Genomic DNA, 72,089 nt, shown 5'->3' with positions numbered 1-72,089 from the left:
TACAAAAATATTTAGATTGAATCTGAATAGCCAACATACTAGACTTTAGGCTAAAAGTGTGGGAGAAGATTTTCATACTTGAATTTCTAATACCTTCTATGGGTTCTTATTTTCGACAATACCTGGACACAAGTAGAATCAAGGATCCTAGGCCCCCAAGAAGTCTTGTACTTGTTTGGTGGACTGAGCTTGTACTTGTTGTTTGGTAGATTGAGCTTGGTTCACAACAGCGGTTCACCGTAGCTATATTGGGCTAATCACGAACCAAGTTGTGCACAAAACATGGATCCTACAACACATACATATTCATACACACAAATATATATGTATTGTAAAGTAAATGGATGAGAAACAGTAAAGAAAAAAAAAAGTAAATAAAGACGCTAGGGATCCTCAAAAAGAGAAATAATATTTCATTATTTTGAGTTTTAGTATATTGGGCCCTCCTTTCACTGGGATATGTCATAAGGTCCAAATAAGTTTAAAAGTCACAAACTTAGATAGCTCTTTGTAGGCTTCTAAGACTTGTGAGGTTTGAATCCCTTTAAACCCAAGTGTATTCTCTAGTGCCTGTCTCACTATCCCTCATAGTGTTTTCCCTCTTTTCTCATTTTTTGAATTTTAAATAAGTCTTTCAAAGGGTTTTTTTTTTTCTCTAATTAGTTATTGCTGAATAGTTTTTGCTGATGGCTTGATCCCCCTTTATAGTACATTCCTAGTGTTTTTAGTGTACCATTGATTCTCTCCATTTGCTGCCCTGGGTACTAGAACCAATGTTGTGTCAGCAACATTGGTGGCTGGTCCCTTCCTTATTTTCTCACTATTGTCTCCTTTTAAGATTTCCCTCCAAAAAAGTCCTCAGCTGACCTTCCTCTTTTAGGGGGTCCTAAGGGCTGACTTTCAATCTTCTTTTCCCAAAGCTTTTAGATGCCCCTTTTCAAATTCAAATTTTGTCATTTTCTCTAAATGGGTAGATTCCTCCCTGTCAAGCTGAAAGATCCCAACCACCTTTCTTCATGGTTCACCCTCTTGCGTTCCCCGAGGTACTAGACTTTTTATTTATTTATCAAGTACTGATTCCTAAGTCATCAGTCTTTTTTCTGAGCCATAGGTAGTTGATGGGACATGCCTATTTTAGTTTCTTTTGTCCATGAGCATGCTCCCTTAAGTTGTCCAAATCCCAATTGATCCCTTCTTGCATTTCCCGAGGATCCTATGGTTCTGGCAGTCCTAAGGTATCCTAGTCCAGTCCCTTTTTGAGCTCCCCAAGAAACTCTCCTTACAAAGGCTGGGCTGAGCTTCCTTTTTCCCTTTCCTTCCTTTTTCTAAGGCCCTAAAGCTTGCCCATCCATGGGTTTGGGCTTCTTCTTACTCATTTTAAGTGGGCCTTAGTTGGCAAAATGGGCTTTGCCTATTTTCGAGGGCCCCTTTAGTTTTAGATTTCAGTACTCGTGATAATTTGGACCTCAACATCTTCTAATTGCCTCTAATACTCCTCAAGGTGGACTGTTTATATGAGTAATGTTGAGCTTGTTGATAAGGCGATGAAATGGATCATTACTCAAAAGGTTTGGTATAAATCTTAGGAATTTGTTAAGAGGATTGAATATGGAGAAGGGAAACCAAATTAGATATGAAAAGGGTATCCTTCAAGATTGCTGATTAAAGATTGAAGCCACAATGTTATCCCAATGCTACTACCACCATCGATTGTTTTGTTGGGGAAGGCTTCCCATATGGTTGTTATCCTCTTGGAAAATCTTTTTTGAGTTTTCTACGTAATCACCATATTGCGTGTCTTATACTTTATTTGTTTATTGTTTTATGACATGGTATTTCCTAATATGTAGTGATTATAATTGAAATTTTCGATTACAAAACTTAGTTAATTGGAAGTTACTTGTTATTTTTACTACATAATATACAAGTTTAGACTGCTATCGCATCCTATGTAAATATCTCATCATAATCAAGATATTTGAAAATCACTAGTTACCTATATTTTATTTCATTAACAGTTAAATTATAGAGCTCTTAGCAATACTTATCATTTATGGAGTCTTTACTAACCATTTTATTGGATCCCATTAAAATATGTAGTATGGACATAAAATGATTCATTTTTGGTGAAATAAACCACAATTTTTTTTTTTTTTTTTTCTTTTTTTTTTATATATATAATAAACGAAAATAAACAAGTGAGGATAAGTTAGAGAAAGTAGATCTAAAGGTTAGAAACTGGTTTTCTTACCTCATATGAACGTAAGGATCCAACTAATCCCGTAATATTATATAATATTCAAAAATGTAAAAAAAAAAAAAAAAAAAAAAAAAAAGGAAAAACAAGATTAATTTGAATTAAAAAATGACTACCAGACACATCCTTGTTGGAATCAATGAACTGGATCGGGGGCAATCTTGACTCATATTTTCGGAAAAACAAAGAGTTCAGAAGAAAGAAAGAATGAAATTAAAATTAAAATTAAAAAAAAAAAAAAAACCGATAGCAATATTTCCAGCTGGCTAAGCAATCTAGCACTTAGCATAACCCATTGACTGTAGTATATGATCCTATGTTAATAATATCTCATAAAAAATTCATCGTATCACCAATAATCTTTCAACTGTTATGTTCTAATATATATATATATATATAATATATATATATATTTTTTTTTGATACAAGATAGAATTTCTACTCTAGCCTAATCTAAGTGTATATGTGTATATGTGTGTAAAACTCTTTCCTGGAGACTTGAATCCTGGCCCTTACCCCCCACACCCCACAAGCATTTATACTTGTAGAGTGACTACTGCACCAAGAGTGTACGGTGATTATATTATAATATTTTTATTTATCTTCTTGATCTATGAGTAATTAATTAGTCCCTAAAAAGGAGCAAACAAAAAAGATACATGTGCTGTTATACCATCAAATGTCGTGCCTTGTTATCTCTTGAGTTGCATGTGACACTGCTTGGGGAAGAACAATATATATTGTTTTTACCATCAAATGTGCCGTGTATTGTTACCATGTAAGCCTGCATCAGACTTAAGATCAGTAATATATAAAATGCTATAACATGTTACCACGTCTGTTCGCTAAGGAATGATTAAACAAATTTCATGGTACGCCAACTTGATCTATGAAGACCCTAGACCACAAATTTCACATTTAAAAAAAAAAAAAAACTGTTGAATTAACATATTATGATTCGTGTACATTAAAAGTGTCCTGGAATCTTTTTTTGTTTTTTTTTTTTGAAAAATAATTGTGTTGAAATTGATACTATATATCTTTCTCACCAAATCAAAAAAAAAAAAAGTCCTGCTAATATTGTCACATAATTAACTATGCATAGATGAATATGAAGATATTTAAACTAATAAGCAATACAATGGTGAAATCTCTCTTCCAATAATAATAGGGGAGCAAGGTTGAAATAGTGATGTATTATAGCTGCTAATATAATTATGGTGCCTTTTCCTTTTCCACTAATTGGTGCTTTTGAGTAAGATTAGGGATACCACTTTTTTCATATTAGTATCGGTAATTTCACACATTTTTTAAGGTGAAGTCAAATCCAATTATTTTTTATTCAATCTACAATCCGATCCATAGAACCATCTTACCAATCCTATGTAGGACTTTTGATCATAATAACCATGGTGTGAACTGATATACCACAAACTTTATTAATTGTAATTTGCCCATAAGCTTAAAATATTGGATTAAAGTGGATGAACGCAGGGCTATATTTATGCCTCTTTTGCCTTTTCCACTAATTAATTAGTGTTGGTATTTCTTTTGAGTAATAATAGGGATACCAATTTTTTATCATATAATCAAAGCAGCATCATATTCATAATGTCCAGTATTGATACAACTTTTGTTATTCTCTAATTACAATAGGTTACATTAATAGTTGTGAAAATATTGTGACCCTAGACTTTGTTGTTTTGGTTTTAAAATTGACATTTTTGTATTGTATACAGTATACACTTTAGGTTTGGCTTGGCTTCGGGTGGTTTCGTCCATTTGGGTTGGAGTCTGCCAGCTTTTTTTTTTAGAGTTTTAACTTATAGTATCCACTCCTAATGATAGCTATTTATCATTAGATCAAGACACCAATCAGTTTTTGGTATAGGCAGGAATTGAACCTCAGATCTCTTTTAAAGATATGTAATGACATAATTGTTTTGTATAATTAAGCATACGCTTTTTTTTTTCTTAGCTAGGTAGCATATATATATAATGCTTCTTATTTACTAGCAAAGCATCTTCTTGTTCACATAAGACCTTGCCTGGCAAACACAAATACATGGAATACAATGCCAATTGCTAAAACTCAATTAGTAGTATACTGGTTAGGTTAGGTTAGCTGTGCTTTTCTGGATTTAGTGGCAATGCATGGACCTACCCAAAGCATCTTCTTGTTCACATGATCATAGATCTCTTTTAAAGATATGTAATGACATAATTGTTTTGTATAATTAAGCATACGCTTTTTTTTTTCTTAGCTAGGTAGCATATATATATATATATATATATATATATATATATATATATATATATTATGCTTCTTATTTACTAGCAAAGCATCTTCTTGTTCACATAAGACCTTGCCTGGCAAACACAAATACATGGAATATAATGCCAATTGCTAAAACTCAATTAGTAGTATACTGGTTAGGTTAGGTTAGCTGTGCTTTTCTGGATTTAGTGGCAATGCATGGACCTACCCAAAGCATCTTCTTGTTCACGTGACCTTAATTGGGAAAGACAAAAATACATGGGATATAACTTATAATGCTGAAACTTAATTAGTAGTCTACTGTTTTGGTAAGTTGAACTTTTTTGGATTAAGCGGCGAAGCACAGTCCTGCCCAATTTATTCTGATTTTTCATAGGAACTATTCCCACGTCTAAGACAACAATACTTCCGTGACTCTGTTAGAAACATCAAATAGTGCCAATCAATTGAGTTACAAGACTCTTGTCATTCAAGACTCTTGTTTGAGATTCGCTTATTTTGCTGAAACTGAAATTTTTTTGCTGAAAGTACTGTAAAACCCATGAATAGTATAAAAAAGTTAGCTGGAATAGTACCGTAAAACCCATGAATAGTATCAAAAAGTGCAGTGGGACCCATGAATAGTAGTAAAAATAAACTTAATAGTAAAATAAGTTGACAAAAATAAGTGTTGCAAAATACACACTTAGTGTTTTTATTTTATTTTATTTTATTTCCTTTTTTTATACATCAATAGTTTTTTTTTTTTTTTTAGTAATGTTAGGATTCCAATTGTTATTCTATAAATTTCATAACCTTTAAGATTATAAATTATGATTAGTATAACATCATATGTTTATAGGAGACTATCGTTGATATCATAAAATGGTACAATAATCATAACCTTTCACCTAATCTAACAATTGTGAATTCTCTTGTTAAATATGTTATAATTTTAGATATATTAGTCATTTTAAAGTATATATCCATGGTTAATTAGGTGGGTTTTGCTTTTGTAATTTTGCTCTGCTACTAAAGGTTAGTGGCAAGCATCTTCCAATCAACATCAGCTACCTCCTCAAAAAAAAAAAAAAAAAAAATAACATCAGCTAACATGCATCCAATTAACTCAGCACAATTGGCAGCAAATACCCACCACAAGTTGTCCCTTAAATAGTACAACCAATCAGGAATATACCACATGAACTTCATTGACTAGAGTAAGCCCTTAAACTTGAGGTAGTGTATTGTATTATAGTGAATAACGTGAGGCCACCTTTGAAATTTTTTTATAGGTACATTGACGCTGTGAGTCTGTTATTTGGTTTTGAGTTTCTCCTTTCTGAATCACACTTTCTAATCTAGCTATCTCCAGTTCCAGTTTTTTGTATTGTCAATCTCAATTTTACTCTCCAATTATGGCTGAGGGACTAGTTACGGATCTCATTTAGCGGTTGGTTTCAATCGCTGCTGAAGAGGTTAGAAACTGATTTTCTTACCTCATATTGAACATAAGGATCCAACTAATCCCTTAATATTATAACATGCAAAAATGTATAAATAAAAAATTGGAATCACAAGCTTCATTTGCATTAACTAATGACTACCAGACACATCCTTGTTGGAATCAATGAACTGGATCTGGGGCAATCTTGACTCATATTTTCGGAAAAACAAAGAGTTTAGAAGAAAGAAAGAATGAAATTAAAATTAAAAAAAAAAACGATAGCAATATTTCCAGCTGGCTAAGCAATCTAGCACTTAGCATAACCCATTGACTTTAGTATATGATCCTATGTTAATAATATCTCATAAAAAATTCATCGTATCACCAATAATCTTTCAACTGTTATATTCTATTATTTTTATTTATCTTCTTGATCTATGAGTAATTAATTAGTCCCTAAAAAGGAGCAAACAAGAAAGATACATGTGCTGTTACCATAAAATGTCGTGCCTTGTTATCTCTTGAGCTGCATGTGACACTGCTTGGGGAAGAACAATATATATTGTTTTTACCATCAAATGTGCCGTGTATTGTTCCCATGTAAGCCTGCATCAGACTTAAGATCAGTAATAAATAAAATGCTATAACATGTGACCACGTCTGTTTGCTAAGGAATGATTAAACAAATTTCATGGTAGGCCAACTTGATCGATGAAGACCCTAGACCACAAGTTTCACATTTAAAAAAAATAAAAATAAAAACTGTTGAATTAACATATTATGATTCGTACGTGAACATTAAAATTATACTAGAATCTTTTTTGTTTTGTTTTGTTTTGTTTTTTTTTGAAAAGTAACTGTGTTGAAATTGATACTATATAACTTTCTTACCAAATAAAAAAAAAAAAAAATAGTCCTGCTAATATTGTCACATAATTAACTATGAATAGATGAATATGAAGATATTTAAACTAATAAGCAATACAATGGTGAAATCTCTCTTCCAATAATAATTGGGGAGCATGGTTGAAATAGTGATGTATTATAGCTGCTAATATAATTATGGTGCTTTTTCCTTTTCTACTAATAGGTGCTGATTTTTCTTTTGAGTAAGGTTAGGGATACCACATTTTTCATATTAGTGCATGTAATTTCACACATTTTTTTAAGGTGAAGTTGAATCCAATGATTTTTTATTCAATCTACAATCCGATGCATATGACCATCTTACCAATTCTATGTAGGACTTTTGATCATAATTAACCACAGTGTGAACTGATATACGGTATACCACATAGAATTCATTAATCGTAATTTGCCCTTAAGCTCAAGATATTGGATTATAGTGGCTGAATGGAGGGCTACAATTATGTTGCTTTTGCCTTTTCTACTAATTAATTGATTTTTGTTTTTTTAGTAATGATAGAGATACCAATTTTATTCGTATGATCAAAGCAACATCATGTTCATAATGTCCACGATTAATACCACTTTTATTATTCTCTAATTACAATAGGTCACAATATCACATTAATAGTTGTGAAAATATTGTGACCCTAGACTTATTGTTTTGGTTTTAAAAGTAACATTTATGTATTGTTCACACTTTAGGTTTGGCTTGGCTCCGGGTGGTTTCATCCATTTGGGTTGGAGTTTGACAGCCTAAATACAGACAGGGAGTTATTTGAAAGGTATCTAATGGCATAATTTTTTTTGTGTAATTAACCATATGCTTTTGTTATACTGTAATTTTTTTTTTCTTCTTCTGATCATAATAAAGCTAAGAAAATTATGTAGGTGAACGAAGTGGTAGTGTTAGAGTGTTAATAATCTCCAATCAGCTAGTGGTGAATGCATGCTTGGCTTCACTGATGATACTGGCATTCAGTCAGCCTTTCTTCTTATTACCAGTACTCCAGTTCTATGCAAATTTTTACTTCATCATCTTAAAAATGTAGTTTACTACTGATATAATATAAGTAAATGATTTGTTTGGTCATGGACACCAAAAGGCAATTACATGGCATAAAAAGGCAGAAGGACTAGTCTACTGGTTTGATTTGGTTAATTAGTTGCAATGATTAATTAATTAATTAAGCCTTTTGTAATAATATTATATCAGTGGACTCCTATATAAACACGATGGGACACCTCAAGGGTCTCTAAAGTAAAGAGTCCCAGCCCCAAGTCCGAGTGATAGCAGGGAGAGGAGTGTCGGCAAAGTCCGATTGAACAACACGGCGCTCCGGATGAACGCTATGTTTCTAAAAGTTCTCCAAGAAATCCTTTCGGGCCTTCTCATCACGAAACTAAATGTGAAGAGGGGGGATAGGATCAGAAGAAGAAGACCCGGAACCAAGAGGATTCCGAGCCAGAGTGGATTTATGCGCTTTGGGTGCCATGGCGCAGCCTATGAGAGAGAGAGAGAGAGAGAGAGAGAGAGAGAGAGAGAGAGAGAACACATCACAACAAGAAATAGGAATGAAAGGATACGTATGCATGAAATATGCATGAACATGTGACATGCAAAATTTAAATTGCATCATGGGTAAAAACCCAATTCAAACCTACTAGCACACATTCAACAATAATCAAACACACATCTAAATGCATGAAACATTGTTAAAATGTAATGAGAATGCAATGCATGAGCATATAATTCAAAATAACAACACCCAACCCAAAAATTTCACAAAAATCTCAAAAACCCCAAAACGTTTTCAAAAACCCCAAAACCTAAGTCATAAATGCATGAATGCATGAAAATGAAGGGTTTTAGGAAGCTTACCAAGTGATCTGAACTTGATATAGGCTGAAAATGTAGTGGGTAGTGAGATATGAGTGAGGGAGAAGTGTTTGAGGTGAGAGAAAAGATTTTTCTGTCGAGAGAGAAGTGAAAAAGTGAGATATGATTAGCGCTCAAACTATATAAGGAAATCGCATCTCGATGGATCGAGGTATCTATCGAGATTTGTCGAGCACTAAATCTCGATAGAAGTGAATCTGTCGAGGTACTGTTGAGGATCTGTCGACGGGAAAAATATCTCGATGGATCGAGAATCTATCGGCCAGACAGAGAGCTCAGAAATTTGGCTCGATGAATTAAAGAAGCTGTCAAGACTCTGTTGAGAATAAACCTAGAAAGCTCGATGGATCGAGATTCCGTTAAGATCTGTCGAGAAAAGGAGAAAGAATGGCTCAATAGAAGAGAATTTGTCGAGGATCTGTTGAGAAGATGTCGAGCTTGAAGAAAAGGAGTTTTTCAAGGAGGAAAAACACATAATGATGAATGCAACAAGCAAGCAACTCAACCAAAGATCCAATCAACATGTTAAGCTCTCAAAACATCTCTCAACATATATGCAAAGCATTCAAGATCCAAAATACACACACACACACACACACACACACACACACACACACACACAAAACAAGTCTAAACAATTTTATATTTCAAAAAAAAATTAAGACAATTTAGTGAGCATATATTGACACATGTTTTCCTTGTTGATGAGGGTAATTTTGGAAAGGTATCAAACTTGTTCACAAAGGATGAAACGTCGAGTTCAGTAAACTCGTCAGCCATGGCATGCACTTAATAAAGAAGACGACGTCTACACCCCTAAAACCGAAGACTCTGATTTTGACCCGTCGACTCGTCTTCCAGGCAAATGGCATTTTGGACCTGACGACCTGAGCGTCTGGACAAGATGTGGAGTTGACGGGATTAAGCTGATGGGAACGAAGATGCTCCTGACGGACCCAACATGGCTTTGCTTGGACTTCACGAATTGGTATAAATGGAAACATCTTGTGCCCCAAGAATAACCCTAATCGAGAAGATCTCTACAAGGAAAGATCTTCTTCGCCAAGGAATGAATGTCAACTCTACACTACTATAAAAACCTCAAAGCCCTCACAAGCCAAGGTACGCATAATTCACCCCAACTCTAGCACTCTAGAGCTGTGAGAAATTCTCTAACTTGACTGTCGGAGGGTATTTGGCCGGTACTACACCGGTACTCTTCGTAGGGTCTTCATCTTTTGTGTTGTGCAAGTTTTTGTCTAGAGCACGTGAGGATCGTGTGACTTACTGACGATTTTCGGCATCATCACTTGTGATGGCCAAATCACATTGTACTTGCACATATATCAAAAGTAGCAAAGAATTTGCGTGTTGTGTGTGAAAACATAGCAAGAGTGCATAAGTATCTCATATTATAACGATTTGAGATATGAGAAAATCAAATACACTCACACACAATCATGACTACTTGATAGAGACTATCACCTTCAAAGTACATTCTAAAACTCTCACATCTCCTAGAAACACGTTGCAATCATATTTAAAAGAATTTTGGTTCTTTTTTCTTTTGTTTTTCTTTGCATTTTTTTTTTTGAGTATAGCATGCATGGGCATATAAGGGAGAAAAGAAATACCAATTATGTAAGCTTAAACATCACAATTTTGCAATGCCCAAGTACATAGATGTTATACATGATTGGCGGGTTTTAGTGGTGAGATGGTTATTTATGCCTTTCTCTTAGGATTTTTTAGTCATCCTCGTAAAAAAAAGTGATAGAAGTTTTAAATATAAGAGATTACTTAATCGTACTCATCACAAACACGAGTCCCAAAGCTCACTTGCTTAGTTATGCATTGAGATACTCATCTAAGCTGCAAGAGATACAAAGTTTAGAAAACTTTGTTTCCATGGGCGTCCAAGGTAAACAAGCACCAATATACACAAACACACACTATTTTTTTTTTTTTTTTTTTTTTAATGAAAAGCAAAATAAACAAAAACTTAAAAAACAACCAAACAAAAATATTAAAAAACACACAAAGCATAAAACTAGATGCAAATGCATGAGAAAGGAGGAGAAAGAGGAGGGATCACTCCATAGAGATTACGCCAATGTTTTGGCGTAGGAATTCAAACCATTTGCTATCAAGAGGCTTAGTGAACAAATTCGTCTTCTGATCATTAGTGTGAATGAACTCAAGAGTGAGTGTGTCATCTTCAACAAGTTCCCGAATGAAGTGGTGTCAAATCTCTATATGTTTTGTTCGAGAATATTGAACAAATTTTTAGAGATGTTAATGGCACTAGTATTGTCACAATAAATGGTAAGATGTTCTTGATGAATACCATAATCAAGAAGGAATTTTTGCATCCACAAAAGTTGGGTACAACAGCTACTGACAACAATGTATTCAGCCTCAGTAGTGGATAATGAGATGGAATTCTGCTTCTTACTCATCTAGGAGACAAGATTATTACCCACATAAAAACAACTCCTTGATGTATTTTTTCTATCATCAGCATTCCCATCCCAGTCTGCATCAGAATACCCAACTAAGACATCATTTGTGTCCTTACTATACCATACTCCGAAATCGGTAGTGGTTTTGACATATTTTATGATCCTTTTTAAAGCAATCATATGAGATTTTTTGGGGTTTGCCTGATATCTAGCACGCACTCCTACATTGTAACTAATGTCAGGTCTACTAGCAGTAAGGTAAAGGAAACTACCTATCATTATTCTATATAAAGAAGAATCAACACTTTTACCTAACAAGTCAACAATGAGTTTAACATTAGGGCTCATGGGGGTTCTAACAAGATTAGCAGATTCCAAACCAAATTTTTTCACAAGATTTTTAGCATATTTAGATTGAGATATGAATATACCTAACACTTGTTGATGAATCTGCAATCTAAGGAAGTGATTCAACTCTCCAATCATGCTCATCTCAAACTCGGCCTGCATAAGCTTCAAAAAGTCAAGAGCAAGTTCATCATTTGTAGACCTGAAGATGATATCATCAACATAGACTTGAGCAACTATTAACTCGCCATTCTCCATTTTGATAAAAAGAGTTTGATCAGCTTGTCCTCTTGTGAAACCATGTGAGACCAGGTATTGTGTAAGCCAGTCATACCAAGCTCTAGGTGCTTGCTTTAGTCCATAGAAAACCTTTTTAAGGTACAACACATGATCCGGAAAGTGTAGATCAATGAATCCTTTAGGCTGAGCAACATAAACATCTTCTTTAAGAAACCTGTTCAAGAATGCAGTCTTCACTTCCATTTGGTAAAACTTGAACATCAAGTGACAAGCCAGGGCTAGGAAAACCCTAATGGATTCCATGCGAGCTACAAGAGAAAATGTTTCATCAAAATCTACTCCTTCCACTTGAGAGTATTCTTGGGCCACCAGACGAGCTTTGTTGCAAATCACATTTCCCTCCTCATCAGTTTTATTGCGAAATATCCACTTTGTGCCAATGATGTGCTCTCTTTATGGTCTAGGTACTAGGGCCCAGACATCATTACTTTGAATTTGGAGCAATTCATCATGCATGGCCTCAACCTAGCTTTTATCCTGGAAAGCATCCTCAACCTTGGTGGGTTCAACCTGCGACAAATAGCAAGAATAAAACACAAAGTTAGCAACACATTTATCAACTGTACAGTTTCTTAGTGTAAGTTCATTCATATTTCCTACAATAACTTCAAGAGGGTGATTCAGATTGATCCTTGAGGAATGTCCTTTCTCTTCATGAGATTCAGACTCAGGTGATGTAGGAGTATCTGCTGAGACTTCTACAACGCTTGGAGTAGTTGGAGAAATAGGCTCTTGATCAACTTCTTCTTGAACAATCTCAGGCTCTAAAGAAAGAATTTCCTTAGGTATTTTCTCACTACTTTTCTCAGAACCAAAATCTGAAGCTTCATCAATAACAACATGAACGGTTTCCATCACCTTCTTGGTTCTTTTGTTATACACCCGATAGGCTTTGCCTGTGGATGAGTATCCCAAAAATATTCCTTCATCGCTTCGGGAGTCAAACTTTCCCACATTCTCTCTATCCTTAAGGATGAAGCAAGTACTTCCAAAGATTCTGAAATACTTCACATTCGGCTTTTTTCCCTTCCACAATTCATATGGAGTCTTTTTTGTACCAGGTCCGAAATATACCCTCTTTTCTATCCACATCTTTATTGTGTAACATGGTTCTAGCCATCTCCTGAATGACTCTGTTCTTTCTTTCTACTACACCATTTTGCTGAGGATTAATAGGAACAGAGAATTCTTGAGATATACCAGATCTAATGCAAAAATATTCCATGTATGAGTTCTCGAATTCTTTACCATGATCACTGCGAATTCGATCAATCTTCATGTTCTTCTCATTTTGCAATCTTGTACACAAAGTTTCAATGTGCTTAGGAGCATCTGACTTGGATCTTAGAAGAATGACCTAAGTGTACCTGGTGAAATCATCTACTACAACCATGATGTATCTCTTTCCTCCAAGAGATTCGGTTCTAGTTGGACCCATGAGATCTAGATGTAGTAGCTCCAAAGGTCTAGATGTAGCTTTTGCCTGGATGTTATGCTTTTATCTGTTTCCCAAGCTGACACGGTCCACACACAACATTGCTAACCTTGCTGAGCTTTGGTATTCCCAACACTGATTCATGCTTAGATACAATTGACAGATGTTTGTAACTAGTATGTCCCATCCTTTGGTGCCATAGGTCTTCATTTGGCAAGCAAATACTATTGCACATAATATCAACATCAGATACCAATCCATAACAGTTATCCAGAGTGTGGACTCTGCTTATGAGTTTCTTCCCAGACTCATTTAACACAAGGCATTTCCCTTTTGAGAACAGCACCATGAAGTCTTGATCACATATCTAACTTATGCTCAACAAGTTCACTCTCAGACCTTCTACATACAACACACTTGTAACGTCTAGCAGTCCAGGTAGAGAGATGGTTCCCTTCCCTTTTATTTGTGATTTACTCCCATCACCGAAAGTGACATTTCCACCTTTCTTAGACTCAAAAACCTTGAAGAGAGAACGGTCTCCAGTCATGTGTCTTGAGCACCCACTATCAAGGTATCACAAACATGTGTCAATTACCTTAAATGCAGACTTCATCATAAAACACACTTCATGCTTGCTTGTCAAATCAGTAGGAATGGTTTTCTCTCTCATCTACCATTTATGTACAAAATGTTTAATTTTCACCCTTCCCAGATGAACTCCTTTGCACATTTTCATTTTGAGGCAGTCTAGTTTCTTCTTTGTCACACTAAGATCTTTTTCAACAATCATCAAAATAACTTTCAAATAACTTTAAGACTTACATTTTCTAAAACACTCAATCAAATTGAGATTAGAAAAACAAGATGTATTTGAAATAAAAGATTTTTTCCAATCGCTTGTAGCCATGACAACAAGGGTCAATGGATCACACAACAAAAATTAAACCTAATCAGAGTGTGCCCGCTCTGATACTACTTGATAGGCCAAAAATGTATTGACACTTTTAGCAAATTAATTAATTAATTACTCAAGTAAATTAATTAAGTCAATTTAACATGCAATAGCATGGTAGCTCAAACAAATCACCAAATAACTAAATGCAGTAAAAAATAAGTTTAACACAGGTGATTTGTTTACGAATGGGGAAAACCACCAAGACAAAACCCCACCGGATGAATTTAAGATCACCACTCCCGAGAATCCACTATTATCAAAACAAGAGGTTACAAGTAAAAGGAATCCCAGTGCCTAATACCAACCTACAGCTGAACCTTTACCCCAATACCTAATTGGACTTGTATTGTAGCAGCAATCTCTCCGTTCAATGCACGACTCCCAGTACTTGACTAACCAATGATGCATGGATCCTAGTACGTGACTAACACACCAACTTGAGAGGGATTGTTGGCTGCAAAGTTCTTTAGTTCATCAACAATGAAGATCAGGAAGCTCTTTGGTCACAAAACCCTTGGCGTAAAGATGCAGTAGCTTCTACAGAGAGAAAGTTGAACTAGGGCAATTTTTTTCTTCAGTCACACAATGTATGTAACAATAATTGCAACAACCTTGTAATGGCCCTTAAAATAATTCTTATATATGTCTAGGGTTGTGAGAAAAGAAAGCCTACACAAATACTCAATGATATGCGTGTAATTAGATCTAGAAATTCTGATTTTGTAATTCTTGACAGATACAGCTTGTGTCGAGTTTCAACATTAAATCTCGATAGAAAGGATCTGTCGAGACTTCTGTCGAGCTTTAATGAACAACACTTCCTTCACTTGTTTCTTGGTCAGATTTGCATAATTTCAATACTAAACCCATCCTAGATCTACCTAATTACAAGTAAAGTGCGTTTTGCCAAAAAGGATTAGCCAATTACATAAATATGTCCCTAACAAAGTGGAATAATATAAACTAATGGTCTACCTATTTACCAACCATATGATAGAATCTCCGTGTAATGGACGTGAATTGAGAGGGAAAAAGAAAGCCAAAAACGGAGGTGGACAAGAAATCTACTCAAGGTGGAGAAGTCGTTATCCTCAGCCAAATCATCATTATGTTATATACTGCTCTTGCTTTCACATTATCTTTTTTTGACTCATTGGTTACCACTCAGCAATTACCACTGAGTCCAATTAGGCATTCGTTTAAGACTCGAACTGAAATAAAGCCTCCAAATTTTTATGTGAGATATTTCCATACTTATAAGGTGCGTTTGGTTCATTGTAATATTATATTATTGTAATTTTACATTGTTATAATCTTAATACAAGAATATAACATTATATTGTTTAGAAAGATGACAAGATTAAGATAATGTGATATATTATAAATTTAGATGATGGTAATGTAAGAAAAAATAAAATAAACCAAAAACCATAATGTCACATCATCGTAATGTGCATTACATTCAGAGCATATCACAGCGAACCAAACGTCTCCTAAGAGTATTGATTAGCCCGTAAATATTAGCCAATAAATAAAATAAATAGAAAAATGCTAAAGCCACAAACTATTTTACTTTTTTTTTTTACAAACGGTTGATGTGATGGATAGTTATTGGTAATTAAAAATATGATAATAATGGTACGCTCAAATAAGAACTAGTAAGAATTTGTCACTCCAACCATTTGTAAAAATTTTATAAAATAGTTTGTGCTTATAGCATGACTCAAATAAATAAATTAGTAATGTAATAGACACAACAAAATGTTACAATAATTTAATAACATTCTTAAATTAACATTCCAACTCACATATGAGTTCACCACAATCTTTAATTTAAATTTTTTACTATGCTAATTTTGGAATGTTGGGAAATTGTTATGTCCTTAGCATTAATTAAAAGAAATTGTTTAGAATAATGCTAAATTCACAATATTTTCACGACAAATCTTAAGTAAAAATCTGCTATTAATAGGTAAAAAAAGTGATGTCGATGATGAGCCAAAATTAGAACCAATAATAGAATACCACCTAGAATTTGTTCTGAAAATATTATGAATGTAGCATTACTCAATTTTATAAAAAGGGTTTTTCAGATAATTTGTTACTTGTAATTAACACGATAATAATAAAAAGTGAAAATCTCAAAAATCTAATATAATTTTTTTCAAAAAAAAATTTAGATGAACAACTCATATATAAACAAGAAATTCATTAAAAAAAAACTAAAAACTTTTACATTTAAACAAATTAGAAGAATAGATTTTAAGTAAAATAAATAAATTTATTTAACTATATTTAAATATATAAAATGCCTAAATTTAAACATGGCTTTAGGCCCAAAATCTATTGGGCCGCACCTAGGTTAGGTTGGTTTTGCTTTTGTAATTTTGTTAACCTAAAGGTTAGTGGCAAGCATCTTCCAATTAACATCAGCTAACGTGCATCCAATTGAAAGGAAAATACCCATCACAAGTTGTCCCTACATAATTTGAATACCTAAGTAACACAACCAATCAGGAGGAATATAGGTCGTTTGTTTTAAAAAAAAAATGCTTTATATACAGGATAACAGAAGCACAAAACGCTCCTGCTATTTCAGTTTCTCCTTTGTGAACCACTTTCTTTCTTTCTATCTCCACTTCCTGTTTCTTGTATTGTCAGTCGCAAATTCACTCTCCAACTATGGCTGGTTCTCTTATTTCTGCTCTCTTGGGGCAGTTGAGTTCAATCACTGCCCGGGAGGCGGAACAAGAGATAAGGTTGGTCATTGGCGTTGATGAAGAAGTTCGAAGGCTTGAAGGCAATCTACGAACCGTGCTTGCAGTGCTGGACGATGCTGAGAAGAGACAAGTTGAGGAGCATGCTGTGAGTCTTTGGTTAGAAAAGCTCAAGGAGGTATTGTCACAACCCCAATCTATGGAACATGAATTTAAATGCATGATTAACTTGCTAATTTTGCATGTCTTAATAAACATAATAATTTTCAAAATTAAATACAACTCCAAATAAACAATGCCCATAATAAACCTCTTACAATATCTAAAATCCACAATTTAGAAATATACTCCAAATACTGTAAAATCTTAAGCGAAATAAAAAAAAAATAAAAACTAAAAATCCTAAAAAGGCTTCAAGCATTATTGAAATCGCCTAAAATTTCCACGCTCTACCTTGCCGGGGGTGGCGTTAAGTGTTGTTCAACCCCTGGCTTGAAAATAAAAATATTATATATAAAAAAAAAATTATTATCTTACTTTGCTTTAAAAAATATTTTTGAACACTCTGACTTAAATTTTGCATACCCTAATCACAGATAAGTTCAACTCAAAACTAAACAATAACACAGGCCTACCCAGTCCAAAACTAAAACAACACATATCAGTCCATCCTAAAACCAAACAACAGCACAGATCATATAGATCTCTCTCTCATGAATTTCATCTCATCTTAGTTAATTATCTGACTATCTTGGTATCTTCATCTCTAAGAATAAAGAGTGAATATTTGTGAGTTGCAAGTGTCTATTTTATTATAAATTTATATTATATGTGTAAGTGTGTTTAATATTGATTATGAACACTTTTTTTAATAATTTTTTTTTGTGTGAATTGTGATGTGTGCAAATGTGTGCGCATGTATAGTATAAACATGATATAACTTTATATAATTTAATTTTTAGGAAATACAGAGGGTTTGTAATGATTCAAAATATGAAAAGTCGTAGAAAGAAATTGCAAAACTTTATGTATTTGCGTATTTTTTTGTTGGTAACTCAATATAGTCAAGTTTTATTTTAATTAAATTTTGTTTTAACTTATATTTCTTAATGAACCCTTTGGGTAAAATTTCTAGAGCCTCCACTATACCTTGCACCTTACAAAGAATCCAAAGGTTCTATTTCCTAACTAAACTTTAATCTGAAAATTGTAATTGATGGGGTGAGCTGCACATCTAGTAAGCAATTATACACAATACACAATACACAACAGAATAATGTCAAACAAAGCATGAATATTTTGATTTCACAAGTTCATTCAATGATATCACATATAATGAACCACTTAATACATATGTAATCAAATCTTAAAAACCATTCAAAAACACATACAAACAATTTATCAGAGCACAGTGTTACATATACACATATCACATATGTGAGCGGATATGAACATCTAACTCCTGCTGATGAGGGATCAACACTTATTTTCACATACAACCCTATGAGTGGGCCTACACATATATCTAATCAATTAAAAAAAAAAAAACACTTATTTTGAGTCACATATCACAAAAGCAAAGTTTATACAAAATAGAATAATTTACTTAATATTAACCACTATTCCAATTATAGAGACTTATTGAAGATCACAATATCAAATTGAACATTAATCAAAGGATGCTTGACTCTCTTAGGGAATGAACAAGAACTGAAGAGTTTACATAAATATATTTACAATTCTTGAATACCATTTGGAAAATAAGAATATGAATTTGAAATCACTTGGTCTTAAACAAATTTAAAGAACAAGAACCTTTTTAGAAAACTTATTTTGAAACTCAATTATTTTCTAAAAATAATTTAGTTTAGAAATCATCTTTTAAATGAGATTCGGACGTTCAAAATGTTATTTAAAATTTGAAGTTTCTCTTTAAAGCATTATTTAAAAGTTGAAGTTTCTCTTTCAGTGATATAAAAATGCTTTTGATAAACTTTAGAAAATGTATGCTTAAAAACATAACTTTTGAAAACCTTTGACTTCTAGGAACCTAATGAACAAAACTTGTGCGTATTATACATAATTACTTACAGCACTTGAATCTCTCCGAAAATCCAGCTGAAACACCCTCCGAATAGTCTCAAAACACTCTTAAATAGGACCTATAATTGACCATGGAAATTACTTAATATCCTCCACAACATATAAAGTTTATCGAATTATACAAACTGACTCACTAGGATTATACTTTGCTTAAACTAATAGCACTTTGACATCAATGCAAATTTTCTCTAACCAATAATGTTTCCTTGCATTGAGTCAATTCTCATATTACATTTACCATTAGAGAGGCAGTCGTCGAAAAATTCTAGACCTTAGATTTAATATTCCCATTGAAAACGTAAGGGTACAAGGCCACCTTTAGAATTGAAGATTATAATCATGAAACCTATATTCAAATGAAATCTGTAGGCAACTTAATCAAATCAAGTACTGATTATTAGAAATCTAATCTAATATATATAATCCTTTGCTAGACCCAAGTTCCTCAAAATTCAACGAGTAACCAATATAAAATACAACACTACCATAAACTTAAGAGTATTACCAGTGGATCTTTATCTGAGGGTCTATTTAGGATCCACTTATTTTGCTGAAACTGAAAATTTTTTACTGAAAATACTGTAGATAAAAGTAAAAGTTAGTTGAAATAGTACAGAAAGACCCATGAATGGGACCAAAAAGAACAGTGGGACTCATGAATAGTAGCAAAAATAAGCTAAATAGTAAAATAAGTTGGCCTTTTAATTTTTGTCAAACACACACACTTAATAACACTAATATATAATCATCTTTCCACTGTAATTGAATAGTCAATATAGTTTTGATACAAGAAAGAATTTCTACTCTAGCCTAATCTAAGTGTATATGTGTGTGAAACTCCCTCTTGGAGACTTGAACCCCTGCCCTTGCCCCCCACACCTCACAAGCATTTATACTTGTAGAGTGACCACCGCATCAAGGATGCATGGTGGTGAATAGTCAATATAGTTGACATAACTTAATCTTATCACGCTGCCAAAACCTTAAATATATCTTAAGATTTATAAACAGTATAGTAAAATTGAGATGGGGTTCTCACCTTGATTTCGTAGTCAAACCTTATGCCCCTAAACAATTTTGCCTCCTTTTGTCACGCTGCCTCTCTCTCTCCCTCTCAAATTTTCTTTGGCATCCACGTTTACTAGGAAACCCACTTAGTTTAAATGGTCTTCCAAGACTTTCATTTCCAATTAACCTTAATTTAAGATGTTATTAACTACTGGCATATTTAGATAAGCTGGAACTCCAAGGGATTCCAATAACTCTTAGACTTCTTATCGAAATACATTTTTATTCTCTTCCCCTTTTCCTTAACTATTAAGGAGGCCAAAAGTTTTATATGAATTACCTACAAAGTAACTCTCCACGTTACATCTTTTATATATATATATATATATAATTATTATTTTAAACTGTCTCACAAAATTGTACGCACTAAAACTTTAATTTTCTCACTTATTTTGTAGAACCAAAAATTGTCTATAAAACTAGTACCTCAACTCTATAATAATAATGACGATGTACGGTGATGATTATAAAATAAAATCGGGGTATTACAGGTATCCTATGAGATGGATGACGTGCTGGACGAGTGGAGCACTGCAATGATCAAATTAGAAATTGAGAAAGAAGTAGAAGATGAAAATGCTGAAAAAGATACTGATGTGAAGAAAGTATGTTCCTTCATCCCCTCCCTTTCATGTTGTTCCCGTCAAGTTAATAAACTTGTTATGCGTCACGACATTGCTCACAAGATTAAACAACTTAATGAAATATTAGATAAAATTACCAGAGAGAGAGAGATGTATGGGTTTGAGTCGACTAGGGGAGCTGCCCAAGGACTCGTTGAGCGACCAAAAACTACCTCGTTTGTTGATGTGTCTGACATATGTGGTCGTGATAGGGTTATGGATGATCTAGTGAGCATCTTATTGGGCAAGGGTGTTAAAGAAGAAGAACAAAGCCCCCCAGTATTCTCCTTAGTGGGCATGGGTGGTATCGGCAAAACATCCCTTGCCCAAGTAGCCTATAATCATGATCAGGTGAAGGCCCATTTTGACAAAAGAATTTGGGTTTGTGTTTCTGAACCTTTTGATCAATGTGCTATTGCCAAAGCTATCATTCAAGCATTTGGAGGTGCTGATCCCAACATTACTGAATTGCAAAGTTTGTTGGAAAAAATTTGTGAATTGATTGGGGGAAAGAAGTTTTTTCTAATCTTAGATGATGTGTGGACTGAAGATGACACAAAGTGGGTGTCATTCAAAGAAGCATTCAAATGTGGTTCCCAAGGTAGTAGAATTTTAGTCACCACACGTAAAGAAAGAGTTGCTAATAAGATAGGAAGTGTAAAGACCATCAATTTGGAGGTTTTGTCTGAGGAAGACTGTTGGTTGATTTTTAAGAAAATAGCATTTTTTAATAAGGATCCTACTCTATGTCAACAACTAGAAAACGTTGGTAGGAAAATTGCAGAGAAATGCAAAGGCTTGCCACTTGCTGCAAAGACCCTAGGGAGTCTAATGCGCTTCAAGAATAGTAAAGAAGAATGGAAGAGAGTATTAGATAGCTGTTGGTGGGAAATAAAAGATGAGGAAATAAAGAGTCTTTATGCACCGTTGTTATTGAGTTATTATGATTTATCCTCACCATTAAGACAATGCTTCAAATTTTGTGCTGTTTTTTCTAAAGATTATGTCTTTTCTAGGGATGAGTTGGTATATATGTGGATGGCACAAGGATATATCATGTCAAACACATATATGGAGATGGAAATTATGGCACAAGATTACTTTGAAAAGTTAGCCATGCGCTCTTTCTTCCAAGATTTTGAGAAGGACAAGGATGAGGCTAACATAAAAAATTGCAAAATGCATGATATAGTGCATGACTTTGCGCAATTAATGTCAAAAAATGAATGCTTCATAATCAATTTTGATATGGAGTTGGCATCAAATTATAAAAATGCCCGCCACTTGCGTTTGGAATATAATATTTATCCTGTAACTCCCATAAAATCCCAATTTCTGGAGTCTATTTATTGTGCACAAAATCTACGCACCCTTTATTTGTTAAGTCGAAGTGATGAATTATTTACTTCATACCAACATTTTAGATGTTTACGGGCATTAACCTTGAATGGTCTAAACAATGATGTGTCAATTGAATTTCTAGGCTTACTAGAAATTCTCATACATTTGAGGTATCTCAATTTAGTAAATTATTATGGAAGCGCATTGCCTGAAACCATTTGTAATTTATGCAATTTACAAATTTTGAAGATTAAAATGTCTCATAGGCGTCGGAAGAGGGGGAACTATCTCCAAACGTTGCCACAAGGGATGAGTAAACTAATTAACCTAAGACATTTTATTTTGGATTGGTCAAGGTTCACAAAAAATTTAAAGTTTCCAAGAGGGTTTGGGAGATTGACTTCTCTTAGAACATTAACTTCTTTTGGTGAAGGTGGTGAGGATGATAGCGAAAGAGGTAAATTAGGAGAATTAAGAAATTTGAACCATCTTCAAGGGAGTCTTAAAATATATGGGCTGGGAAGCGATGTATGTGAGGCTAATAATGCACAATTGAAGAAGAAGATAGGGCTTCGTACATTGGAACTATGGTTTAACGAACGGGATGGAACGGAAATAATAAGGGAGGAAGATGCATTAGTTCTGAATGCCTTAGAACCACCGCCAGACTTGGAAGATTTAACCATTCAAAATTACTTGGCACCAACAATGTTTCCAAATTGGATGATGTCCTTGACCAATTTGAAAAAACTTGAAATTTGGGATTTATCTTTAGAGCATTTGCCTCCTCTGGGTAAACTTCTGTTTCTCGAATCATTGACTATACGTGATTTGGGTAGATTGAAAAAGGTGGGGGCTGAATTTCTGGGAATAGAAGAATCCGAAAAGAAGGAGACAGACGATATACTAATAACACTATTCCCAAATTTGATATCTCTCACATTTTGTGGTATGTATGAGTGGGAAGAATGGAATGGGATTGGAGGAGAAGAAGGGGAAGAAGAAGAAGACTATATCAGAAGATTCACTATTATGCCACGTCTTCAAAATTTGACAATTGAGAGTTGCATGGTGCTAAAGTCGCTGCCGAACTTCCTCCGTAGAACTACATTACAGCATTTGGTGATCGTACACAGTCTAAACTGCGAATGGATGGAAAGGACAGGAAAGGAGATTTCGAACTGCTACCTATTCGTAAAGAAGGACGGTGGAGAATTGAGGCTACAGGTAACTTCTTCCGACTCTGCTACTTCTTCTCCTTGGGCTTCTTCTTTTATTTTGCAAAATATAAATTTAAAATTTTTTTAAAAATCAACTAAGCATTTTAATTATCTGCCAAAATTTCCCACTGAAAAAAAAAAGAAAAAAAAAAGCTCTGGTTGATGAATTTATCTGTGTATATATAGCATGTGGTTGCATAGATTCAGTTGTCTTGTGATTTATTTAAAATTTCTTGATAAATATCCAAATGAAAATCTTTTAAAATCTCACTCATTTGCAAGTGCGTGTATAGGCAAAAAAAAACAGCTCCAATGTCTATCTACCTCTGTCTATTTCATTTACGGTTTCCTATTTATATGGGTTTTCCTCATTTTCTTGATTTCAGGCTATGGATATAAGGCTAATCTCAAATAACCCGTATGGTTTCTTTTGGTTCATGTAGAAAGACAATGAAGTAAAATGGTTCCTGTGATCCCTGTTTCTGGGTTCATGAATTTTAGCTTCAACTAGTGATTTTGGATGATGATGGTGAATGATGATTTTTGTCTATACTGTGTGTGTCGGCAAAGTCCATTATTGGCTTGATTCAGTTTTGCAAGTTAATCTAGTCGTTGCGCATCTTCTTTTATTTTTCTAAACATATCAATTAAATTAAATATTCTAATTGACTGCCCAAACAGTCCCATAGATAAAATAATTTAATAACAACTTTAATTAGATTCTCTGTAATTTTAATTAGGCGATTTGCATTTTGCTGTTTTCGTATTGCTGTGTGTGTATGCATTTCATGTTAGCTGTGTTGATTTACTTTGTTATGTATAGATGGCACATGTCAAATGGTCAAGCTCCTTAGATTCAATTGAGGTGCCTGTTCCTATAGAGATGAGTGTCACCCCAAATCCATATGTTTATGAGTTTGTGTACGTGGTAGGCTGCAAGGTTAGAGTACCATTTCTTTGGTACTGTTTTGCATAGACAAGGTTATGTATTCAGCCTTCCTATGTACTTGGACACCATTTCTTTTGGTATTTTATTTTTTTTGGACCATCTTGTCTATTTATTCAGCCTCCCCCTGCCCCCAATTTTGATTGAAGAAGATCCTCTGTTTTTGAGAGGAGTCGTCTCTTCACTGTGTGCTGCACACTAAGGAAGAGTTGGAGACTAGCACTTCATTGCTTTGCACCTTTAGAATCTGAGTGTTTTTGCAATTGGGAATAGGGAGTTGCGAGTTTGACATGTATCAATATTTTAGACCTTTTGAACAAGTTCTTTCTACACAAACTTTCATAAATATCAAACCTATCTTTCAAAATCCCTAACGACCTGAGCATTTGCAAATGCCTATTCCAGTAGGTATTGGTTTGTATAATAAGCTATGTCTCAAATAACTCATATGGTTTTCTTTTGGGCATGTAAATTCAGGGCCATGAAGAAGAGTCTGATGGAGATGATGATAAAAAAGAAGAGTCTAATGAAGATGAGGTTGATAAAGAAGAGGATGACAAAGCACTCCATGACAAAAAAGAGGATGATGAAGCAGAGCACCTATGATCTCTTTGTTTCTGGGTTCATGAATTTTAGCTACAAGTTCGGATTTTTGGATGATGATGGTGAAAGATGATTTGCGATGCTTGATTTAGCATTGCAAGATTGATAACAAGATTGTGCAAATACACGAGGTAACTTCTTCTGCTGCTTCTTCTTCTTCTCCTTGGGCTGCAAAATATAAATTTAAAATTAAAAAAAAAAATCAACTAAACATTTTAATTGACTGCCAAAATTTCACACAAAAAAAAAAAAAAAACTCACTGGTTGATGAATTTATATATATATATTTTTTATGGATAGGTTGATGAATTTATTTGGTTCTCAGTAATTTGAATTAGGCGATTTATATTATATATTGTTGTACTTCTACCCATAACTAGCATGCATTGCATCTGGTTCCTTAGATTCATTTAACTGCTCCGTAGGTTCTATTTATATTTTTATCTTCGTCATTTCTATATATATATATATATAAAGAAAACAACTTCAGTGTCTACCTCTTTCTCATTCATTTGCAGTTTTATTATTAGATAGTAATGGTGAAAGATGATTTGGTCTGTTTGTGTGTTGGCAAAGTTCATTCTTTGCTTTATTCAGTGTTGCAAATCTAATCTAGTCCTTGGGTATCTTCTTTTATTTTGCTGAAAAAGAAAAAATTAAAGCACTTAAACATTCAACAGAATAAAAAAAAATGCTGGTCGATGAATTTATCTGGTTCTTAGTAATTTGAATTAGCCGATTTATGTAGTGTTTTATACACATAACTAGCATATATAGCAGGCTCAGTTATATTTTAATTTATCTAAAAAATTGCTTGATTCCAAGTTTAATAAATATCCACATTAATACCCTTAAAAATCTCACTCTTTTGCATATGTATTTTTTTGATAAGTAATAAGCTTTATTGATATCAAGAAAAGGACACCATAGTACACAAGGAGTGTACAGGGGTCAACAATCAAGAATAAAAATTACAATAACTTATATGGTTTATTGCATATATATTCATTTTCTTGATTTAGGCTTTGTATAAAGACTAATCTCAAATAACTTGTATGGTTTTCTTTTGGGCTTGTAAATTCAGTATTTTGAAGATGAGCTTGATGAAGATGAGATTGATGAAGAAGAGTCTGATGAAGATGAGGTCTCTTCTGATGAAGATGAGGTTGATGAAAATGATTATTGTTTATGTAACATCTTCTTCATTGAAATTCATTTTTAGCTTGATTTGGCTTTGCAATTCTGATCCACTCATGGGTAAATTCTTGTTTATCTACTTCCTTTATTTGACCAAAATTTTAATCTATTATTCAACTCAAATCTCAAAAATTCCCTCAAGAAGATATAATTACAACTTTGGTAGATAAATTTATTAGATTTTGGCAAAAACCACAAAGACACTGACACATGCTTCAATCTATATATATGCCCACTGTGAATGTGTGGAAGATTCACTATTTGAAAAGATAAGAAAAATAGCAGAATTATAGTTACTGAAATTTTGGCATGCAGACTTTCTTTAGTAGTCGATTTGAGTTGGTGACACATGAAAAGAAATTTAGGTAATGCTAGTCTTAAGAAGAAAGATAAGATCCCTGAAAGCTTCAAAATGTTTGATTTAATTATCTCCTATCAAAAAAAAAAAAAGTATTAAAGTTATAGGGTTAGGTAAATGCCATATATCAACTTATAAAGCAATATTGTATGCTTGTTTCTTGTTTTATAGTCTGAAGAATTTTGTTACATGGAAAGTGTGAAGTATAGGAGGCTTGTAACCAACTAACAAAGCCTAGGTATATCTTGATATTTTCTTCTTGATCATCTATCAGTTTTACCCTATCATTTTCTCCATCCATAATAACCTCATGTTAAATAATTAATTCTCTTTTGGCCTCATTTGAACCAAACATCTGATTCTAATATCTAGGGAAGTATGGTTCGTGATGAATCAAATTTTAACACATGGATGCACATTTGCCACAAAAGCAGGTCCTTTATCATTTCATAATGGAAGCAAGGAAATGCATCATGGAGCATATCATGTGTAATCCGTATTATATGGTGGCAGATGAATGGTGAGCTAGGTAATTGATCAGTTTTCAGCTCATGTAATTTCTAGCCTCATGTTTTAGGGTTTGAAACTAATTTAATAATTTTCATGGTTTAGCGTTATACATTTAGGCAGTGATGAATACAAAGGCATACGGATTTCTTGTCTTATTGATTTTGTGTCATGGAAGAGGGGGAAGAGTGGGATGTTACCACCGGGAGTAGAGGGGATGAGATGAGTAATGCTTGCTTTTCTTTTTACCATTGGTAGTCGCCCAATTTGGAAATGACATTCAAAAATGGACATACAAGAATTAGTTACCAATATGTGCAAGGAAAAAAGAAAAAGAAGAAGAAAAAGGCAATCAAGCCATATTACTATTATTCACTCGAGGCAGTTCAATTCTGATTCACCTATAGGTAACTTTATGTACTTCTTTTTTTCTTTCCTTTGAATGCTATTGCATTTGCTTTTTAAATCATGGTCAATAACTTTTATATCCAACCCTTAAGGGCATGGGAATGTTTTGGTCTCATTCATTCTTAGTATCATGCAAAAGGCGTCATGTACAAAAGCCCCACTACTTGGGAAAAACATGGTGCAAAAACCCTGTTATCACTTCAAAGATTCTGCAAACAAGCTTAACCTTTAATCTTGTTTTCTTTAGTAGTCCATTTGATTTGGTTGCATCTGAATTGAATGCTTGAATCTTTTTCTTTTTCTTTTTTCATTCAACTGGTTAAAGAAAAAAGAGGAAAGCCCCCATAGCTCAATCCTTTTTTTCATTTAGCTAGTATTTACGTCAAAGGGTCATTACTTGCTATTTATGATACAATAATTGGGAAAACAAGAGGTGTTAGTGGCACCTTTGAAACTTTCTACAACATTCAGGATCCAGGACTCTACTAAAAAGATCTTCTCTGCCATTAGTAACTTTAAGAACTAACTTTACAATTTTACATTGCTGCCTCTACCTTGCAAACTGCTCCAATATGTCTGTTTGATAAATTTTTAATTGAATCTCATCGGTTTTGCTTAATGGGAGTACACATTGCTCAAGAGCGGCTTTTGTGGTTTATGAGGTGATGCAATTTAATTTACCTTTTTTTTTTTTTTTTGGTTTTTTTGTGTTATGGAGTTAAAGTTTCAGTTCCCAAATTTTGAAAGGACTGGACTATGTGATATCAAAAAGTTGCTACAAATTTATAATTTATACATTAAACCTGTGTTAGTACTCTTCTCTTTAGGAAATTTGGAGTATACACAAAAGCTTTTGTGGCTGGACCTCCAAAAATCATTGACAATGTCATATCTAGCTCATCTCCAAGTATAATCTATGATTAAATCTCAAAACAATCTTCATCTGTTTGACACCCATGATTCAGATCACAGACAATGCCTTTTAGATTTTACAATTATCATTATACCAGCATATTAACATATACCATACAGACAGATTACTTATGATAGATGAGGAAGATCAATCTCAAAGAGAAAACCATCAGGAAGGTCAAGGATCTAAGGAATAAAATGAGCATGAGGTCTTCACATTCACTCCCAAAGGAAAGTGAGGAAGATAAAGCCACTCAAAATATCATGTATGGTATATTTTTCCCTTAATTTTTTTTTTGGATAAATATATTTTTCCCTGAACTTCTGTTTTGTTTGTTTGATTTTTGATTCCATAATTACTGCTGCTTCTCATTTAAATAAATTCTTTGGTAGCTCTAGTTTATTATAGGAATTAAAAAAAATATTTTCTGGGTTATTTTTATGCTCCTAATCTTGCTTAGGAATTAAATGTGTTGCAATGTGTAGTAGTAAAGTTTACAGTATAATTGAAACTCTGCTGCAGGAAATAGTCTATCCTACTAGTGACCCTAATTAAAAAAAATTAAAAAATTAAAAAAAAAAAAACCAAAAAAAAAAGGAGTCATTCTTATTACTCTTTGATTTCTCATGTATAGAGTCATTCTTATTACTCTTTGATTTCTCATGTATTGCTCATAATGCTCGTCCCTTGTTTAATGCTTATACTTTGAAATTCCTTTTAACATGTTATAGCTCCTTTCAATAGAGGTTAAGACTACTATATATTTATTTTAGATTGTTAACATCGTTGTTCATTGTGATTAAAAGTATTATAATTCTAATCATTTAAAAAAGTATGCTTTCTTTGCAAAGTTATTGCTTCTAATGATGTTTGTTACCCTGAATAAGCCCTTAATCCCTGCCACTAGGAAGACGTTCCTCGCTTTACAGGAGACCTTGGAGGACGGAGAAAATATGTTCAGCAAGCACTTGGGGATGCAAGCATGGATTTTGAACTGCCAAAGGAAGTAAGTTTTCCCTTTTTCCATAGATAGTACTATTGCCAATGACCAATTCTCAGTTTTGTCCTTCAATTGTTGCTCTATCTGGCATGCAAGTCTTAGTTTCTTGTATCTTTCTCTACATTAATTTGTGGGTGTGGTTGTCATTCATGGATCAGATCAAAGATGAAGTTCGTTAAGCTAGCAGCCAGCTAGTGTTTAAAGTTCTAAGCATGGAGAATGGTGGTCTGCTACAGCCAATATTGTCCATTGTGGCCTTGTGTACTTTATTTTGTGCTCGTCATCAAGCTAACGTGAAAGGTTTTCATTTTTCCTTTCTCCCCCCCCCCCCCCTCCATCCCTCTCGTATTTAAGGTGCTTTTCTGTAGCTTTTCTAAGAAGACAGATTAGGGCACTGGTCAGGTCCAGAACAAGGGTAAAACTAACAATTGGTGTAGTATTTGCCCTTATATTTTTGAAGATGTAGTGTTTTGTGGCCTAGTGAATACCAATTTATGTTTTCCACTGGTACAATTCAAGTTCTGTTTTTGGTCCACTGTCCATGGATTTGATTAAAACAGTTCAAAAGATTCGTTATAATTTGCATAGAATTGATTATCAACATAGTGGCATTATCATATTTATGTTGTTAGCTAATTTCCTGCAGGTGAAGTGCTTGTTTGGAAGCTGCCAATATGGTGCCATTTGTTTAACATTATTTTCTGATCCTGTGCAGGGCATATTCAGGTTGCTGTTTTCTAGTTCCAACAAGAATGTCGCTGGTTAAAAGGTGTTGGCCTCTTCACAATCCTTGCTGTTGTGAGTTTTACTCAGTTGGTACAGCAATCAATTTCAAGAAAAGCCAAGAAATCCCTCCCGCTCCCCCTTTTAGGGTATATTTTCTTATTTTTCTTATTCTTGCAGAAATTAGGCTTTTCAACGTTCATTAGTGACTAATCTGCACAACTTGTTGGTAATAGTACTAAAATACTTGGATTTTCCACTTCTGACATACCTAGCAGCCCAGGACATTTGGATATGGAATGCATTTTTATAAGCTTTTTCCATTTCTGACATGCATAGCAGCCCTAGGACATTTTCCTCTGTTTTTGAGAGGGGTCATACTTCAGCTTCTGCTTCACAGTTAGGCAGAGTTGGAGACTATAGTACTTGATTGCATCTCACCTTTAGCATCTTACTATCTAAGTAGATTTTGTAATTGGGAATTCACATAGGGAGTTGCAAATTTGACATGCACTAATGTATTAAACCTTTCTGAACAAATTCTTTCTGCACAAACTTTCATAAATATTATATCTATCTTCAAAATCCTTTACGACTGAAGAATAAGCAAATGCGTATTCCCTTAGAACTTGGTTTGTATAATCTCTTCCAGGGATTGATAGCCTCCTTGTCAACATTGGCGTCAAGGTACTCTCGTGGGACCTTGAGCAACAGAATAACTTGAAACTATCATGGCCAACTCTTAAGACAGATATCAACACACATTTGATGCTGCATATTCAACCCTTTGGAATTCGGATTCTTCCTTACAGTTCAACTCAACTATCTCCCTTTATCTCTTTTGTCAGTCTTGCACATTTTATTCATGTTGTGATAAATCTCATGCCTAGTGATTAGAAATTTAATTATAAATTTCTGAAAAAATCATTATCAAGTGATGCTATGTGATGAGATAATTGGCCAATTTTTTTATTTATTTATTGTGCTCTTTTAATGTAAGCTAAATCCTCATATTCTTATTAACCTTCTATCATAACATGCTGTTCCATACTGTGTTTTTTGTATGCCAAACCCTCATGTTAAAATTTTCTTTTGGTCAGATCTTAACTAGAACTCAAATTCTAGTATGTCGCGAAGCATATTTTGTACTTGAGAAAATTTTAACTCATGGATGCACTTTTGAAAAAAACCTACGAAAGAAACTCCTTCACCATTTCATAGTGGCATTAGAGCTTGCGTATCACATCACATGGTGAAACATGAAAGGTGAGGTAGGTACTTGATCAAGTTCTTAGGTTTTGTGGTGAGATTATATATTTTCCTATAGAATTAATATTCTTGTATTTTCCCAATTTGTTGTGTACTCAAAGTTGTAAGCATAAACTTAAGTGCTGTAATCTCTATTTTTCTTATAGTGGATTGATCGGATTTGTCCCGTGGTTTTTCCCTCTACATTGAGGGTTTTCCACGTAAAATTTGGTGTGTATTTTGAGATTGATTGCTTGAATGATAACTCTTGATCAATTACAACCAATCTTACTAAACACAACAAATTTTCCTATCATCATTGATTAGTACATCAAGCAACAAATTGCTTGCAAAAGGTCATGCACAAAATGGTGGTTACCATGAAGTTTGGTATCAATGAACCAAGTAGCATTGCCAGATAATTGAAGTAAAGAAAATGTTGTATAGAAATACTAGAAGACCATATAAGCTAACCCTTAATTTCCAATAAACTACATAAAAACAGCATATTCATGTTATAGCTCTCAATGATCTATGAAGAACCCAAACCACATAAAATGGACTGAAAACTAAGAACATCAGCGAAAACAGATCTTGCAACAACAGCTTTAGGTTTTTCAAATGCCAAATGTTAGTAAATACAATTAAAAGAAAAATTACACTTGGACCCAATAAATCTCCACACTGGGGATTCAAAATTTGACTAAAACACTAACTCCTCATTTACTGCATAAAACTTCCATGTCTTTTCATTATATTTACTAGTTTATTAATTAAATTACTTCAATACCACAGTGTCCTTATTTATGGCTCCATATTGCGATGTAAACAAACCATTCAACATCCAATATGTAAGGGTCAAACTATACAATTATATACACCATTTTGGAACTTGCTGCAAGAGCGGTACAATATATAATCAAGTTCAACTATATATTCATAAGTTTTCACATTCACAAATACACTATTGCCTCACTAGAGACAGTTTTGCAACCTTAGCTTATCAGTTCTGGAATCAAAAATTAAAAACTAGCAAAACAGTTGAATATCGTGTAGTAGGCTGAGGACAAAATTGCAACTACCATAAAGTTTGGTGTCAATGAAACAAGTAGCATCCCCAAATAATTGTAGTACAGCTAGGAACAAAGTCTAGCATAGAAGTATCAGCAAATCTAGTAAGCTAACCCATGATATCAAATCATTGGATATATGACAGTCACAAATATAATAGTTTCGATGAAGAGATAGGGAATTTCAACTATCACCTACAATTTACCGTTAAAAACTTGATCTGTCATGCAACAAATCCCAAATATATAGTGTGTTTGTGAATAAGCCTTTTGAAGTTAGAATGTATAGAGTTACATACAACACAATATCCTAGCAAGGCAGTTTATAGACAATGCATGTTGTAATTTGAATTTCTTATGTTAACAAATCCTGTTATCTAAAATGTAAATACTGTACACATAATTTGTTTAACTTTATAAATTTATAGTAGTTCTTATTACACTGAAGCAATACATTACTTGATAAATATAAGACAGTTCTTACTACATTGAATCAACAATTACTTGCAAACTAAAGGGCTTGCAAGCAACGGACAACATCTCCATCCTCTACCTACGCTGGAATTTTAACTGTCCGATAAAGTATGAAAATAAGGATGCAAAAACAAGAGGGAAGGCAATGAGAACAACAGCCACAATAGCTAACTGGTCATGGTGAAACCCAAAGTAATCTTCTAAGAATGCAACAACTGTTTTGGTTTCTCCAAATACCACAATCTTTTTATTTATATCTCCATATTGTGATGTAAGCATACCATTAAGTGACCAAGATGTAGGGGTAAGATAATACATCCAGATCCACCACTTTGGAATTTGCTGCAAGAGTAGAACAATATGATCAGTTCTACTATGAGTCTGTTTGGATAGAACTTATTGTTGAAAACTGAAAACTGAAAACACTGTGGCAAAATAATTTTTAAATGTGTAAAAAGTACTGTTCATGCTAAAAATTACTGTTCATTGGCCAAAAATCACTGTTCATGGACAATGAACAGTGACAGACACGCCGAAGAAAAAAAAAAAAAAAAAAAGGAAGCCCAGACGTGGACGCTGGACGTGGAAGCTGAATCCAAACGCATTCTATATCTGCTTTTTAAATCTTAGCGCCCACATGTATTCTGTGGCCACAAGAGAGAGGAGTTTTGTAGCATTAACTTACCGGTTTAGGAATCAAAAAACCAGCAAAGAGGTTGAATGTTGTGTAGAAGGCTGAGGCCAAAATTGCAGCTACCATGAAGTTTGGTGTCAATGACACAAGTAGCATTCCCAAATAGTTGAAGGAGAGCAAGGAACAAAATATTGTATAGAAGTACCAAAAAATCCTATAAGCTAACCCGTAATATCCAATCATTGGATAGCTGATTGTCACAAAAATAGCAGTTTCGATGAAGAGATAAGGAATCTCCACTATCACCTACAAAATTAGTATCCACAACTACTAAGCATTGAATATAACTAAAATAAAAATAAATAAGAGAAGAAGAAAGAAAGAAAGAAGTTCATATCAAGATATTAACTCTGCCTCTCTTTCACTCTCTTCCCTTTTTGGAACAAGATAGCACAAGTAAACATGTAAAAGCAGTTGGAAAAGATGAGATAAATTTCTCATGCTATCTCTCTCGAAGATCTAGCAAGAATCCAAAGTACATCAAATTTACAACGTTTGAGATTACTCATAATGCCCTGAAAGCAGCCAACAATAAATTCAATTAGTTCCAGGGAAAATTATACCTGTGCAAGTGAATAAGCCCATGAAGAGTACATCCTTGCAAATATTTCCCGATACATAATAGTTCGCTCTGTTGCAACATGCGGTAGAACTGTTGAGCAGTTATTTATGCCCAAGAAGATCACGGCAACATACATGGAACCAAATATATTGAACAAATTCTGCTGGTTATTCCTAATGGATAAAATAAGAATCAAAATTAGATATTTGCATAACTACAACATCATGCAGAAAATTGTACATCTTACAGATGCACAATCTTAAGCAAAGAAAAATCACAACTGTAAGAATCACGCTTATTAGACAAACACTTCATAAAAGAAATTCTGGTTGTACTGTCACTTACAATGCGCAAGCTCAATCTTGCCAAGGTATCCGGTAAGTAGGACTAGAGACTTTTAAAATGTAATAAACATTCTGTAAAGGTAGTAGAAATCTTAGACATATTAAAACTTACAATTTTTTTCCTACGTCCCAATAAAGCACCCCAAAAATTAAAGCTGTTACAAGCGTATGCATGATACGCATAAGGTTGTATGCAGGACTCCTCCAATAAGCCAAATGCTGTTTCCATAGGCAAGATTTTAACTGTCCCCAACCATTTTGTGAAAAGCGTGTAGGAAAATACAGGTCTGTTGACCCAGGAGGTGGACTACTCGACTGCCTTACAAGCTCCATGTTTTTCCTGCAAATGGAATAATATTAGAAATCACATCAAGTTTTAAAATGCCAATGCAAGTCATATGAAGATATATATCTTAAGGACAATATTTTGTTCCACAAAATAGACGTTCTTAAGAGAGACTAGCACAACCTTGATACCTTAAAACACTAAGGCCACATAAGGAAGGACAAACAAAACACAAGGCCATTCCCCCATGCATTTCAAAAAGGATGAAAAGCAAATGGTTTTTGATTTAATTATCTTTACGTCAAGAAGAAGCTATGGCAGAAATTCCATGGTATCAAAGTTACTTAATAGAGACATTATTTCACATTATACAGCAACAAAACCAATGACAATTGTAGCTGAACTCAGCAACTCACTCGTATAAAGCAGAATCCCTGTACTTCTGGGCAAAATCTGCCCCAAGTTTTGCTTCTGCAGATATAGAAGTGACCTCTAACATCCATGTTGCCGAATTGTAATTATTTCTAATCTTTGGGACTCCAGGGATACTCTGTCAAAGTAAAAGTTCAGTAACAAGAAGATCAATAAAATTAATTACTCAAAGTAAATAGTAATACTTAAAGAAAATGAAAGCCGGGGGAAAAAAGCAATAGATAAAATGCGTTGCTACATCAAACTGACCTCAAAATATTCTATAACACAAGCTGAATGTTGTCCTAATGATCCCGAGTATATTACATGTCCACCACTTTTTAGAAGAATCAGCTGCATTAGCGAGAAAGGCATGAGATAAGTAACTATTCTAGATTTGATAAGAAGGAAATTGTTGCTTATTATCCAACACTATGATCTCATATACTCTTTTTGGGTGGTAGGCTGGAATGCATCTCACAAATTTATAATCTGGTTGCTTCTCCTCAGAGTACAATAATTTCTCCATTTCAGTCAAATCTAAAAAACTCCTAGGCCTTTATTTATTTCCTCAGTACAAATGCATGTATTTCTGAGATAAATAAAACTCCTAGGACAAGGTAACAGCTTCTTGGTTTTACAATTTTACTTACCCTTACAATTTTAAATTCTTTAAAAAAAATTACCTCATCAAACGCTTCAAATATGTCAATACTTGGCTGGTGGATGGTACAAACAATTGTTCTTCCTGTATCAGCTACATTCTTCACAGCTCGCATAACAATTGCAGCTGCTCCTGCATCCAAACCCGTTGTTGGTTCATCCATGAAGATAATAGACGAGTTAGAAACAAGCTCCACAGCAATTGTAAGCCTCTTGCGCTGCTCATTTGATAGACCATTAATGCCAGGTACACCTACTAAGGCATCCTTTATTCCATCAAGCTCAATGGTCTCCAAGACTTCATTCACAAATTCCTGCATGACATGCCACAGTAGCTTTCACAAAATATTATCTCAATGATAAATATAAAACCAAACCTTTGATTCATGTCAGTACATAGAGAACTTACAGCTTTAGTTTTTGAGTCTATCTGAGGAGACAGTCGTAGCCAAGCAGAAAATATCACCGATTCTTCAACTGTGATTTGAGGAGAATGTATGTCTGTTTGTTCACAATAACCCGACACCCTAGCAAACGTCTCTTGAACCTTGGGATACCCTCCAATTTTTATGTGCCCTTCAATATAGCCACTGGTCTTTCTTCCGGCTAAGACATCCAGAAGAGTTGTTTTCCCAGCTCCACTGACACCCATCAATGCTGTAAGAACACCAGGCTTCAATGTACCCGTAATATCAGAAAGAATTTGGAGTTTTTTATTGGTGAATCCCTTTTCTCTCATTTCCTAGAAGCCAAAAAGGAAAAACAATGACAGGAATTAATATGATGTAATGTAAACAGCTATCAATTCAGCAGCAACCATAACCTTATATGAATTAAATGTAATTACCAAGGGGATGTCAACATAGTATTGCACATCTTGAAACACTACTGTTAAGGGTGTAAATGGTAATACCATTCTACCTGTTAATTGAGACAAGACACTCGTTCAAATGTTGGAGAAATATATGTTTACAGTAATGATCTGAAGAATAAGCAAAAGAACAATAAAATTGATAAAACCTTTATTTGGTTCTAAACTATTCTGTGCAGGAGAATTTCCAGACTTTTTTTCTAGACAGGAACCATCACGTGAATCTTCACTTCCCTGTATTTGGGAGAGCTTTTCATGCGCGATAACAGCACGAGACGATCCAGGAGCTAGAGGTTTATTAAACGATGATGAATCAAAATATAGCTATTGTTGCATTGCTGTTTGAGTTAAAATATAATAACAATCAAGAACACAGACTTACACTTCAAGAAAGTTAAAGCCAGGACATATCCAATGTTAAAAACAATTATAAATCCAAATAGGGCACCGAGTGATATCCAATAAAGATATCCATCAAAGTTCAGTCCACGGCTTTCGAGTATTTCTTGCCCTATGGTGGTGTTTGTGGATAACATCTACAGACAAGAAAGGAAAACAAACTTAGCCAATAAGACCATATATATATAATCTTGATGCTGATGAAAAATTTAATTACAGAAATGGCAAGCTATTGACAGGTTTATACAAGGAGTATTAATGCACATGTCCTACAGCCAAATTAGTTGTTTAGCAGCATGTATAAGCAGACAATTTATTGTATACAATGTTTAATTGTAATTAGATTGTGCATTACTTAGTGCTTAGTGTTTGAAGCCAGGAACGTCAGCTAAGATTCACTATTAAGCAAGAATATTGATATTCAAGAAATAACATATTGATCAGAGATGACTGTCTTTCAATGCCGATCTCTTTGGAGGAGCCATACAACTAGTAGGTCTGCCCCTTGCTCATAAGTAGCTGTATTAGCTAAAAATAGACAAAGGATTATTTGTTATGTAATGAGAGACTCACCTTTTGCCATCGTGGGGCAAGAAATTCATTTAAAGAAAGGCCCATTTCTCCATATGTGATAGGAGAAACCCAGAAACCCCACTTCAACCAAACAGGCATAGAAGCTACAACCAGATGCAAAGCTCAGCTCATCCTTTCAATTGATTATATTAGAATGAGATTGGAGAAGAGGTAGGATAACCTTACATTGAGTTATAATGAAGCCAGAGAATACTAACACTATTAATATTGCAAAACTACCAGCTGTCATGGAAGCATTATTGGTCTGGAAGACTGATGCCAGGAAACGGAACATGGATAATGAAGACAAATGCACTGCAAAAAGAAGAATGAACTGACGGAAGAACCTGAGCACACAGAAAACGATCAGAGATTCATAACTAAAGAAAATGAGACTTCTTGAGCAAAAGAAAGTACTAACATAAAATGCTTTTTTGAGGTTATAGCACTTGAGAAGCTTTGCATATGCAATTGCTACTTGATGAACCAAAATAGGGGGAAATGCAATAATAAATCTACATATTTTCATGTCAACCTCACCTTTCGGCTTCAGGGCTATATCCAATAACATAATAAGTAAGACATGTCCAAACTAGAGATTCCACAAATGAAATAGGAACCTTTAAAATACTTGCTGGAATTGCATATGCCCAAGCTGGGTAAAAACAAAATGTTTTTTGTTTGTAGAAGACTTCAAGCCTTTGAATAGTCATGGACAACTCTGGAATTGCATCAACAAGAAGGATGATAAGAGCATAAAACAGGGAGCCCATATAGTAATTTGCATGAAGAATATCAATATCCATCCGGGTCCGTAAAAATACAGTCATCGTGTTACATGCAGTGATGACAAGCTGCAGATAGAAAAGAAAAGAAATATATATTTTCCGATTAATAGGTTTACCTCCCCCCCTGGTCGCAGTCCAAAAGAAGAAAAAAAAATGGAATGAGAAACAAACGCAAAAGTATGAATCTTCACCTGAGTTGTTTTGAATATATAGATGAAAGAATTCCTTTTCATGAGAAGAAACTCCCTTGAAGCACATATTCTAAATAGTTCCCATTTAGAAAGAGAATACACACTAAAGGAAAGAGCATCTTCATGACTTTGGGATTTATCATGTCTCTGACAGCTCTTCATCCAGCTTCTTTCCATAAGGAGATTCCTTGAACTTCCTAGAGAACATATCAACTGAAACATAACTGTAGGGTACTTCCATTTGATACCAGTACTGTGCTTGATCTTTCCTAGAGATAACCTGCATAAAGATAGGATGAAGTAGTTCTTTCAAACAAACAATTTTTTTTTTTTTAAAAAGACGAGTATAGGCTTCTATTCACTTGCCTCTTGGACAAACTCAGCAACCCCTTTCCTCTCAGGACACCTAAAACCACAACCCTCAAAAAAATTTAGAACATGATCACGTGGACCATGATACACAATCTTCCCTTCTGACATTAAAGTAAGGTCATCAAAAATATCAAAGGTTTCTGGTGCTGGCTGAAGCAGTGAAACTAGTACAGTAGCATCTGTGATACGCACCAGCTGCTGGAGACATGTAACAATTTGAAATGCAGTGGAACTGTCTAATCCATTTGTTATTTCATCCATAAACAAGGCTTTTGTAGGTCCTACAATCATCTCCCCTGCCAAAATTTAATTTAATTCCTGTGGTCAAAATTCTTATCGGAAACTGGGTTTAGTTCTCTCTATAACTAAAACTACTAGATAGCAGAACAGCTATCAGTCTTCTATTCAAATTACCTGTTGTCAATCTCTTTTTCTGACCACCAGAGATACCTCTTCTCATGGCATCTCCAACTAGAGTGTCAGCACAGATATCAATTCCAAGGATCTGAGAAGCCACGGCAGCAACATATATAAACTGGTAAGGAAAATATCAATTACAGGGTATATGTTTACTTTCAGCTCTGTTAAAAAAGAATGACCTTTAGTATATAATCTGTTTGAAGGTTTCCTTTTAGTCCTTTGGCTGAAATTGCCTGTCAGAACAAATAGCATAATCAATATTATAACATCTAATCTCATGAATACCATCAAGAGTAGGAACAAAATAATATCAACATGACTGTGTTGTGAAGTATTAAATAGACTTGCATAAGAATTATAGTATTTCAAGTATTCCATTTGACATCAATCAATAAATATACAAAATATACTCTTCCGTACATTAATTTATATCAACTCACATGATAATGCACACATGTAACCCATGCTGCTGTAGAACATATTCTAATGAAAACATTCAAATACATTGAGTGAAAACTTTAGATTAGCAACAATAAAAAAAATAGGCCTGTTGATTCTTACTTATAGTTTGATTTAAAATCCAAAATGAAAATCATCACATTGATCAGATGCTAAATACTCATAACATCATGAAGTAAGAATCTAAATTTAAAAGGAAACTAAATTGAAGTCATATTTTTGTCATTCCAAAAGCAATATAACATTAGCACAATCAGAATCCTACACATTTCAATGTCTTTTGCTAGTAATATGATTGTTTCCATGTCAAGCAGAGAACATTCAAGATTTGATCAATAATATTTTGCATTATCTAAAGTTTTCCATCATTTTAGCAAAAATGTTTTCTCATGTAGTTTTATGGGATTTGTTTTCAAGTTTGTTGTTAAAAACTAGGATAAGCAAGCTAACCTTTGATGTTGATTTTTCATGTAGCAAAATCAATTGCCTTCTCCTTATAATACATATAGAGAACAAAAACTCAGTCATGCTACAGAAGTACAGATGACTACACAAACATGAAGGAAAAGAAGACTGGAGATGCAACAGGTACCTTCATGTAAGTGTCTATGTCTGGATCAGGAATAATTCCAGCTTCCTTCTCCCTTTTACTGAGCTCCACCATAATATCTTCATTAGGCCAACAACAAATGGTGCTGTTATTATTATCACTGTTTTGCAGTGAAGGGACATCATAACTAAATCATCTATAATGTGAACACTAAGGAATGCTTACCTGCTCGGCTTCCAACACCCTGACAACGGGCTGAAAATTCCAGTATTTCCCTCACAGTCATATCTGAAATGTGCTTGTCATTTTGACTAATATAAGCTGAAGTTTTTTGAGGGACAAACTCTTCTAGCTTGTATCCATTATAAGTAATCTCCCCAGTAATCTATTGGAAAAAAGCAAATAGATAAATAATTCAACACTTGTGAACAGACTAAAGTACATCCCATCGAAAAAGTTAACAACTCAAAAACTCTATTCATTTTTATGCGCATGTTTAATTTTAAGGCAGGGGGATAAGCATATTTCAATTTTAAAATTTTAAGTTTCCAAGATGTAGATAGGTTTAGCTTTGAGATTCTCTTGATTTTTATATCTTCATTCAGATGGTTTATATAGTCATTTTCAATATTAGGAAAGTGTGAAACCTTGAGAGATTGGTTTAACGTTCCTGACAGAGCCTTCAAAAGGGAGGTCTTCCCACAACCGGGGGACCAAGCAGTAGAGTTATCCTGCAAGAAAGGTAAAACCACGTAAATACACTTCTTTCAACTTCTTTATTTCTATAAAAGAATTCCCATATGGTTTATTATGAATGAGAACATGTCAATTGAGGAGGCAATAGAGTATGATTTTAGATAAGATAGAATGACAGAAAAGATTACAAATTTCCCGCCCAGATTAGTGTTTGGAAGATTCATGGCCAAACACAAAGTTTTGGGACTCTAATGTAGTTGTTATTGTTCTTGTTGTTTTATACAAGAAAGTGCAAATTGAAGGGATAATATTCCCAGTCCAAAGCATCATAAATTTTGAGGGTAATATATCAAGAAGATTACAAATATCAAAGTATTATAACCTTCCCAAGTGAAAGTTCTGCAATGAAAATATCCAATTTTATCATTAAAATAAATTCCATTTCGAAGATGTATGGACAAGCCAACAAAGTGATGAACCTAATTTTAAGTATTTCTATAATTCTATACATCCATATGCTGATATGCATCACAGAAACAGTAAATACATATTTAACTTTTTTTTATCCAGTAAAGAGATCCTTTGAACTTTAACTATTGCAATTTCCTTTACCAAAAATCTTTTCAGTATTTTTTCCTTTTCAATTGATGATTATGTTTATTATGTATGTTAAAGAGCATTCAAGAAAAAATCAATTTGAAGTGCAGCTAAGATGAACAGGGTGACATGTACAAGAAATGATAGTATAAAACATGACTGCATCCATGATAAGTTTGAGATAGCAATTAGCAGCAAGATGAAAGCTCAAAGACAATTGATTCAGAGGGGAGAAAAAGGGAATGAATATTAACGAGAAATGATATATCCAAGTTCAAGGGACTACAATGACAACTGGATAGGCTGAAATATAATTTTGTTCTTAAAATGTTGGTTTAATTTTGATTTTTTTTTTCCCCAAAATTTAGAAAGTTTCAACTTGAAAGTCCCTCAAAAATATATTTTAACAAATTAAAATAGGGTTTAGCTTGAATAAACCAAACATTGTCAAGTATTAAATGTTCAAAATCAGCTCATTAACAAAAATAAAATGTTCAAACTTGGTTCAAGCTCAAACCAAGCCTACAAACAATGCTTGAACCTGAGCTTGTCAAAATGTCTAAAAGGTTGAGCTCAACCTGTTCAACTTAATTCATTATTCAAGCCAATCTCAAGCTCAATATAAACTATAAAGCTCCTGAACTTAAGATCCTACACAAATACATTATCACACCCATTTTAAGCATATTCTGGCCTATTTGATTTGGAAGAGTGTTCTCTCAACTCCAAATAAATGGAAAAACTTACAATGATATGAGTCTATTTTTCAAGCCCATATAAAACTTATTACTAAGCCCATAAAAGAGCCTAGTCACGACTTGTTTTTTATCAAGCCCTATTGGTCATGAGCCTATTCATTAACCTTTTTTTTTTCTTGGGCTCTTTTCATTTATAGCCCTACTGCCTAGTTTAAAGCTTATAAGGAAGACAAAAATGTATGTAAGGTAACAGAAGATAGCCATATCATATGCTTTATAAATTCCTATTTCAATATGGTTATTAATTTATTAGGTATAATGTCTATTAGTTTTTTTTCCTTTTCTTTTTCTTTTTTGAGATAAAATAAAAATAAAAACTTACTAGTTAAGTTTCAAGAAAGTTAAAATTCTAATCCAACTATAGTTTATTTCAGCTAAACTCTATTAGCTAAGTTTCAAAAATTTTAAAATTTATTGAAATAAAATTTTGAGAATTTTAAAATAAAATTTAAAATTTGTTTCAATTATTTTGATAATTTATCATAATATTTTATTTTAATATAATACAATTTAGATTAAATATCATCTGTAAGTGCACAATTGCACCTGGACCCAAAGACAACTATGGGCTCAGGTCCAATGAGCCTTAGACAATAAAATTTGTAGAGCGTGAGCTTGAAACCTAGATTAGAAGTGCTGAGAACTTGATAACGGGCTAAGAGTTACAAACGCATATAGATAACAAAAGCTAACTGAAAATAGGCCTCCTCGGACGTAAGCCGAGGACTATTTCTGTATTATTTCTTATTTCTTCCTTAAAAGTTACAATTCTTAGTTTCTTTTTTTTTTGCCGATCTTCTTTTTCTCTAGCTTTCATCCCCTTAAATATTTCCTTCCCCTGATACTTTTTGGATAGTGACTAGAAGTTTTAGCCCTACTGTTCAGGGGTCACTTCCCCATTAATGCGGCCAGGGAGGTAGGTGCAGAGCCTTTAATGCGGAAGTGGCAGCCTTTGCACTTGATATTTTCTTAAACACTGGTGTATTTAGAAGGTTCAGGGTGTCCCCCTTTAACCATTAGTCTTTCCAGAGTTATGCCTTTACCTTCATAATAAAGTTTTGAGTTCTCTTGGATTTGTTCGAGGAGAAGCTCGCCCTCGGCTGTACCCTCGGATCCTCAGCGTATGGGCCAATTCGTAGAGTTTAATTCCGAAGCAGGTCGGCCCTCCATGCTACAGTCCAAAGGCCCATATGCCCATTTGGATCCTTGTACTCCCCACAATAGCCCCTCAAAACTCTATTTTTCATCATCCGAGGAGAAAAATAGGGTTTTGATCCAACGAAAACTTTCCCCACACGTTCTGTAAATAACTACTCCTGTGAAGACCGTTTTGCGTTCCAGAGGATGCCACTTGGCGGTTTTATTTTACAAAAACGCGCGCATTTATTACCGTAAGTTATACCTTGCCCCCCACATTCAACAGTGAGATGAGCATCTAACGGTCCTTGTTACTTCATGAAAATTTGGGCAGGACAAATACAATTTTGAGGCCGTTTACTGCACGTCGCGACGCTTCGGGAACCTGCTCCTTCATTTATTTCTTCAGGGGTTAATCCCATCAAAACATCAGCAATCACCTTTTGTCTGTAGAAATCCGTGGAAATTTGCACAACTTGAAATTTGTAAGTTCTTGTTTCTTTTCTCTTAACCCTTTCTCCTCGGACCCTGTTCTCGGCTAACCTTATTACCATTCTCTCTCCTAGAACTTAGCCTTTCGTTTCTTTCCGATAGGAAAGTTTAAATGTCTAGTTGATATCGCCACTGGGATGGAAGGTTTTAGAGCCAAGTATCATATTTCCAGCGACGAAGGTCTAGAATACTGCCCGGCGGAAGTTGTGACCGGCGCTAGGAAAACCGGAGAGGTCATCATTCCCATGGTCGCCTTCGTAGAAGGTGGGATGACCCTCCCAATGAAACCCGTAACTAGGGAGTACCTCCGCAACCACCAGTTGTGTCCTGATCAGTGTGCCCCAAACGTTTTTAGAGTTTTAGGTAGCGTCGATGCTCTAAACGAGCAGATGAGTCTGAACCTCACCTGGCATGATGTCGTTTTTATGTACGAATGCCACAAACTCACTAGAGTAGGTTATTACATCAAATCTCGTTCCAATGTAGTTAGGTTGATCTCCTGTTTGCCCAAGTCCAATAAAGGCATGAAGGATGACTACCTAATCGTCTCTAGCAACTGGCACGACGGCCCCCACTACCCTGTTGAGTGGGGAGATCCAAGTGCGACACCTTAGGATTTAAGTTGCCCTAACTTCCTAAATCATCTAGGAATATGTATTGGCATTTACTTGAGCGTCTGACTTTAATTTATTATATGTTCTACGTATCTGACCGTGTTCACTTATTTTGATGTTTTTCTTTGCAGATAAGCAAAACGTGCACCCCCGCTTAAGCCACTGCAACGTTGCCGATTTGAATCGAGTGCTACGCTTCGAAGTGTTCGTCAGTGAAGACTTACAACTTAGGGCGGCTCATTTGATTCTTGGGTACAAACCTGTCTCCTCGGACTTTCAGGAGATCGAAAACGCAATAATAGCGGGTGACCGGAGGCGAAGAAGGATTCATGTGGCCAGGCCGCACTTCTTAGCTGACCAAGACCTTCCCGACGACCCCAACACCATTCTGTACAACCGTCCTATCGCGGCAACCCCCCTCTCAACACACTCCCAAGCAACTGCTATCCCAGAGGAGCAGGTGTCCTCTTCACATACACTCGACGACGAAATAGACAACTTCCATCTTGAGGACATCGAAAGACCCCGAGGAAACCTATTCGTCGTACTTTCTGACGAGGAAGAAGAGCCCACCGAGGCCTCTGGAGTTGAAGGGTTCGTTGTTGCCCAGCCCCCAGTCAAATCCGAGGAGGACATGGACAGACTTCACGGCCTTCTGACCAAAAGAGGCGAAAAAGTCGCCCAAAAGAAGACAGGAGGGTCCCAAGCCCTTCCATCCTTGCCACCTCCCCCTCCTCCAGCCGAACCCAAGCTTCCAGCTGAAGAGCCGAAAAAGAAAAGGAAGAGGGAGGTCGAGGAGACTGCTGGCGAAAAACAAAAAAGACTGAAACAACAGCCTCAGCCAACTCAGCAGCAGAAACTAGATAAAGGCAAAGGTAGGGCTCGTTCAGTCGAGAGCGGGGAGATCCGGGATGTGGCCGAAGTGCGCCAAGCACCGGTCACCTGGTCTCCTGACCTAAAACTGGACGGTGCACCAATTTCCTGCCAGTCTAGTATCAGGGCAATCCAACAAGGCCACGCCCACCATCTGGCCGCTGCGTTGGAGCGCCCGCTTTTGCTGCCCAAGGACATGGAAACCTTGGAGAGAATGAGCCAACCCTAACTGTTCCTGTCCTTAGAAAGGGAGTTTGCTCTGGTAAGTTTTAACTTTTCGTGAATATTTCCTTCTTCATAATACTGGATTAATGAGAAGTGTCCTGCTACATCTAATTTCTTAACACATTATGTAGGCCGTTCAAGAAGTTTTTGTAGCCGAGAAGTTTGTAGAAGACTCTCGGAAGAAGGCTAAAATGGAGCTTGACATTCGAATGGAGACTGAGAAGTCCCTAGGCCAAGCCCTTGCAGAAAAGGAGAAACTCGTCTCTCAGGTGGCTGATCTCAAAAGAGAAAGAGACGGTGCTGAGGCTAGCTTGAAGACGATGAAGACTCAAATAGAAGGGCAGCGCAAGCTTCTCCGTGAAAAAGACGACAAATTAGCCCAAGCCGAGAGGGAGCGCTCGGAATTGGAGAGGGAGCTTGCGCGCCTAAAGGAGGAAGCTGGCGCATTCAAACGCTCTCTAAATGCTGCCAAACAGGCGAGTTATGAAGAAGGGGTAGCTGCAACAGCGGAACAGCTGATAGAGGCTTTCGCAGCCTTGTGCCAGGAGTATTGTCAGCAAGTCTTGGGGGAAGCTCTAAATGTAGTAAGTGTTCCTTCAGCGTCGGAGCTGAGGAAGTCCGAGAACATTTGGCTTCCCCTGGACATACAAGAGATAGAAGAGACTCATATTGTTGCTCTTGCCCCTGAGGCAACTCTTCCTGCTCTTTATCCTACGACCCCAAAACTCGTTCTAGATCGTACAGAACCTTCAGGTTCCAACAAAGAGATGGAACGGGGTGGGGATGCCGAGAAAGGCTTAAGCCAAACTATGGAGCCCAATGCCCCTCCAACAAATGCAGCAGACAGAGGGAAACAAGTTTTGTCTCCCTTTGAGTTGGAGCTAAGAAACACCGAGGCAACCAGCACTTATCAGCAAAATCCCCCTCCAAGAGTTTAGGGACCAACCTAGGACTTCTCTTTCTTTGTAACCAGAACTTAGCATGTAACGTATGCCAAAATCATTAATTAAAGACAATCTTTGTGCAACTTTCTTTTATTTTATATTTGTTCTACTTTTTTTATTTTTGGGCTTGTCATAAGAATTCTTATGAAGACATAGTTAAAGGTAGGTCAGAACAAACAAACCTAGCTCCAGAGATTGCACAATTATAACCCCCATACGTCCATGCGCACGTTTGCCTGGCACAGTAAAATACTTAAGAACCTGATAGAGAGTAACTTAGTTTGGATACCAAACAATGCCTTAGTTAAACAATGCCTTATAATCTGTGGCATCGCTTTTAGTAGGATGTAAGGTCCGAGGACCTTTCCTTACATAAATTTACTTAACACTTAGAGGCAGAGAATTTAAAATCCGAATTAATGAATGGCAAGATGCTAATTTCCACAAGACGTGTAATAGAAACAAGAACAATGACAAAATATTAAGAATAGCAACTTTAACTGATAAATTTCTCAAAGCAGGAGGTCCGATGACCCGGTATAACTAAAGTTCTGGTTGACAGATGGTAAAATATCAATTTCCACAAGGTTTGTGGTTTAAGGACTACACTTAACCAAGTTTCTGTTCGATTCTTAAGAATAGTAACTTCAAATGTTAATTTTTCCAAAGTAGGAGGTCCGAGGACCCAGCTTAACTAAGGTTCTGTTTAACAAATGATAAGATATCAATTTCCACAAGGTTTGTGGTCCAAGGACTACACTTAACCAAGTTTCTGTTTGATTCTTAAGAATAGTAACTTCAAATGTTAATTTTCCCAAAGTAGGAGGTCCGAGGACCCGACATAACTAAGGTTCTGTTTAACAAATGATAAGATATCAATTTCCACAAGGTTTGTGGTCCGAGGACTACACTTAACCAAGTTTCTGTTTGATTCTTAAGAATAGTAACTTCAAACGTCAGAGGTACTTATAACTTTGAAATGTTAACTGACAAAAGTACATTTTATTAATAATAATACCTTCTAAGATTATTTACATTCCATGGGCGTGGTACAATTCTTTCATCTAGGTTAGCTAGCCGATATGACCCTATGCCTGCTACTGAAACAATGCGATAAGGGCCTTCCCAGTTGGGTCCTAGCTTACCCCAAGCCGGGTTCTTAGAAGTGCCCACAACTTTTCTTAGTACAAGATCACCAGGTGCAAGTGGCCTTAGCTTCACGTGAGCATCATATCCCCGTTTTAGCTTTTGTTGGTAATAAGCCATCTGGACCATAGCTGTCTCGCGTCGTTCCTCAATTAAATCAAGACCTTTCTCCAGGAGTCCATCGTTATTCTCCGGGCTAAAAGAACTCGTCTTGAGAGTGGGAAAACCAGATTCTAAAGGTATCACTGCCTCGGCCCCATAAGTCATAGAGAATGGTGTTTCTCCAGTGGACCTGCGCGGTGTAGTCCGATATGTCCACAGAACATGTGAGAGTTCTTCCACCCACCTGCCTTTCGCGTTGTCCAACCTTTTCTTGAGCCCACTAACTATGACCTTGTTAACGGCCTTAGCTTGCCCATTTCCCTGAGGGTAAGCTGGGGTGGAGTATCTGTTTATGATGCCTATATCACCACAATACTTCCTAAAAGCCTTACTGTCGAACTGAACGCCATTGTCTGAGATGAGTGTACGTGGTATACCGAATCTAGTGACGATGTTTTTCCAGACAAACTTCTTGGAGTCTACGTCTCTGATATTTGCTAAGGGCTCGGCCTCAACCCATTTAGTGAAATAGTCTGTTCCCACAAGAAGCCATCTTTTATTTCTTGCAGCCCTCGGAAACGGCCCCACTATGTCCAATCCCTACTGCGCAAAAGGCCAAGGACTGGAGAGAAGGTTGAGAACCCCTCCAGGTTGATGAATATTAGGGGCGAAGCTCTGGCATTGATCACATTTTCTGGCATAGTCCTGAGCCTCTTTCTGCATATTGGGCCACCAATAACCCTGAGTCAAGGCCCTATGGGCTAAGGACCTTCCCCCAGTGTGGCTTCCACAAATCCCTTCATACAGTTCCTCCAGAAGTGCTTCCGTTGATTCAGGGTGCACACACAACAAGTACGGTCCCAAGAAGGATCGTTTGTACAGTTTCTGGTCCTCGGATAACCAAAAACGTGGCGCCTTTCGACATATCTTATCTGCTTCAGAGTTGTCTTCAGGAAGGATATCATTCCTAAGAAAAGATATGACCGGGTCAATCCAACTAGGTCTAGGCCTTATTAGATGGATGCGGGCCACCTTGGCGGGTGTAAGAGTTGGCTCTAGCAAATCCTCCACAAGGATAATCCTGGGCAAACCCTGAGCCGAGAACGTTGCTAACGTAGCCAAAGAATCGGCATGAGTGTTTCCACTTCTAGAGATGTGAGCTAAGATGAAGGAGTCAAATTCTGTTTGCTGACGCTTGACCTGGGCCAAGTATTCCTGCATTCTTGGGTCCCTAGCCTCCATGGTCCCCGTGACCTGGCCGACCACTAACTGAGAGTCCGAGAACGCATGGACTTCCTTTCCACCCATCTTACATAACATGTTCATGCCCACCAAGACTGCTTCATACTCGGCTTCATTATTAGTAGCCGAGAATGACAGCCTTAGAGATTTTTCGAAGATAATTCCCTCAGGGGATATCAGAACAAGTCCGACACCAGACCCTCTCTGATTAGCTGCCCCATCGACATACATTTTCCAAGTTGAAGGCACTGCGGCTGTGATCACACCAACTGATTTTCCATCCATATGTGCTTCTTTTAAAGTTTCTTCTAGCAATGGTTCAGTAAACTCTGCCACCAAGTCAGCGAGGACCTAGCCCTTCACTGAGGTGCGAGGCTTGTATTTAACGTCAAAAGCCCCTAAAATGGTTCCCCATTTTGCCACCCTACTAAAGTATTCGGCGCTGCGTAACACCGCCTTGAGAGGAAATTGGGTCAGAACCACTACTGTGTGAGACTGAAAGTAATGAGGAAGCTTGCGCGTGGCGTGAACTATGGCCAGAAGCGCTTTCTGCAAGAGCAGATAGCGCACCTCGGCCTCATTCAAAGACTTACTAACATAGTAGACCGGTCTTTGCACCCCGCTATCATTCCTTATAAGGACCAGGCTGACCGCGTGGACGGCCACTGCCAGATAAGCAAATAAGACCTCGTCCGCCTCAGGGCGAGACAAGATGGGTGGCCGAGAAAGATACTGCTTAAGCTGCTGGAAAGCTAACACGCAGTTATCGGTCCATTGAAACCCTTTCCATTTATTCAACAATTGAAAGAAAGGATAGCATCGGTCAGCTGATCGAGAGATAAACCTATTCAATGTTGCAATCATTCCGGTCAATTTCAGAATCTCTTTTGGGTTTCGAGGCAGTTGCAAATCCTGAAAAGCCTTGACCTATGCTGGGTTCACCTCTATGCCTCTGTGAGTAATCATGTACCCCAAAAACTTTCCGGACCCCACGCCAAAAGAGCACTTTGAGGCGTTAAGGCGCAGCTTGTACTTTCTTAGCACCTGGAAAGTGTCGGCTAGATCTTTGACGTGTGACGGTATTGTTTTGCTCTTCACCACCATATCATCTACGTACACCTCATTAGTATTCCCTAGTTGCTGTTCAAACATCCTGGTCATCATTCTTTGGTAGGTAGCCCCGACATTCTTCAACCCGAATGACATGACCTTATAGTGGTAGTTCCCTATTGGAGTAACGAAAGCAGTCTTCTTTTGATCCTTCAATGCTAATAGAATTTGATAGTAACCCTGGAAAGCATCCAAAAAACTCATTCGAGGATGTCCGACAGTGGCATCCACCAGTTGATCAATACGCTGCATTGGGAACGAGTCCTTGGGGCAGGCTTTGTTCAAATCTGTGAAGTCCACACATGCTCTCCACGTTTCATTCTTCTTTTTAACCACAACCGTATGCACCAATCATTCGGGGTAGAAAATTTCTTTAATAGCCCCAGCCCTCTTGAGTTTAAGCATCTCTTCCTTTACAGCCTCGGAATGTTCTTTGGAAGAACGTCGAGGTGGCTGCCTTCTCGGAACAATGGCAGGGTTGACATTCAAACGATGGCAAATGAAGCTCGGATCTACACCTGGAGCCTCATACGGGTCCCACGCAAAAACATCAATATTGTCCTTCAGAAATTCCAACAACTCCATTTTCTCCTAGTGTGGCAAACGTATGCCAACTTGGAAGAACCTCTCTGAATCATCGGCTATCAAAAACTTCTCCAACTCCTCACAATGAGCCTCATCTCCTGTCATCATTCCAGATGCATCAGGAGCTGTTAACTGCTATAAGTCTTTGGTGATCAAAGCCAAAGACTCGGCTTCTGTCTAGTGCAGCACTGCAGCCGATATGCATTGCCTGGCCATCGATTGTCTGCCGAGGATTTCTTCAACACATTCCCCCGAGGGGAACTTAACCTTAAAATGCAAGGTAGAGGAGACAGCTCCAAGGGCGTGCAGCCATGGCCTGGCGAGGATGGCTGTATATGGAGAGTACGCGTCAACCACAATGAAATCCACCTCAACCGTTTCTGAGCCGGATTGAACGGGCAAATGGATCTGTCCCTTCGGCACAACGGCTCTCCCTTCGAAGCTTATAAGTGGCGAGTCATAAGGAGTAAGATCTTCCAGCTTCAATCTTAACCCCTTAAATAGATCAGGGTACATGATATCTGCACCGTTGCCCTGATCTATCATCACCCTCCTCACATCATAATTCCCTATCCTAAGCGTAACTACAAGAGCATCGTCATGGGGTTAGATAGTCCCTACCTTATCCTCCTCGGAAAATCTCAAAACGGGCAAACTTAGCTTCAACCTCTTCAGCCTGCAGCCCGACTCCTCGGCCTGAGGATGTGAAACTGTCATCACCCTGGTGGGAGCCGAGCCAGTCTTGCCAGGTGCAGCAAAAATAACATTAATTGTTCCTAACGCCGGCCGAGATGAATTATTCCTCTGATTGTTTGAGCCAGATTGACTGCCCTACCCGCTAGGTTGGCACAACTGCTGCTTCAGTTTTTCTTCACTGACAAGCTGCTTCAAGTGGTTCCAAAGGGTCCGACAATTCTTGGTAGTGTGGCCCACATCCTGATGGTATTGGCAGAAGAGGTTCTGATTCCTCTTCGCAGGGTCTCCTGCCATCTTACCAGGCCATTTGAAGAAGGGTTCCTTACGAACTTTCTCCAGCAGTTGATGTACTAGTTCTCAGAACACAATGTTCACGGCCTGAGGTGCTGCCGAGCCGGACTGCCCAACGTAATCTCTCCTTGGCTTGTTATTGTGGTACCTGTCCGACCTGAAATCCCTTCTCTCCTGCGGGATAACCTTCTCCTTACCCTTTCCTTGCTGTTGGTCTTCCTCCACTCTCTTGTACTCGTTAATACGGTCCATGAGGCGACATACGCTACGGACGGGCTTTTTAGTTAAAGACTTTCTCAGGTCGTGATCAGTAGGAAGACATACCTTAAAGGTATTGAGCGCCACCTTATCAAAGTCGCCATCTATTTCATTAAACATCTCCCAGTAACGGTCGGAGTACGCTTTCAACGTCTCCCCTTCCCTCATGGTCATGGATAACAGCGAGTCCAATGGCCGAGGTACTCTGCTACACGTAATGAACTGCGAAGCGAATGCTCTAGTAAGCTCCCCAAACGAACCTATAGACCCTGATTCAAGGCTATTGAACCACCTCATAGCAATAGGTCCCAAGCTAGAGGAGAAAACTTTACACATCAGGGTCTCGTTGTGAGAATGCACTGCCATCTTCTGATTGAAATGACTCACGTGCTCCACCAGATCAGTCCAGTCATTGTAAATGGTAAATGTGGGTTGAGTAAACCTCCTGGGGAGCCTCCCCTTCTCAATCCTCCGTGAAAACAGAGATTTAGAGAATTGGTGCAACGCCCGACTCATAGCATCGTTCCCTAAGCCCCTAGAAGGAGCCTTCTTGCGTCTGCGAGCTGGCTAGTCATCCTTCTCACCAGAGGACACTGCACTAGGGGGTGAGCATGATCTTGAGTTGTAGCTACCTCCCCGTACCTCCTCTGAGGAAGGATTAGACAAGGAAGGTGAAGACTTGCGTCTGGCGCGGTGTAACTTTCTCTTCAAACGATTAATCTCCTTCTGCATGGCTTTAGCTCCATCCCCATGGGTGGTGCTGCCCCCACCATGAGTATGGCTAGCCCCAGGGTATTCTGTATGGACGCTTCCTCACGATCCCTTCGATGCTCAAGATGCTCGAAAAGATCCTCCGGCTGTGATCCCTGTGACTCTGCATGGTGAGAACCCAAGCTTGCCATAGTATCCCAACTCCTTCTAGATTAGATTTCCCACAGACGGCTCTAATTGTAAGTGCACAATTGCACTTGGACCCAAAGACAACTACGGGCTCAGGCCCAATGAGCCTTAGACAATAAAATTTGTAGAGCGTGGGCTTGAAACCTAGATTAGAAGTACGGAGAATTTGATAACGGGCTAAGAGTTACAAACACATATAGATAACAAAAGATAACTGAAAATAGGCCTCCTCAGACGTAAGCCGAAGACTATTTCTGTATTATTTTTTATTTCTTCCTTAAAAGTTACAATTCTTAGTTTCTTTCTTTGTTTCTCATTTTCTTTTTCTCTGGCCTTCACCCCCTTAAATACTTCATTCCCCGATACTTTTTTGGACAGTGACTAGAAGTTTCAGCCCTACTGTTCAGGGGTCACTTCCCCATTAATGCGGCCAGGGAGGTAGGTGCAGAGCCTTTAATGTGGAGGTGGCAGCCTTTGCATTTGATACTTTCTTTAACACTGGTGTATCTAGAAGGTTCATGGTGTCCTCCTTTAACCATTAGTCTTTCCAGAGTTATGCCTTGACCTTCATAATGAAGTTTTGAGTTCTCTTGGATTTGTCCGAGGAGAAGCTCGCCCTCGGCTGTGCCCTCGGATCCTCAGCGTATGGGCCAATTCGTAGAGTTTAATTCCGGAGCAGGTCGGCCCTCCATGCTACAGTCCAAAGGCCCATATGCCCATTTGGATCCTTTTACTCCCCACATCATCCATATATCAAGTAGCTTAATATATATATATATATATATATATATATATATATATATATATATATATATATATAGATATATATATATATTTATTTCGATAATTTAATCTAGATGAAACCCTATTTTAAAATTTCAAGTGACTCACTAAAATTTTGGAACTATTTTAAAATAAATCCACCTTTTAGATAGAATTTTTAATTAATCCATACATCGCATGTACATAATATTATTATATTGAATAAAAGACTATAAAACCTAAATCATAAAATTGACTAAGAAAAAGGCATATAGCTACCTTCCAGGCTTTATAATACCACTAACTTCATTAATTATGCTTATCTTAGCTAGTCGTGACATTGAACCTGGCAGCTTAGTAAATACCTATTAAGAAAGAAGGAAAGAAAAATACTTGTTATAAAATAATCGGAAAAAATAAAGTTTAAAATGATAAAAATAATGTTGTGAAAATGAAGTGGACGTAGCACCTCTCTTTTATATATAATAGATAAATATAAACATTTTATATCTCTAATAAATTATAGTTTATTCAATTCAACAAGATTTTGAAAATCCAGGTTTCTCCAATAGATTAATTGTCAACTGTCCTTCCCCGAAAAAAAATGCCAAATGTCAGAATTCCTGATATAGCCACATCAGAGTTTAGACAATGTACATAATTAATTGTATGCATTTTCACATGCATCTGCACTAATTTTTTTTGCTAATTGGTCCTAACTCTTAGGGTGTGTTTGGATATTGCTTATTTTGTTGAAATTGAAAAATTATTGCTGAAAGTATTGTAGATAAAAGTAAAAGATAGTTGAAATAGTGCAGTGGAGCTCATGAATAGTGTCAAAAAATGCAAGAGGGCTCATGAATAGTAGCAAAAATAAGCTGAACAGTGAAATAATTTTTATTTTTCATTTTAACCCAAACGCACACCTAATCCATTTTTCTTTGCTAATGGGCCATATTCATATATACAAATATGTATGATGTGCACTATGTTAAAGTCAAAACTCCAGGTAGTCCAGAATCCATTGACAAAATAGTATATGATCAAGCTCTAAATAGTAAATACTCTTAAAAAGAAAGCACTTACAGAAAGCATGTTTTTAACAGAATTCCATAGAGTTGGTAATGGCTTGCCATGAACCACTTCACACTCTGCCTCCTCACGCAGATTTTTGTATCTCACCTCCACAGTGGGCAATTCTACACCAACTCTGCAAATACAGTTCAGTTTCAACAAAATGAATCCTTCATATATACAAGAACAAAAGTATAAATGAAGAAATTAAAAGAAGTGCAATATATACATTAGCTCGTTGAGCAATGAAAAATAATCCCAAGAGCAATTAATAGCAGCAATAAAGTATAGTAGTATGAATGTTCATATATTGGAATGCAAGTTTTTGTTTCTCTAATCTCTTTGTATGACTTACTATGGCATCAATTCCATTCAAATTTGATTCTACATCCATGTTTCTTGTATATACTTGCACATGATTTTTACTGGAAAAATAGCAGCATGATATACTAATTAATGTTCAAATACTGCATAGTATGAATGTTCCCATTGCAGTGCAAGTTTTTGTTTCTCTATATTTGTATGACTTACTATGGCATCAATTCCATCCATAATGATTCTACATTCATATCTTGCTTGAATGATTTTTTACTAGAAAAAAGTAAACAAGTAGAAAGCTCAATTACTTGTCTATCCGGTTTCTAATTTTTCTCAATAAGCGAAGGTTGTCGTGCTCGATGTGCTTGATGAGCTTCTCTATGAAGACATGCCGTTCTTGAGCTCCAAGCTTGGTAACATCAATAATCCTTTTTTCTTTTGTTTCATTAGCACCAACATCATCACCATCCTCATCAAATAAGGATGATCTGAGCCGCTCAAATGTTGGCAATCTCTCAATTGCAGCCCACTGCAATGCATATACAGCATCAGCATCAACATCACCACCCTTTGTAGAACTCAATCCTGAAGCACTGCTTCGGAAACTTGAGGAACGACGCTGAAAAGATGATCTAATGCTTCTTCCTATCTCTGCTAACTCAATTCTCAGTGACTCTATACCATCTGTACCAATCATCTGAGCCATTTTCGTTGAACTTGGAGAGCCTCAACTTGCAAGAAAAAGGGTAGAAAGAGCTGTGTATATATATATGTATAAACTTTGCTTATGTTAACTGATGAAGTCACACTTATTCATAATAGCAAGTAAATTAATACTTAACTTAATGCCGCAAACTATGGAGTTGACTTAGGCTAATTCTTTTTCTTTTCCATCTGTATTACTATTGTTTTTTACGAATGTCAATTAATTATCCAATAAGGTGTGGAAAAAGAACCATTATACGAATGTTTGTCCAAGTTTGATCCCAACACGATTTATTACTAAAATTTCATATATTTATGCTGTACCAAATTGTGTTGGGTATATCACTATGAGTGGCATTGTCTTATAGAGTGTTAGTACGTAGTTTGTGCTGTCTAACATAAGCACTCAGATGGCATATGATTGATATGCGGAGTAAAAAAGTCCATATAAAATTATATGGTAGTTAGTAAAGACTTGTTCTTGGCCCGAAAAGAGAATGGTGGTGAAACCCACAAAGAGGCAATAACTCACATTCAAAAGGAAGATTGTTGTGTGTGTGTATATATATGTGTGTGTGCGTGCGCGCGCGCGAGAGAGAGAGAGAGAGAGAGAGAGAGAGAGAGAGAGAGAGTAGAAGTCAAACTAAAGGAAAAGTAAAGACATTGAAAATTTGATATAACTTAGTTGGACTATAAATTAACAAAGCATCTCCAATAATCTAGCTAAACCCAAAATACTCTCTACAGAATAGAGTGAAACCATAAAACATTGCTCCAACAATCTCTCTAAGCATGAAGGGTTACTGTAGTTTAGCAATGAAGTTTTTTTTTCATTAGAAAATTCCAATAGCTAAATATTTTGTCAATACTTTCTCTTCTTTGATTTCATTCAAAGAAAGAATAAAGAATGAATGGAAAAAAAAAAAAAATTGTATGAGACAGAGAAAGAATAGAGAGTCTGTTAGAAAGTGTATTTAAAAGAATCAGTAGGTAAAAGATAAATGTAACTATACATTCTTCAAATAATACAAAAATTTGGGGAAACTGCTAAAGATGCTTAGGGGCACATAGGTTGATAAAATCATAATTATCCAAATTGTACCAAACCAACAATTAAACTCTCAAATTATAAACAATACAAAATTCAAGGTTGGTATGAAAAGAATATCGAATTTGCAAGGAAACCAATTAAACCATGAACAATCGATAATTATATAGAAAAATATCGTTTCAATATATAAAATATTAAAATCTATCTTTAAATAAGTTTTTGAATAATAATATTCTATTAGTTTCAATATTTAGTACCCTTGCAAATTTATATTTTTTAAATTGGACATCATCTCATATTTTATATTTTATTGTCTTTTTTAATGTATTTTTGAACTTATTTATGAATAAATTTTAAAAATATATTAATTATTAATCTCGTGATTGAACCAATGACCTAAAACCAGTAAATCAATAACTATTGATAAAACCACATATGCCTTAGGATGCAACATTTCCAATGTTGATCATTTGACTCTGTCTATGAGAACTAAGCAAAAGTAATATATATATATATATATATATATATATATATATATATAAAATACGTCAAGGAATTTTCTCTCATAGGCTAAAATAACTATTTGTCAACATAAAAATTAAATAATAATATAATCGTACTACATGGCGTGTCATTTAATTAAATAATTAAATAATAATATTGTTAGTCTCAATTTTGACTATAAAAAACTAAAAACAAATTATATATGCATGTCATGAGTAAACAAATATTACTTGCTTGACAAGATCCTTTTTATTCATTTTGCAACGCTAAGAATAAATAATGCTCCTGTAAGTGCACAATTGCACCTGGACCCAAAGACAACTATGGGCTCAGGCCCAATGAGCCTTAAACAATGAAATTTATAGAGTGTGGATCTGAAATCTAGTTAGGGACACTGGAAACTTAATAAACAGGCTAAGATGTAAAAATGCTTGCGAATAGTAAAAGATTATTGCAAAGAAGCTTCCTCGGACATTAGCCGAGGACGGTTTCTGTATTATTTCACTTTCTTTCTTTCTTGAAGGTTACAATTCTTAGTTTCTTTCTTCGTAATTGATCAATCCCCTTTCTTCTTTGGCCTCTACTCCCCTTAAATACTTCTTCTCTTGGTGCTTTATCCACGTGTTGCCCAAATCTTCTCTTTCCTCTCTGACACTACCTTCTTCAAGTGTTTTAAATAGTAACCCGAAGGTTCTCATCTACTGTTCAAGGGTCACTTCCCCATCAATGCGGACATGGAGATAGGTGCAAGATCTTTAATGTGGAGGTGACAGCCTTTTTCTAAGATATTTCTCTAACTCCGGTGCCTCTAGAAGGTACAGGGATCCCCCTTTTAACCAACAGTCTTTTTGGAACTCTGTCTTGATCTTTTTAGCGAATCTCCGAGTCCTCCTAGGTCTATCCGAGGAGAATCTCATCCTCGGATGTATCTTCGGACCCTCAGCGTATGGGTCGATTTGCAGTATTAACAGGCTTTTAATTACGAACAGATTGACCCTCCTTGTTAGAGCCCAAAGGCCCAAATGCCTGCTCGGGTCCTTTTACTCCCCACAGCTCCTATCCCAAAAAAAAAAAAGAATAAATAATGCACCGTCGCTCCAAAAGTAGTCATTTTTACTTGGTAGGTAAGGAAAATAGTATAATCCTGGTCCAACTTCCCTCTAGTCTCCATCAAAAAAAATAAAATAAAATAACTTCTCTCTAGTCATCTAGATTTTAGTGCTAGTAACAATTTTGCAATGTTAATTTATGGGGAAAAATATATAATATGACTAGTGATTGCCACACAACTAAAATTGTGATTTCAAATCATGTTTTTAAGTTTGAAATCTAGACTTCAAGTTATGCTTTCATTATTTCAACGTGGTCTACTACTCAACATTTTTTAGCGTAGGTCACATGCTGATAAGGTTTGTTTAAAGTTTAGACCCGTTAAAATTTAAAACTTATTACTGTACGTATACTTTTTTCTTTTTCTTGTATTTTTCTTTTGAATAGTCATATATTTTTTTAATAACTTATTGTTTAATAAACAGTACTCTTCTCTGTAGGAAATTTGGAGTACCCTCAAAAGATTTTGCGGCTAGACCTCCTAAAATCATTGACAATATCATATCTAGCTCATCTCCTAGTGTAATCTATGTTTAAATCTCAAAAAAATCTTCTTCTGTTTGTCATTCATGTTTGCAGCTGAAAGACTCGCCAGAGTCCTAATAATCTTGATTCAGCCAGTTTGCTAAAGGTCAAGTCAAAAATTTGGTTTTAGCAGCAGGTTGTTTATATAATTTAAATTGTTTGCATGTGTACTTTTGTGCGGACCAGTCATCAAACGATCAAAAAGCCTAAATGGCTAGTGCAGCTGATATATATTCAAGTGGCCGTTGGTACTGTTAGCTTGGTTCATGAAGGATTTATGCCTTGAAGTTGATTTGTAATTGTGATATAATCCTTTTGACATCTGAGGAGTTCATACAGTGATTCAATTGCAATGTAGAGTTTGTGAAGTATTGTATTGAGAATTGTGTATACACCAGTTACCTTTTTTCTTGTTTCTTTTTTCATTAGCAGTACTAAACTCTTTTTTCATTTATGCCATCAGAGATTTGGGGAATGAGAACCAGATTGGTGTTGCCGCATTCCCTAGAGATGGTGCCTGTTAAGAAGATGATATTGATTTCATAAGGTTTCTAGGTAGGTGTATGCATATCCCGGGCATATGGAAGCAGTGATATTGTTGGATTGCCTTTAGCCTCAATTCATTATAATGCTACAATGCAATAATGTTCTTACATCCAGCATACAGAAAAACTTACTATGATATTCAGTATGGTGTGCTCCTTATTGGGATGTGTTTGAGCATACAACTACAATTGCCCTTTTCTAGAAAAGGGCAATAGAAGAGAAGTTTGCTGATTTTTTCAGTTGATACAATCATTTTGGTGTCAAAGTAAAAAATTCCTGTTGGATTTGCTGTAGTAAACCTATTATTGAAATTTTTTATTTATCAAGCTTTGCTCTTAATGGTTTTTTTTTTTAATCCTTTCTTCCGGAAATTACAACCTTGTTTGTTAAACTTATGCAGTCTAAACTTATTGGAGAAGCATAGTTTATGCTGGTGAAAATCATTAAGCAAGGATGCCCCACTGTGGTCATGTCTTATATTCTGGTGCAAGATAGCTAATTGAGAAAGCTATATAGGCAGAATGGCAAAGCTCTATAGGGCAAAGCAACAAAGCTCCCTTTCTCTCCTCCCTGAAGCTTTGTCCTTATTTACAGAGCTCTATACTTAATTCATAGACACAGGAAGAAGACTCCCTTGTCTGGAATTCTCCCAATAAGCTGATCAGACAAGGCCCTGGACTTCCCTTCACTGCCAACCCCTGCCCTTAAGATTCCTCACCGCCTGGGTATGAAGATCCCTCACTGCCTGGTTATGTTTTCAAAAGGCTTAAATTGCTAGTGCAGCTGAAATTCAAGTGTTGTTGGTCCTATAATCATGGTTGATGAAGGATTTTATGCCTTGAAGTTGATTTGTAATTGTATTATAATCCTTTTGACATCTTAGGAGTTCATATAGAGATTCAATTGCATTGTACAGCTTGTGAAGTACTGTATTGAAATTTTGTATACACCAATTACCTATATATATATTCATTAGTAGTAGTGTTGAACATGATCGAAAGTCCTGATTTTCTCAAATCTCTTGAAACTATGTTGTTTTGTGTGTAGATTTTTAATTATTATTTTTTTAGAAGTTGCAATAATGTATGTTCAGCACTATAAAACAATCTTACCTGCCTTTTTTTATTAAATTGTTTTATGCTATCTGTTTATTTTCTCATTGCTTTAACTTGTTTATTGTTGCACAGCTTGCTTAAGAGGGAATTGTTATGCAAATGACTGAAAATTTATTTTATGGCACCATAATTGGGAGAACAGGAAATGTCAGTGGCACCTTTGAAACTGTCTACAGCATTCAGGATCTGGTAATCTACTAAAAGATCTCCCCTGCCATTGGTAACTTAAGATTTAACTTTACATAGCTGCCTCTACCTTCGAAAATGCTCCAATATATCTGTTTGGTAATTGATAATTTTCATTTGAATCTCATCGGTTTTGCTTAATGGGAGTAGACATAGCTCAAGAGTGGCTTTTGTGGTTTATGAGGTAATGCAATTTGATTTACCATTTTTATTGGTTTTTTGTATCATGGAATTAAATTGGAGTTCTTTTAGTTCCCTAATTTTGAAAGGACTAGATTACGTGATATCAAGAAGTTGCTACAAAATTATAATTTATTCATTTGAAACTTGTATTAAAGAGTACTCCTCTCTATAAGAATTTTGCAGAACCCTTAAAAACTTTTGTAGCTGCGCCTCCTAAAATCATTGACAATCATATCTAGCTTGTCTCCTACTGTAATCTATAATTAAATGTCAATGCAATCTTCACCTGCTTGTCACTCATTTATCAGATCATAGACAAAGTCTTTTAGTTTTTACAATTTGCATTATACCAACTGATTAGCATATATTCTACAGACAGATTATTTATAAAAGGAGAGGAAGATCAATCTCCAAAAAAAGAAAAGAAAAATCATCTGGGAGGTCAAGGATTTAGTTGAGGAACAAAATGAGCACGAGCCAATCAGAAAGAAAAGTAAGGAAGGTAAAGCCTCTAAATATATCATATGTGATATATTTTTCCCTTAAACTTCTGTTTTGTTTGTTTGATTGTTAAATCAATAGTTATTGCTGCTTCTTATTTAAATAAAGTTTTTGGTAGCTGTGTTTTATTGTAGAAATTAGAATTATATTTTTTGGGTTATTTTTATGCTTCTCATCTTGCTTAGGAATTAAATATTGTTGCAATGCATAATAGTAAAAATTTTACTCCAGTAATCGGCATTCTATGGTAGGAAATAGTCTGTCCTACTAGTGACCCTAAAATTATAAATAAGAACAAAAAAGGAGTCATTCTGACCACGCTTTTGATTGCTTGTGTGTAGCTCATGATGCTCATTATAGCTACTTGAAGTAGAGGTTGGCTACTATATATTTATTTTAGATCATTATCATTTTTGTACATAGTGATTAAAAGTATTATAATTCTAATCATTTAAAAAAGTACGCTTTCCTTGCAAAATTCTTTCTTCTAATCATGTTTTACCCTGAATAAGCCCTAAATCCCTGCCACTAGGGGGCTAGGGGGCTAGGGGCGGGGGGAATCCACACTTACAAGAGACCTTGGAGGACAAAGAAAGGATGTTCAGTGCGCACTTGGGGATGCAATCATGGATTTTGAACTTTTTCCCTTTTTACATACTAATTTGCCAAAGACCACCTTCTCAAAATTTGTCCTTCAAATATTGCTCTATTTGGCATGCAACTATTTAGTTTCTTATATCTCTCTCTCTCTACATTAATTTGTTGGGTATGGTTCACTCATGCTGAGCATCATTCCACCATGTGGTTATGTAAGTTTTAAATCATAGTCAACAAATTGCAAGGTACTGGGGATTAATAGATCTAGGCAATGTTTTCATTTTCCATTTTGTTTTATCAATGGCTGATTTATCTCAATCTGGCACGATTAGAATTTTTCTATACATTGGCGGCTAGCCTTTGGCCTCAATTCAATATAATGCTGCAATGCAATAATGGTCTTACCTCCACGACATAGAAAAAATTTACTACAATATTCAGTGTGGTGTACTTTTTATTGAGAATTTGCTAGAATCTATGGGTGGGGAATCAAAGATTGATCTTGGGATATGTTTGAGCTTAAGAATAGGACTGCCCTTTTCTAGAGAAGGGCAACAGAAGAGACGTTTGCTTTTTATTTAATTGATAGAATTATTTTGATGTCAAAGTAAAAAATTTCTGATGGATTTGCCGTTCTAAACCTATTGTTGGAATTTTTTATTTCTCAAGCTTTGCACAAAAAGTTTATTTATATATATATATATATATATATATATATATTCTGCTCTTTTCCCTGAAGCTAATACTTTGTTTGTTGAACTTATGCAGTCTTAGTTTATACTTATCAGAGAAGCATAGTTGATGCTGGTGAAAATCATAAGCAATGATGCCCCTCAGATGGTTGTCTTACATTCTGGTGCAAGATAGCTAATTGAGAAAGCTCCATATGCAGAATGGCAACAAAGCTTTCTTTCTCTCCTCCCTGTAGCTTTGTCCTTGTTTACAGAGCTCTATACTCAATTCATAGACTCAAAAATGCTTACAGATGAAGCTTCAATGAACATCCTGAATGTGACTTCCCATTTCTTTTAGTTGTTTGAATGTGAATGACTAATTATCAAGTTTTTCATAATAAGGACATGATTTTTAAAGTACTAAATTGCCTGTGCTAAGAGGAAAATTTTATTTGTAGAAGCAGATAATAAATATATACTAATCATTGAATCAGCCAGTCTGCTAAAAGTCAAAGCAACAAGGTGGCTTTAGAAGCAGGTTGTTTATATATTTAAGTTGTTCATGTGTGCTGCACTTTTGTGTAGGCCTCTAATTAGATAATCAAAGCGTAACTTGTTGATAAGATGATGAAATAGATTATTAATCAAAGGTGTAGTTAAATCTTAGAAACGGTGTCTTTAGAGATTAATGTTATCCCAGTGCTACTATTGTGGAGTCAGTTTGTTAGAAGTTCTTGGAATTGGTTAGAGGTTGTGGTCATAAAAATTAGATACTCATATTTTGTTTAATTGAGATCCATAGCAGATAATAAACATACACTAATTATTGGCATCTGAATTGACACTTCTTCATGTACAAAGTGGTGATGTAAGGGAATGGATTCGAACTACAGATTAGTAGTATATTGTAATTATTTCTTAAAAAACAAATTGTGATCCATAGCAGATGATAAATATATACTAATCTTTTTCTTTTTTATAATTCAGTAATTACAATTTACAACAATAAAAGAGGGAGATCTAACTAATAAAAAATACCGTAACAAACTATGCCACTTAACTATTAGTCTTTTTTCAATACTTATCATTTAGTATGAACAAAGTATTATTGATTCTTGTGGAAATAAACAACTCAGGGTTAAAGAAGGTAGATCCAAAGGTTGGAAACTCGTTTTCCCACCAAAAACGAGTTTCCAACCTTTCGATCTACCTTCTTTAACCCTGAGTTGTTTATATATATATATATATATATATACTATTAATAACATAATTTTCTGTTTGGGTTTCAACATTTTGTGTACTAAAATTTCCTTATACAAATTCTTAAATTCTATAAAATACTTCTATCTTTTAGTTAAATAATTTTAAATTAAAAAACACAAACTACTTAAAAGAGTAATTTATTATTCCTAAGTTTTAGGCTTTTCCTTTATCTTCTCCATTTGGCCTAAAACTTAGGATTATTTTTATCTCATTTTTAAAAATTATTCCACGTTACCATACCTTTTTTTTTTTTAAAGAAATCCTTACCTCTTTCTTAAAAAAAAAAATACACATGATTATAACACTAAACCAAAAAACAAATAAATAAAAAAGAGTATTATTGCATGCGCAAAACACGTGTGATGAGTCTAGTATATTCATAATAAGATTCCCTATTTGAGTTTCATGATTTTGCGTACTAAAATATCCTTACAAAAATTCTTAAATTCTATAAAATACCCCTATCTTTTAGTTAAATAATTTTAAATTTAAAAATATAGACTGGTTAAAAAAGTAATTTACTATTTTAAAAAAAAGTTCCCAAGTTTTAGGCTTTCAAAATTTTATCAACTCTCATGTAGAGAAAAATCTTAAAAATTAGGACATTATTTCTATCTTACTTTTAAATATTGTTTCCCTAAACCCAAAATTAAAAAAAAAAAAAAAATACAATTATAACGGGTACCTTTAGGGTAATTATTAATAAACCATTTTAGGAACGTTTTTTGTAAGTTCACAAGTGTACCCGGACCCAAAAACAAGTGTTGGGCTCAGGCCCAATGAGCCTTATGCAATAAGATTTGTAGAGTATGGATTTGAAATTTAGGTTCAGAATGTTAGAAGTTTGATTAGCAGGCTAGAGCGCCCCAATCTATGCAAATGGTGAACGAATACAATAAAGAAACCTCCTCGAATGTAAGCCGATGACGATTTGTATACATATACTATCTTTCTATGCCAAAGTTTACAACTCTTGGTTCTTGTTTTCTCTCAGCAGAAAGTGTAGATCACTTTCTTTTTTCTCTCTCGTTTCCTTATATACTTCTCCTTCACTGGTTCATCCACGTGTCATACAAATCTTCCCCTTGGATACTTGTCCCATCCACCGCCTTCTTGAAACCTTCAAACAATAGCAAGTAGGCTGAATTCTACTGTTCACAAGTCACTTCCCCATTAATGCGGCCAGGGAGGTAGATGCAGGGCCTTTAATGTGGAGGTAACAACCTTTTCTTTAGATATTTTTCTCACATCCTTGCTTCTAGAGGGTGCTTGGATCACCTCTTTCCCATCAGTTTTTTTTTAGAATTCTGCCTTTAACCTTCTTAGCAAGTCCCAGGGTCATCGCCGGGCCTGTCCGAAGAGACATTCCTCCTCAGACAACTCCTCGGACCTTTACAGTGCAGACTGACTTGTGGGCCTAAAGGCCTTAATCAAAAACAAACTGGTACCAGCCAAACAGGCCCAAAGCCCAAATGTTTATTCAGGAATTTTTACCCCCCACATTTTTTATACCACTTTTATGAAAATGTGAATAAGTTGTCAAAACATTAATTTCTTTTTTCTCTTTTCCGATACAACTTTCCTAAAACTATATACGATAACAAATGCCCTTAGGGCTTTTGTTAACATTTCCTTATATATATTAACAAAAAGAAAGTTGGGATCCCAAGATTCATTTCTAATAAATAATGACTATTGGATACATCCTTATTGGAATCGATGAACTGTATTTAGAGCAATCTGGAGTCAAATCATATTTTTTAAAACAAATGGTAAGAGTTTAGGAGAAAGCAAGAATATATTTTTATTCTTGTTGGAACCAATAATGTTACGAATAACTTCTTCTTCTTCTTTTATTTTATTTTTATTTATCAAAAAAAATTCTTATTTTCTTTTATAATAAACTAGTTGCAGACCCACACGATGTGTGGGAATATACAATTAGTTTGTAACATGGTATGATGTATAATTTATTCTATAAAATGTACTTTAGATATTATTTCTAAAATTATTTTTCATCTCTCTATCTCTACAAATATATCATTCTATTATTTTGAGTTTTTTTTTTGAAAAACTTAGGCGCATTTGACTGATATTATTCCATTTTTTCTTTTGACATAAAAGATAGAAATTCTATTTGTTTTTCAAGTGATCTATAATATTCAAATTTTTGTATAGTGTGTTATGGATTTTTTTTTTCCTACAACTAAAATTTTTAAGTTCCAAAATTAATTATTTGAATTTCTTATTTTCTTAAAAAGATTATCGTGATAACCAAACCTCATCACAAATTTACAATTCATATTACTCAAATAATTTATAGAGACATTCAAATACATAATCATCTCACTTCTAAAATATCTAAAAATTAACTGAAACCAAAACTATAAGAGGGATAGAGAGTATATGTGATAAATAACCTTAAAAACACACCACCAAAGTGTATCATCCAAAAGTAGAGACACAAAAAAAAATTCATCAATCTAATATAGAGTTGCAAGAAATAATTAATAAGAGAGAGAGAGAGAACAATCACCTTTTTTTGGAAGAGAATGTGAGACAAAAAAAATTATATAAAAAAAGACGAGTAGAAGAATATTCAAAAGAAATGTATAGTTGTAAATATCAAATTATCCAAGTCATGCTATATAGTACAATAGCATTAAATCATTCCGTGATTTCATAAGATAACATGTAACAAACAAAGAAAATAAAAATAAAAAGATAAAAAAATTAAAATATAACCAAATCATATCAACCTAAGGTAGAGTTGAGCATAAAAATTCATCAATTTAAAGAATTAAACATCCATCAAAAGAAAGAATATATATATATATATATATATATATAGAGAGAGAGAGAGAGAGAGATTGTTATCTCATTAGAAATTCATTATATCACCAATAATCTTTCACATGTTAGGTATATATTTTAGTATTTATTCTCTTGATACCTTAAAAATAAGCAAACAAGAAAAGTATAATAGGACAGCGTAGCACATAGAAGTTGGGTTTAAGTTATGACCGAGTTCGTAGCATGTGCTTTAACCATCAAACGTGCCATGTTCCCAAGCAAACTTGCATACGACTTAAGAGCAGTTATATATATATAAAATTACAGTTGGTGTCTTGGGCATGTGTTAAGATAAGAATCTACAATTCCCAATGTAAAGCTTTTTTCTTTTATTTGGTTTCCCACCTCCCTTAAATCAAGTGTTTCCAATGTGAACGTGACATGTTCCCATGCTACCGATCACTGCATCAATATCTTTTAATTATTTTGTGCCCGACTGAGTCCATTGTTTCTGGCCTTGCCAATCCATTATAAGAGGTGGAAAGTAAAAGAGCAGTACATTTGATCTATCAACCAGTTTTCATATACTCTTTCAGTCTCTTGGATTATCCAAACAAATTTCCATTTTCAAGTATGGCTCGTGCTCTAGTTTCTGCAATTGCCGAGGAGCTTGGTTCCATCATTGCTTCAGAGCTCAGGTTGACTGTAAGTGTCAAGGAAGAAGTCCAAAAGCTTGAAAGCAAATTCCGCACCATCCAGGCAGTGCTCAACGATGCAGAGTGTTAACATGTATAATGTTGTGGGCTTTAGGCCCAACTAGTTTACTTGTTTAGCACTCTTACTTGTATAGCACTCTTACTTGTACTACACTCATATTGACTTGTACTGCACTCATATGCCTCTTATATAAAGGCACTCATGTATATTCTTTCAGTGAGAAATACAATACTATTGAATTCAGTATTTCTAACATGGTATCAGAGCCACTGCTCTGACCTTTTCTTCGCAGTCTTGTCTTTATTGGTGTAACTCCATTCTTAATATTGCTTCCGCTGTCACAACAACTGTCACAGCCTTTCGCCATTAAACCTTTGAGTCTTCCAGACATCGTCCTCAGGTTTTGGACCTGTAGCAGCTGTCGTTGAGGAGTTCGAATACTGCAAAGACCACTGCCTTTTCCGACACCGCCGTGAATATTGCTCCGAAAAATTTTCCGAAAGCACCACGAAGATCGTCTTGCTCCGATCTACCTATTCGTGAAAACTTCGAAGTAATCGGAGCCTCCATGCGCCCTCACGCGCCGCCCAAAGATTCTGCACTGCAGGTCACGCGCCCACGCGCCTCCACACGCCGAACCGAGCTGCCACACACCGAAAATCCTGCTAACGTGCCTCCATGCGCCAGATTGATCCTGCTGATGTCAGCCCTAGCCACGTCAGCCTGCCACGTCAACTTGCCACGTCAGCCTGCCACGTCAGCCTGACGTCACCTTCTAGCGCGCTACTCACGTCACCGCCACGTCACCTCTAACCGTTGACCGTTGACTGTTGACTTTGACTGTTGACTTTTTCTGGAGTTGACTTTTTGCAGTCCAGGTTCTCCTTGCTCAGTTTTTCGCGTAGATTTCATTTTTGCAGTCTATTTTTGCATATTGTGTCTCTAAATGGATAAAAAGGATGTTTTTCTTCCTCGCCCCATCAATACTGTATTGGAGGGGACTAGGAATTACTTATCTTGGTCTTAAGCTATGCACAGTTTCCTTAAGGGTCGCATGCTCTGGCATTATTGCACTGGTGCAATCACTATTCCTGTGAAGGGGGCAAGTGAAGAAGATGCTGCTTTTCTCAATCGCATGATTGAATGGGATAGTCACAATCACATGATCCTCACATGGATTCGAAATACTTCCATTCCCTCCATCTCCAATTTGCTGGGCAACTTTGATGATGCGAAATCAGCATGGGATATGTTGGCCAAAAGATACTCTACCACTCACGGATCCATGAAATATCAGTTAGTGGTTGAATTACATCAACTCAGGCAAGAACCGGGGCAGTCCATCAATGACTACTATGATCAGCTTCGCTTTATTTAGGACCAAATTGATCTTTTTGATCCAACTTGGGCATGCTCAAAAGATGCCCAACAATATGCTGCTATTAGAGATGAATTTCGTCTCTATGAGTTCCTGATGTCACTCCACAAGGACTATGAGCCCATTCGAGGTCAGCTTTTGAATCGTTGTCCTCCTCCCTCTCTTGATATTGCTGTGAATGAGTTAGTCAGAGAAGAAGCTCGCCTTGCAACTCTTCGAGCCCAGGATAAGTTTAATGTTTTGGCCCTTACTCCTTCCATAGAGCAACCTCAACACTCAGGTGATCCTTTTGGCTCCAGCAATCGTCGCAGACAGACCAATAAAAAGTTCTGCAACTATTGCAAGCGCCCTGGCCACACTATTGAGACTTGTTACCGTCGCAACAAATCTACTGCTGCAGTTGCTAACACTGAGTCTACTCCGCCAATGCCTCCCATTTCAGTTGAGTCCCAGTCTTCTGGATCCACTATCAACCTCTCACCCACTGACCTATAGGAGATCATAACTCAATCTGTTCGTATGGCTGGTAATGCATCTCTTTCCACTGCTCTCTCAGTTTTACCCGGTAAGTCTCAAACTTGGCTTTTTGATTCTGCCTGTTGCAATCACATGACACATCACTCGTCCTTATTCTCCAAACTTGACCCTGCTCCACATCCCCTCAATATTCACATAGCTGATGGTTCCACCATGCATGGGAATAGTCTTGGTTTTGTTTCAACCTCCAACCTCTCTATTCTTGGGGTCTACCATGTTCCTGACCTATCCTATAATTTGTGTTCTGTGGGACAATTAGCTGAACTAGGTTATCGCCTTATTTTTTACTATTCTGGGTGTATTGTGCAGGATCCGAGGACGGGGCAAGAGCTTGGGACCGGCCCTAGAGTTGGGCGTATGTTTCCAGTGGACAATCTTCATCTTCCACCTGTTGCTCTAGTGTCTGTTGCTGCTACTGCTGCTGCGGTGTCTTCCTTACCCTCTCTCTCACTTTGGCACTCTCGTCTTGGTCATGCACCCTCGTCTTGGTCATGCACCCTCTTCTCGGATACAACAGTTAGCTTCTAAGGGTCTGTTAGGTTCTGTGTCCAAAGACAATTTTGATTGTACTTCATGCCAATTAGGAAAACAGCCAGCTTTACCTTTTAATAATAGTGATTCTATTTCTAATAGTATTTTTGAGTTAATTCATTCTGATGTTTGGGGACCTTCTCCTGTTGCTAGTATTGGTGGATCTCGATATTTTGTTGTTTTCATTGATGATTATTCTCGTTACAGTTGGATATTTCCTATGAAATCTCGTTCTGAAATTTTGCCAATATACAGTAACTTTGCAAAAATGGTTGAAACCCAATTCTCCAAAAGAATCAAATTCGTTCTGATAATGCTCTTGAATACACTCAATATGCTTTTCAAGCTCTGTTACACTCCTATGGCACTGTACATCATCTAACTTGTCCAGGTACCTCTCAGCAAAATGGTCGAGCTGAACGTAAACTTCGTCATATTCTTGACATTGTTCGTACTCTTCTTCTTTCTGCCAAGGTTCCTCCTCCATTCTGGGGTGAAGTTGCTCTTCATGCTGTTCATACCATCAACCGTATTCCAAGCACTGTCATCCATAATCAAACTCCGTATGAGCGCCTCTTTGGGTCACCCCCTGACTATCATCACCTTCGCTCTTTTGGATCTGCTTGTTTCGTTCTTCTTCAGTCTCATGAGCACAACAAACTTGAGCCTCGATCTAGACTTTGTTGTTTCCTTGGTTATGGCGAAACACAAAAAGGGTATCGATGTTATGATCTTGTCTCTCATTGCCTTCGTGTTTCTAGTAATGTTGTCTTCTGGGAACACCGCTTGTTTGTTGAACTCTCTCATTTTCGTTCTTCCCTCACTACCTCATCTGTACTTGAAGTTTTTCCAGAGGAGTCTCATGTTCCTTCTCCAACTCCACTTGATCCTCCTTTAGACTTCTATTTACAAACACCCGATCCTTTTAATGTCTCTTCTGGACAGGTCGAAGATGAGCAGATTGATGACGAGCTACCCCAACTCGAGCCTGGTCCCCCGCTCTTACTCCGCCTGAAGATCCTCCACAAGACCTTCCACCTCCACAAGACATTTCACATCGTCACTCAACCCGAGTAAGATCCATTCCTACACATTTACTTGATTACCATTGTTACACTGCACTTGCTACACTCCACGAGCCTCAAACCTATCATGAGGCCTCCACTGACCCTTTATGACAGATTGCAATGAAAGAGGAAATTGATGCATTAACCAAAAACCATACTTGGGACTTAGTTACTCTCCCTCCTGAACAGTCTGTGGTTGGTTGCAAGTGGATCTACAAGATTAAGACTCGCTCAGATGGGTCCATTGAGCGCTATAAGGCTCGCCTTGTTGCAAAAGGTTTTACACAGGAGTATGGGATTGATTATGAAGAGACCTTTGCTCCAGTTGCCCGCATCTCATCTGTTCGTGCCCTCCTGGCTGTTGCTGCTGCTAGCAAATGGGATCTTTTTCAGATGGATGTTAAAAATGCATTCCTTAATGGGGACTTGAGTGAAGAAGTTTACATGCAACCTCCTCCAGGTTTCTCCATTGACTCCAACAAGGTTTGCCGCATTCGCCGAGCATTGTATGGTCTTAAACAAGCTCCTCGAGCCTGGTTTGCAAAATTTAGCTCTACTATTTTTCGCTTGGGTTACACTGCCAGTCCTTATGATGCTGCCTTATTTCTTCGTCGTACTGATAAAGGCACCATTCTACTTCTTCTCTATGTAGATGATATGATCATAACTGGTGATGACCTTAGTGGCATACAAGAACTCAAAGATTTTCTTAGTCAGTAGTTTGAGATGAAAGATCTTGGACATCTTAGCTATTTCTTGGGTCTTGAAATCACTCGTTCCTCAGATGGTCTTTATATTACTCAAGCCAAGTATACTTCTGATCTTTTGTCTCGTGTTGGACTCACTGACAGCAAGACTGTTGACACCCCAGTTGAGTTTAATGCGCATTTGACTCCCTCGGGGGGGAAACCATT

The 72,089-nt window shown here is 35.9% G+C and overlaps 1 protein-coding gene and 1 pseudogene across 2 annotated transcripts; one reads left to right on the top strand and one right to left on the bottom strand.

Annotated features, from left to right (window-relative positions):
* The first annotated feature begins 16,874 nt into the window (after nucleotides 1-16,874).
* LOC142627271 (putative disease resistance protein RGA1) lies at nucleotides 16,875-31,512 on the top strand. Of its 2 annotated transcripts, XM_075801093.1 has the most exons (11): nucleotides 16,875-17,165; nucleotides 20,650-23,349; nucleotides 24,766-25,022; nucleotides 25,976-26,148; nucleotides 26,881-26,975; nucleotides 27,059-27,360; nucleotides 28,394-28,539; nucleotides 29,162-29,280; nucleotides 29,433-29,574; nucleotides 29,990-30,146; nucleotides 31,098-31,512. In XM_075801093.1, the coding sequence occupies exons 1-3, from the start codon at nucleotides 16,953-16,955 to the stop codon at nucleotides 24,892-24,894; spliced, it is 3,042 nt and encodes a 1,013-aa protein (XP_075657208.1). In that variant the 5' UTR covers nucleotides 16,875-16,952; the 3' UTR covers nucleotides 24,895-25,022; nucleotides 25,976-26,148; nucleotides 26,881-26,975; nucleotides 27,059-27,360; nucleotides 28,394-28,539; nucleotides 29,162-29,280; nucleotides 29,433-29,574; nucleotides 29,990-30,146; nucleotides 31,098-31,512. The 2 variants fall into 2 exon arrangements, with proteins under 2 accessions (XP_075657208.1, XP_075657209.1); XM_075801094.1 differs by lacking the exons at nucleotides 26,881-26,975; nucleotides 27,059-27,360; nucleotides 28,394-28,539; ... (2 more) ...; nucleotides 29,990-30,146; nucleotides 31,098-31,512 and adding an exon at nucleotides 26,618-26,874.
* Nucleotides 31,513-32,767: 1,255 nt separating this feature from the next.
* LOC142628333 (pleiotropic drug resistance protein 3-like) lies at nucleotides 32,768-55,898 on the bottom strand (annotated as a pseudogene).
* Between the last annotated feature and the right edge of the window lie 16,191 nt (nucleotides 55,899-72,089).

This window comes from Castanea sativa, chromosome 3, assembly GCF_040712315.1.
Source record: "Castanea sativa cultivar Marrone di Chiusa Pesio chromosome 3, ASM4071231v1".
Classification (NCBI taxonomy): domain Eukaryota; kingdom Viridiplantae; phylum Streptophyta; class Magnoliopsida; order Fagales; family Fagaceae; genus Castanea; species Castanea sativa.
The sequence above is the reverse complement of the archived record's forward strand: the minus strand, read 5'-3'. Positions and strand labels throughout refer to the sequence as shown.

Bases quoted from the DNA above. Each gene is read 5' to 3' on its own strand.
- LOC142627271 (XM_075801093.1), top strand. From the start codon at position 16,953: ATGGCTGGTTCTCTTATTTCTGCTCTCTTGGGGCAGTTGAGTTCAATC. The intron at 17,166-20,649 runs GTATTGTCACAA...GGGGTATTACAG, and splicing joins GGTTAGAAAAGCTCAAGGAG to GTATCCTATGAGATGGATGA. The intron at 23,350-24,765 runs GTAACTTCTTCC...ATGTAAATTCAG, and splicing joins GTGGAGAATTGAGGCTACAG to GGCCATGAAGAAGAGTCTGA.